The 72,089-nt window shown below is 31.8% G+C and overlaps 1 protein-coding gene and 2 long non-coding RNA genes across 5 annotated transcripts; 2 read left to right on the top strand and 1 right to left on the bottom strand.

Moving 5' to 3' along the window:
• The first annotated feature begins 7,629 nt into the window (after positions 1–7,629).
• LOC143074456 (uncharacterized) lies at positions 7,630–12,647 on the top strand. Its single transcript, XR_012977869.1, has 2 exons — positions 7,630–7,885; positions 11,760–12,647. It is a non-coding gene; the product is annotated as an uncharacterized LOC143074456 (long non-coding RNA).
• Positions 12,648–23,455: 10,808 nt separating this feature from the next.
• Positions 23,456–24,988, top strand: LOC143074455 (uncharacterized). The gene is made up of 2 exons (XR_012977868.1): positions 23,456–23,789; positions 24,117–24,988. It is a non-coding gene; the product is annotated as an uncharacterized LOC143074455 (long non-coding RNA).
• A 12,062-nt stretch (positions 24,989–37,050) lies between these two features.
• Positions 37,051–71,818, bottom strand: LOC143075682 (uncharacterized). 3 transcript variants are annotated; one of them, XM_076251220.1, is made up of 2 exons: positions 71,545–71,818; positions 37,051–41,944 (listed from the first exon to the last, which is right to left on the bottom strand). In XM_076251220.1, exon 2 carries the CDS (start codon positions 41,933–41,935, stop codon positions 39,992–39,994), a length of 1,944 nt encoding a protein of 647 aa, XP_076107335.1. In that variant the 5' UTR covers positions 41,936–41,944; positions 71,545–71,818; the 3' UTR covers positions 37,051–39,991. The 3 variants fall into 3 exon arrangements, with proteins under 3 accessions (XP_076107335.1, XP_076107336.1, XP_076107337.1); XM_076251221.1 differs by lacking the exon at positions 71,545–71,818 and adding an exon at positions 70,252–70,443; XM_076251222.1 differs by lacking the exon at positions 71,545–71,818 and adding an exon at positions 70,203–70,223.
• Positions 71,819–72,089: the final 271 nt, after the last annotated feature.

Genomic DNA, 72,089 nt, shown 5'->3' with positions numbered 1-72,089 from the left:
CTTAGGTGAGATTTTTGAATTTGTGCTAAATGTTCGGACTCCTTGGTGTTTTTCCATACAATACAATGTAAAATATTTTGCCCCATTATTCCCTTTTATTTTTTTCATATTAGACATAATAGCTCATGAAAGGTCATTTACCAAAATTTTAGAAAATTCTTAATGTTCTTTCTTTTGTTTTGAGACCCAAATAGTACCAATGCATATATAAGGTAAAAGTCCAAGTCAGCCTTTTCCCGCCATATTTTAAATCTCAAATATCTCGAAAGGGAGGTCCATGACCTATCAATATTTTTAGCTTATCCCCATCTTTAATAGATGCTCTGAATCATTTTACTCAATGGGTTTTTTCAATTACATATTCAATACAAAAGATATTCCGTTAACTCTTCCTCGTTATCAGGTACCGTTTAAAATATCATCTAAAGGTTTGGATATTAATCGCGTAACTCTATACAAATGTATACTGTATGATATCGTCAACCAATAAGTATATCGTATTGATAGAATTTACGTTGCTGTATTTATTTTTGACATCATCATGGTTTTAAAAACGTAAAATCTGCCTTATCTCTGAGCAGACACACAATGTATCTTTCATTGGCATTCACACACAGAGAAACACTCTTTAACCATGTTTAATCAGATGACGTTGATAATCTCTGAACCTAAAATTGAGAAATATTGGAATAAAAAACGTATGACTTTTGTTTTTTGCTGTAAGATCATTATGATAGCAAACATTTTAACATTACGATTTACAGCACTGTCAATATCTACATATTCGTATTATATTTAAAGACTGGTTAACATAATAATTGTAAGAATTCCATAATAGGAATATGCTGGACTTTTTGACTATCGCAATTTTAAATCGAATTGATATAGTTCGTCGAATTGTCCAATGATTGATCTTGAACAAACTATCGTTTCATCTTAACCATTCTGAAATTCCAAATTGCAAAATTCTTGAAATTGAATTTGCAGTTAATCATTTTAAAAGAGTCAGTTAACTAAATATTTCACTAGATTAAGTATTTAAAGTATTATTAGCCAGGAAAGAAAGCAGGCATATGCCACTGAACGAATCATTTAGTCTTTGAATAAAAATAGCAGCATATAAACAATAGACATTTGACCTCAATATATATGTATAACGACAAGGGTGGTTGGGTAGTGTGTAGAGACGGAAGTCAAAATATATAAGTCTATAGAAACAAATAAGATACAAAAGCAAAATAGTGAAAATAAGATTCCAATGTTAAGCATTAAAAACGCAGAGAAAATTAATGGAATACACAAAAAAGATTTGTTAAAGACAAATGCAAAAATGCCTGTAACTATAGGTTTTACATTAAAGTATTGAACAAACTGTTCGGACAGTGGTTCATATCATTTAATATCTTTTGGTCCTTATTTATAATGTTTAACTTAAGAAAATATATTTCATCATTTAAACAAAAGCTGCTGAAATGCATAAAATGCCTACACTTTCATTTAAGAAAGTAAAAAACTAAAATGTCTTGTCACCAGAAGACACAAGATGACATTTCATTGAAATTACTGGAAATACCAATATGCTTTTCTATTCTGTAGAGAGATAGAACCATAAAATCATATGCAACATAATGTCTCAGAAAACACTTAAATTCATGGTTTAACAATGTTATTGAAAAGCAGATTTTAAATATATTTGATTATTTCGTATTTAATGTTAAAAAGGTATTAGCAGCAGAATTTGATGACATGATACACGGATTAGTACAATATTGTTCATGACATAATTTACATAGTGTATTTATTTCAGTTGTAATAAGTTCAAGACTACATAAAACGATATCTAGGTCATTTCGATCCATATTGAATTCACAATTTTTATGCTTAATAAGTTAGTTTGATTTTATATGTGTATTTATTTATTATTCCAATTCATTAATTGTTAATTCTACTGCGACTAGTTGAGTTACGGCAATGATAGCGCTGTTTGTTTGATCCTGGATACTTTGGAGGAAAATAGTGTGTCAAATTTTGTCAATATATCTTTTCTGTTACAAATTAACAGGACCAGTGGTCAATGCTATATTATTTTTTTATTATGTTTATTTTTGATTTATGAATATACTTTTGTAAATGTTAGCAATTTTGAAAGGCATTTTAAAAGACATTCATTTACATAAAACGCCAACACAGTTTAGTCTGCACGACTTAATGCATTTGTTTTCAAACTAAATAGTTTTTTATAAGGTTCTTAAATGTCATTTCATACAGCGTTTTGTCTATTATCAACGAGTTTCATGTCTTTAAATGTTCTTTAAATACACATGTACTAAATTACAAAATTTGTAATGGTTGGATTTATATTCGGTTGGTAATTTTGATTTAAATGCCATGCCATGTCAAGTCAGAAGACTGTAATGCAGTTATATATCATGGATATCATATTTGTTATTCGTTTGTTGTTTTATATATATATATCAGGCCTTTAACTTCTTACAATGGTCCTCTCGGGCCCCTTATACTTTCTATGCGGGATGGGTTTTGTTTATTGTCGAAGGCAGTACAGTGACCTATGCTTGATATAAATAATGTGGTATGATTACCAATAAGCCAGCTAACAGTTTTACGTTAACCATGTTATCTGTTTTGTTATAAATTATGCTCTACGTTTTCTCAATTGAATTGTTTCACATTTTTCATTCTGGGGCTTGTTATAGTTGACTATCTGGTATGGGGTTTTCTCAGTGCTGAAAGTCGCATTGTGTTCCATGATTGATTATATCTGCTTCATTTAAACTTTGGTGTATTTGTCTCATTGGTAATGATCCCACGTCTTCGTATTTTTAAATAGGGCAATAATTTGCCACATTCGCGCACAATGGCGGACATCATGTGGTTTGATAGAATGATATTGTAGTGTGCACTACACATTTTAGATAAAAACTTCAAAGAGATATCTTAGCGCAGAAACTATAGCACATTTTGACAGCGTTGTAATACAACACCAGAATACTAAAAGCCAATTTGAAAAAAAGGTTGGAACTTTAAGAAGTATCGATGACTCTACATCTCCGAATATACAAGATCAACAGACAAGAACAGTCAGTACTATCACATTTTGTGAACAGAGCCAATTGCATACGTTTTTTAGACTAGTGCGAGCTTTTTCTTTATATGTATTGTTGTATGATAATGGACATGTTGTTTTTTATGTTGTGTTGTCTTGTTAATATATAAATAATTTTTACTACGAATTAAAATAATCGAAACCTAAACTAAAATGGAAATTGCTAATTACACTTTCCGCTAGGATGGGCTTAGAATCTTGAGCCAAAATGATTTCTACTTAAGCATGTTAAGCGCTTATATAAAAACTTTTTTTTCTTCGATAAAAATCAGATGTTGCACCGTTCATTTGAATTGAAATTACAATGTTTTACAGTTGTATTAAAAGATTTGCGGACATCAATTCTTTATCTAATAATAGCAGATGCCCGTTCACAGACTGCGCTGACGTTAACTTAATTTGCGATTTCCGAATCGGCTACTAATTATTGTAAATCTGCAAATAAAAAGATAGTAGATCTGTATTACATAGTTATGTACCATTTAGTCTTCATCTCTATGACTTATGTTGTGTTCCCTTCACAAGTTAGAATTAAGTGTTGAAATAGATAATGATTGTTACTAAAGTCAAATTTTGCAAAAGCATATTAGTTTGACTTCTAATCGGTCAATTATGGCGTCAAAGTGTCTGTTGGAGATCCTCACTCCTCTTTGAAGTTAAACTAAAATATTACTCATGAACCATACGATCTGAAACCTTTTAAAATTGGTAATTGTTTTTATAGTTTATTTCATTTTACATGGACAGCTTATTGTTGCTGTAACATTAAAAGATCATTTGTTGAAATATTGAAAGTATTCAATATATACGACAAACACATATAAGTGTCTTTACATATAACGTGAGGGTACCCAAATTGCACCGAGTACCCAAAATAGCACCTATTTAGAAAATATAGTAACGGCAATCAAGATTTTCTAGAGACTAAATAATTTGTATTTTTATGATTTGATACTATGCACGTCTTTCAACATAGATAAACATATTTAGATATACACAAAATGTTCACAGTATTTATCAACAGGTGTACTGTTTACTGAAAAAGCGAAATGTACGGAAACGTCACCATTCGACGTTATCAAAACATCATCTTTTTAAAATTATCAAATACAATATTTTACAAGTATCCATTTTTTTTTAAAATGAAGAGTAAGCATGGACTAATATCCAATTGTTCACATTTTTTGAAGAAATTAAACAAAAGCTCTGTTATTAGACTTTTGATAATGCGAATTTAAGCAGGGATACAATTTGGGTACTCCTCATTACAGAATCATTGATGGTTTGGAGGTTAGTTCAGACCAATTTTTCTATGATTCCATATGAATTCGAAATTAAATTGGCGTACCCATATAGTAAATAATAATACATCTACAAAATAAACACATAATGAATACTTTTGTTTGAAGCATATATAAACGTAAGTTAAAAAACTGCCAAAATAGGTGCAATTTGGTACCCTCACGTAAGGACTAATAGACTACCGATATAGGGCTAACGATTTAAAGATCGAAAAACGGAAAAATAACCATAACGCTATTAAAGAAACAAGTAACACTGATTGTTATTTATATCACAAATGTATCATATGTGTGTATTCCTATCTGTTGGATATTGTGCGTTTGTATAGTCATTTTTGACATTTGTATATTACATTTGACTTCCCTTGGTGTTAGATATGAATTTCTAAGTTTCCCATGTAATGCATATTCTGCAGAAAACTCCCAATGGAGAATTTAAATATAATTATCGGGCTCAGTAAATTCCAGATGCACTCCAACGTTATCCAATTAAGGGAATGTTCCAGTGATTCATCAATATCGATGCTAAAGGCATGTATAAACGATTCTTTTATCTTTCATAACACTAATATTGTTAAAACAAACGTTATAGCGTATGTTATGGGTTTTATTTAAAGATGAAATACTTTGTACTTTGTCAAATGCCTTTTTGTGCTTCTTTCTTACATATTTGTTTGTTTTTATAAGGATTAAGATTATAACTCAATGGTGACTGCTCTATCCCTGTTTTTGACATTTTTACCTGCCACATCTGTTTGTTATGTTCAAACATTGTTGTCAATATAATAGAATTTGATGCCACTGACATGCAAGTGAGAGGTTAAGCTAGCTATAAAACCAACTTTAATCTTGCATTTTCTACATACAAAAATGTACCAAGTCAGGAATATAACAGTTGTTATCCATTCGTTTGATGTGTTTGAGCTTCTGATTTTTTGCCATTTGATTAGGAACTTTCCGTTTTGAATTTTCCTCGGAGTTCATTTCTATTTTAGTATACTTAGTATTTCTATTACTGTACATGTGATTTTATTTTTTTCTTAACTTAAAACCGGGGTAAATTACAATAGATGAAAACATTGGTGCTTTCTTGACATGATTGTTAACAGTTTTGTGAATTAAGATTCAAAGACTATACAAAATGTTTGAGACAACTGTTTGTGGTACTGAATTTGCGTCACTGATGAGTCTTTTTATAGACGCAACGCGAGGCTGGCGTCAGTATTAATTTCCAGATTAGTTTATTTGCAACACAGCACACACATATAACGTCTTATGAGGAAATATAAAAAAGGGATACCGAAGTCAGTTCAAATAGAGTGATTGAGCCACAAGTTAGACAGACATTGCCACTCATGCAAATCCAACGAATCTTTTGAAAATTTTGTAGGAAGTGTACATGTCGGATCTGTCACAAAGCAATAATCATTTCTCTGCAAAACTGATACTTTCTACCAATTTTTAATATTGTTCGGAAAATTGTGCATAAGTGAATAAGTTATTATTGTATCAGTTGTTTTACCACATTCATTCATGAAAATAGCAACGTATCAGATTCGGTTAAACTATCATCAATTCTTCTTTCGTACACTTTCTTTGTATACAATGGTGAGGCTTTTTTTCGTTAAATACTGTCCTTTCTGAAAGGGGATCGTTATCGCACATTTTGACAATCCTCTAATCCAGGAAATGTTGTTACAGAGTAGGATGTTAAAACAGTCCAACTGTTTTAACTAACCTGTGTTCTTAAAATAACCACAGTAAGACAAATCGAGCATGCCTACTTGAATAAGAAGGAGAGACAAAAGTCGGCCATCACATTCACATCACAACTTAACTTAATTTTAGAATACTTTTATTTTGATTATTTAGTATTTTTGGGCTGTACAATTACAAAACGTTGGAAAAGGAGTCAAATTTAAACGTAAAAATGTATCTTGCTGTATAATTTACTTGCACGAATAGTGCTTTGACGTTGCACCTTTCTGAAACAGACGATTTTCTATCTAAGATGTGTTATGATGGCTTGATCATGTTGATTGAATTCAATAATTTCTTTACAAATAACAGTAATTGACTTAGCTATACAATATATTTTAGTCTGAAATAATCTTTCGAAAACAAAGTAAATCTGAATAAAATATACCTCATCACAAATAGTCGAAACGAAATATAATGTCGTAAAATATTCCTTATTTAAATTGTTGAATTCTTGTTAATTGAATAAACAAAATATTGTCAGCAAATATCAAACAATATATTTGCTTCCCTGCTACAATGAAAATTCATTCCAGTTCGATGTTTTGTTATAAATGAAAATAACACTTGATAAATTTTGTGCATCGGAAGCGCTATTCTTACTTAAAAGAGGAACGAAAGATACCAAAGGAACAGTCAAACTCATAAATCTAAAACAAACTGACAACGCCATGGCTAAAAATGAAAAAGCCAAACAGACAAACAATAATACACATGACACAACATAGAAAACTAAAGAATAAACAACACGAACCCCACCAAAAACTAGAAAAAAAATTGATTTCTAGAGGCTACTAAATTGAAATTGTGACATTATTGAATCAAACATACTCCTTAAAGAGTTCCAACTTTATGGCATACAAAACTTACTCGAAATGATAATTTTAACGGAATGAAATGTGTAAAAAAAGGTGCAGTAGATAATACTACCAGTATTTCATGGCATACAAACAAGACATTAGTCTTGTATAAAAAGATATGAATTCAGAGAAGAAAAAAACACACGCTATCGACAACAATTCGAAAAATAAACCGATAAGTTTGAAGTCTTAGTAATATGGCTGATAAGTAAACCTTTGTTGCATCTTCCAACACTCTTCTCTTTCGACATGATAAAAATGTAAATCTTAAACTGAAAGAACAACGTTAACTTTATGTTTATTTTTTCAAATCTTCTTGATCGTTTACGTGTTAAAGTAATTTTTACATTAATTGTTCATCATTAAGATAATTTCAAAGTATTTTATGTCTTTCAACATATTTATATGATAACTCATGAAATCACGATTTCATTCATATTTTGTTTCTTTACGCAGTTTGCATTAAACAGATAAAGTTTTTAATATTTACCAAAGAGGTTCTATTGTTTTTTTTTCGATGCTTCTTATCATTAGAAAGGTGTAAAAAAAAAATAGGATACAGCTTTGATTGTCTAGATAGAAATTATATAACCAAGTATTTGTATAGCAAACCCTTGATATTCCTTAAATGAGTTTTACATGTGAACCATTTCAAATATTATTATAGACTGCAACCATGTTCCATGCCATATATTTTCTACTGGAACTGGTTTTTGTTTATGGAGTAAATACAAAATCAATTCAAAACGAGACTGTGGACGAGAGTAAATTTGTGACAATGGATATGTTGAATAATTGGAAAAGAAATATGACAGATTATATAACAAACATGATGCAACAAAGTAAGTACCCAGCAAACGCAAAATCATCTTTAAAATGTTATTAAAATGTTGTGTCTAATGTCAAGAAAATATCACCAAAAAACGTAAGAAAACCGTTTTCTGATATATTTTCTAAAATAATTGCATAATAAAATTAAAATGTTGAAGGAAATATCATGATAGTGTGAAAAACAATTCCGTTTAAAACATTTAGATAATCTTTTAAAAAAATATGTTTCTAGAAATATTAACATCAAACAATGTTTTCAAAATGTTTTTGGTTGATATCTAGATCATATCAATATAAAATATTTCTGTCCTTTTGATTGAGTTTCCTGCTTTTTTTAAAATAACAAAGCTTGTGTTAAATTTATACACAGGGATAAATTCTATATACAAACAAGAATAAATTAGTTGTTTTGCTAAGCATATGTAAATTCACAATTCAAAGTCTCTAAAAACAAGAAGTATCTACAATCTGTTCATCAGCATTACTAATTAAAGTAATTAAAAAATTTGAGAACATTCAATATTTTGAAATACATTGTATAAGCAAACAGGAAACAGGTTCCAGATACAAAAATGTTCACACATCACAATTCACCACTATCAAGCAGCTCATTGCATAAGAACTCATCTTAATCAGTTTGGGAAAAACAGTGATGAAAATATTTGTTGAACAAAATCTGACAAATAAAGGTGGACAGAAGACAGACAGTGCAAGTAAGCCCACATTCAAACCACAATGGTATAATGTTTAGTTTTTCACTCTCAACTTTTATTACCAATATTTTACACATCAAGCATATGTCAATCTGCACATGCATGACATATATGGCATTGGACATCATGCAAACATTATACACATTTTTAAGTTGAAGTTACATTGACTAAAACTTGTGTCCCAAATTCAGATTCTTCCATACAACTTCTCTTTCTAAATTAAAACTCTACACTTCTAATAGGATAATATCTTAAGTCAATAATCATTGATAATAGGCTGAAGAGATGAGAACAAAGCACCATTTCACATCAATTATTTTAATTTAATTTTAAATTATATTTCAAATGTTGTTTATGAAAGCACACTGTTGGACTAAGAACTTGATTTAAATAAACAACGTGTTTCTATTTTGTCACACAAAAATAATTTATTGAAATATCCAAATATATTTTCTGTATTGTATGCCCTTAATCTTGAAAGAAATACATTGTGTATGCTAAATTTGTGAATTGAATATGGAATTACAGTAATTCTTTATGAAAATCTTACTTCAAAACAAAACAATCTCCTGAAAGGCTGTAGACATTCCAAATTACCTGCGCCACTTCCAAATTGTAAACCTGCATATTGAACTTGTCCTTTCTGGCTGTTCTTTTAGCTCTTGCTAAAAATTGAAAGATACATTGTATGTACATTGTGTGTATGAAGCATTAAAAATAATTTTAAGCAACAGTTTATATTATCTGGCTTCTACTGAAGTCTTATATAGTCTATGTTATGTTCATCAAGCTGTTAAGGGAAATGTACTTTACTGTTTTGCAAATAAACATACACTGAGTTTACTAGAAAAAAATATCTATATTCAAATGGGAATGATATTAATCTTATTGTAACTTGTTTGTTTGCCTCGCAAACAAGGTATTGAGTCATGCTTATTGCGATAGTTGCTGTTGGTTTAAGGAGACTCGCGGATACAAAAATTGCAGCAAAAAATTAAACATTTGTTTTTTCATTACAAATTTAATTTATCACACTATTATTACTTTATGATATGGTACAAAATCACCCGCAAAAAAATCGATTCGGTTTGGCCCCAGATGACTTTTAAAATTTTGATATCATTGAAAAAGCTCCAAATTTAATTTCTTTGGTGCAAAAATGACATTTTTTGGCATTTAAATTGAAATATCTTTTTTAACTCATCGGTGACCTATATTTGTTATTATTGTTTTAGAAATAAGCTGTACATAAACTAAATCATTGTAAAATTTTAACGATTTCTGTTATTCAGTCTCAATATTACCTCTATTTCTCCTATTATTTCAACAGAAACAAAGGACACTAACAAAAAAGGATGCTTCTTTCAGGAGGCAGATTGTGAGCTTAAATGAACGATGACCCTATTTTTTTTATTTCATTTTTCTATTAAGTATATGTTAAAGTTCATTTATAAAAAAAATATAGCGAAATCCTATATTAGAAAAAAAAATATTTATATCCGGGAGCCCCTTTAAGTCTGTCAAATTTGTTTTTCATAATGCATTGTAATGTGTATTTAATGTAGGTGGTAAGTTGTTTTGTTTCAACATGTTCAATTGTGTTGAGAAAAATTAACATTTGTTTTGTCTAGGCCTTCTAAAGTGGACTATATGGTATTTGTTTTCTCAGTTTTGAAAGCCGTACAGTGAACTATAATCTCTTTTATCTAGGTCATTTAAACTCTGGTGGATAGCTGTCTCATACACCTTATCGCTATTTCAGTATTTGGAAATCTGTCCCGCTTGAACATTTTACGTCAGCATACGTTATGCAATAATACATCTTATCGCTATTCCCGCTTTATCCGATAAATCTATCCTGCTTGAAATTTTAACGTCTAACAAGAATCATTTTTCCATTGTGGCATCAGATATTTTTTAGTATAACGTCAAAATTGTAAGGGAACTTTTTACAGTTGTGTGATGTCCAGTAATGGCAGAAAAATAGCGATAATGTGTATTACTTTAAAAAAAAAGAGGGACGAAAGATACCAAAGGGACAGTCAAACTCATAAATCTAAAACAAACTGACAACGCCATACACATGACACAACATAGAAAACTAAAGCATAAACAACACGAACCCCACCAAAAACTAGGGGTGATCTCAGGTGCTCCGGAAGGGTAAGCAGATCCTGCTCCACATGTGGTATCCGTCGTGTTGCGTATGTGATTACAAATCCGGTAAATAGTCTTATTCGGTAGGTCACATTCATGAAAGGGAAGGGGATTGTAGTTACGACGTAAGGAACATATCCGATATCATTTGTGAAACGGTTATTCCATAACGGTCAACCAACTCGTGATGGCGTCCGTAAAATTTACGAAGGGATGATTTCAACTTCACCATTTGGAACTCTTGGTTTAATAGCTTCCTTGTGAGCAGTAACCCTCTATCAAGAAAATCATGATAGGAAATGCAAGCACGGGAATATCGTATCAATTGGGAGATAAATACCCCGTATGCAGGTGCTGCTGGAATGTTGCTACTTAGAAATGGAAAGTTCACAATTGGAAAGCTGAAATCATCTCTTTTGTCATTCAATTGTGGTGTCAAATATTTTCAAATATGACGTCAACATTTTACCGAAACTTTTGTGATGTTTTCCGTAAGGCATATAAACGATACGAAATGGAACTTAGCACAGTTACAGTTTTCATTTCTAAATTTTTAAATGTACACGAACGAAATGAATGAATTTGTGAAAAAAAGGTGATTGTTCATTAATACATTATTGTTTAAAACATTTCAAAAACATTAGAATATTCATTTTTTTTATGTTAAAACGACATCTTATTGAAATATTTTGTGAGAGACGTCGATATGACATTTGAAAAATGTTTTAAAATGTTTGTGTTTGTTGGGTAGTCATTCCTCTAAACATCACGATTAATTGAAAAGTGTGTGTGTTTGGTGATTGTCAATTGAAATCATTATACATATAATTTGCACACTGACGGGATTAAGAAAAATTGTTTTATATAAATCCATGTACATGTATGTTTTCGTTAAAAGTAAAGATGTTTGAAAAGACCATCCTGGTTAACAAAAGAATTACAATTATTTATGCAGATGACAAAATTAAGTTAAACTATTATTTTTGTATTATCCATTTTCTGCCTCTTTTTTCAGATAATGTTAAAGAGGGGAAAAGAGTGTACTTCCATGCGAAAATGTCTGCTGATGATACAATATATAACACCAACTCCATTATACAATTCAGCACATTGTTATACAACGAAGGGAATCATTTCAACCCATGTGATAGTGTTTTTGTTTCACCTGTCTCAGGAGTGTACCTTTTTTCGTGGACAACTCAAACGATGTCAGGTAAAAATGTTAATACGGAACTGAGAATTGACAATACCGTCAAGGAAACGCTTTATGCAAGTCTTGGTGGGTCTGTTGGACGCTTGTCAGTCACACGTGTTGTTATCTCGAAGGTTAATGCGAATGACCATGTATGGATTCAGACCAGTGGAATTTTCTCTGAAAACTATTTTGAATATCAATATAGCTCCCAAAGTTCATTCACGGGTGTTCTCCTATTCTTAACATAACGTAACAAACTTTTCTGAATAGAGATGTTGAAAATACTACTAATGTTATTGTATTCATATAATTGTATTTTAAATTTTCTATTATTATTCCTCCGTGAAATTTCTTTGGATATAATAGCAGATTTGTTTAGTGCCTTTATTGTTCAATATTTGACACTTGTCTTAAATCATGATTGCTAATGTCAAACTATTATCATTATTTGTATGTATTCTGTAAGCGGTATCTTATTTTGGAATACAGTAATTTAAAGTCTTTTGCAGACATCCTTTCGGAACTGTTTTATTTAAATGATTCTTGCAAAGATAGTTTATACATGGTGTATTTATCGTTAAAAAATATTAAGCAAGACTTCAACTTTTGATACAAGCTATAACTCTTACTCATTGTGTAATCTTACAATATATGTAACTGTTTCAAAACCTTCATGTGTGCTTATTGAATATATCTTATTTAACACGTCATCATTTTTTTATTACTTATATGGTATCTTTAAATAAATGTCGGGGATGTTAAAATGATGTGTACGACTCGAACCCATGTTCTGTTTCTTCCAAGATAATCGTAAAAGACGAAATATTATCAAATCTATGTAGATCAAAATATCGAGATCTTATAATAATGGGTTTGACACGAAATAAAGTTTTCTGTTCCTTCAAAACAGTCCAAATATCGAGACCTTGAAATTTTTTGTTTAAATCCATGTATTCTTTTACAGTTCCGTTTTCTACAATGATTGCGTTTGATTTATAGGTTTTCTATTTCAATCAAAGTTTTCATTTTTGACAATTCACAGTTACCCAATACCTATTAACTGTAAAAAAAAAAAAAGCTTAGTATGATATTGGTTGTCATGATCATATCGCTGGTGACCAATACTATTCAAGGCATCATTTAATTTCAATCATAAATATTTTCATGGCCAATCAAGCAGATGTCAGAACATACACACGATACATTATATCATTATCTATATTCTGTAAAATCCCTTAGGAAACTGCACTTTAAAATGAGCTGTTATGGAAAAAAGTAAAATCACAAAAATACAGCTATAACTCCGAGAAAAATTCAAAACGGAAAGTCCGCAATAGAAATTTAGTCTTATGCTAGTATGTAAAATAGCACTTAAAAAGGCTTTACTTTGTATTTGAATTAAAAGAAGAATAAAAAAAAATATGGCAAGAAAGTGGAATCCATATTGTAGGTTTTTCTTATAGTATTGTTTTATTATCGTTTATTTGATATCTACACTTATCATGTGATATATTTATGTACGGTGGTTAGCGCTTGTTGGCAGCTCCCACTTTGAAGTCGAGTAAATCCTTATTAATGTGATTATTATATGTGAAATTTGCTCTGGAAGTGTAGAATAGTTATACAGGTCGAGAACTCTAGATTTCCTGACGTCAGAATAAATTTGCATAGTAATTTTCAAAATACAAGGCCAAAAATGTCCTTGAAAAACTGACCATTCGACTCAATGAACTACAATGCATTGTGGGCTACTACGAGTTTACTACAACTCGAAAACACGTGGAATTAGTGAAAAGACTGTCAACTAATATAGTGTCTGGGACTCTCAAAATAAATGTTTTGTTCTGCGAACATGTTCATTGTAAAATATATAACACAATCTTCAATTTGCATGCTCAGATTGAAAAAGTATTGCTTACGAGCTTTACTGTTCGTCTTTCTTTCTCGCCTTAAAAAAGTAGTTAAACATGTTTTTTTCCCATAGTTATGCATTGTACCTGTGCTGTAATGTCACGACGTGAAACCATGAAATTTCGGATGAAGTGATCACTATCAAGTATGAAAATTTTGTAATCTCTTTTAAACATATATAATGTCATTCCAAAACATTTCTGCCTCGAAAAACACAAAACTGGCACATATATGTACTGGATGTTTAAACTTTTATCAGGATCTGAACATCATTATATTCAGTGTGCTAAAAATAAGTATTATGAAAGCTCGGGCGGCAAATAGCTTAACATATTTTGTATAGTTTCATCACCCGATAAATAAAATTGAGAATGAAAATGGGAAATGCCTTCAACAATGAAAAAAACCCATACCGTATAGTCGGCTATTAATGGCCCCGATTGATGATTATACGCTGTTGTTTCTTAAAGATAAATATATAAACAAATTTTTTCCTCGATTTAAATTACTTTTTAAACATAAAAGTAGGTACAATATGAAACAAAACATTTTTGAAAACACTTAAAATGTTTAGTGACCCCATCAGATACTTGACAAACTCTAAGTCTTCGTCTTTTGTATGAACACAACATTCATGGATCACACATTTCTCTTTACATGTAACTATCTATACGAAAGTTGCTGCACTCAAAAGACATGAATATTAGCATCGGCTGTTATCGACGGCTAGCTTTACACTTGTATGTTTGTCTTATGGGTAATAGTGTTATTCACTGTTGTTTCGTTGCTGTTTGGTGGATGAATACATGAAATCTGCATGTCATCATCAAACATGTAAATAACTATATATCTGGTAATTCAAACACTTGTTTCTTCGCATAGAAACAACTCTTCATTAATCTGAGCATGGAACGAATACGTTATATCACGAACTATAAATTTGGATACAAAAAATGAAAAACTAAGCGAAATTGTTAATCCCGCATTGCACGAAAAAATGTGTTGTATTTCAGTAAGTAGCACGTGTTCTTGGTTGATTGAATACACGTAGTAGTCCATAATGCATTGTTACTCATTTAGTGGATTGGTCAAAAACCCAGGTACCAATAAATTGCGTCACACGTAAATAAACAATTACACGTGCGAGACCATAAGTATGCTAATTTATGCATTTCCATATAAGGTAGTGTTCCTGACCTGTTATACGAATATTCAGAAATACAAAACTGTGGTGAACTTGATCAAAGAAATGGATTAGATACACATTTATTTTCCATTAACATTTTTGTTTACACTGTGTTTAAATGGCCGTGAACTCATTTCTTTCAAGAAGGCTATTTTTAGCCACGATACTAAACAAAACAGTAATCAACCAGCTGTGGACGATTAACTACAGTACCACCAACGTGAAACTTGCCCATCGCACCAGGCGTGGAACTAAAGGTGGAAGGAAAGTTGTTCGTTCTATTCGTATTTGGTAAGTTCAAGTAGAGATTTTATACCAAAACAAAAGCAACATGGAGTGAATATCAATAACTTAAGTCAATTAGCATTTCATACCAGTGCAATACCAACTTCATCAAATCAACCAATAGCATCCATTCCATCTATTATAAAGCCTCGGATACCTTAAAAACAAATTGACTTCTGTACAGAATTTATTAAATTTTGCTAAGATCCAAAAAGCAATTAGTAACAACAACAAGTGTTTATCGCTATTTTCATTGAACTGTAGATCAGTAAAGAAAAAAAACTGTCTCACTCTGCGATTTCATACAGTCAAATAATGTGGATTTACTTGCTTTATCAGAAACTTGGCTTGGTACTACAATTGACAAACTCGTGACTTCTGAGCTCATTCCAAAAGGATACGATATACATCAGGTATCACGAAAAGACCAAAGAGGCGGCGGTCTAGCTGATGTCTACAAAACATATCTTGATGTCAAAGTAGTTAAAAACGATTGTCATTCTACCCATTTCGAACTAATGGAGAGTAAAATTGCTACAAAAAATCAACACCTTCGATTATGCGTGATATATCGTCCACCTCCATCGAAAGCAAACAAATTCCGAAATTCAATCTTCTTTGAGGAATGGTCACGGTTTCTTGATCGTACTGTTGTTGTTTCAGAAGAACTTATTATAACAGGAGATCTAAACTTTCATCTAGACGATCCGACGGATAACGATGCACATAAATTTCTAGAAACGCTCAAGGAACATGGACTCTCGCAAAATGTCACCGGTAAAACACATGTACATGGTCATACCCCCGATGTAGTCATAACGAGAGAAAACAGTTCTATTTTGAGTGATATACCTTCAATTCAGGACCCACATCTCTGTGATAACAAAGGCAAACCCTCTGGTGATCATCTTGCAATTTCGTCACAAATTAACATCGCTAAACCACCAAATCAGCGCAAAACAGTGACATTTCGGAAATATCGTGATATTGTAGTCAAAGATCTTATCACTGACTTGAATAATTCCACCGTTCTTTGTAATCCGGAAGGATCATCAGATGAACTGGTGAAAGTATATAACTCTGAAGTTCAAATAATCATCGATAAACATGTTCCATTACAAACAAAAGACATTTTGCTAAGACCTAACACGCAGTGGTATACCGATGAATTGCATTCAGCAAAAAGAGAACGCCGAAAAGCTGAGAGACAAATGCGTAAAACAAATTTAGAGGTGCACAAACAGATTTATAGGGACAAAAGTGTACAATCAAACATACTGCTCTTCAAATGTAAAAATGAGTACTTTTCTAAAAAAATCCTAGAAATTGGAAACGATCAAAAACAGCTGCACAAACTTACGAACAATCTCATGGGAAATAAAGCAGAAACTGTACTACCATCACACCAGGTCGAACATGCACTATCCAATAGATTTGGTGAATTCTTTGTTGGGAGAATAGACACAATTCGCAACAACCTGAGTAATTCGAACAAAACATCAACAGCAGTTGATAATCCTTGAAGCCGATGTGAAATTCGACGGAAATCCGCTTACTTCGCTTTCACCAGCGTCAACTGAAGAAGTTCGAAAGATTATCAAGAGAGCTCCAGTAAAGTCATGCGAACTCGACCCAATTCCTACTTACCTATCGTGCTTGTAATTCAAAAGAAACGGCTTTACTACGGGTTCACCATGATATAGTATTGGCATTTGATAATAACTGTTGTGCGGTACTTGTTATGCTCGATCTATCTGCTGCATTCGACAATATCGACCATCCAATCCTGATCAATCGTTTAGAATACTCTTACGGCATAACTGGCTCAGTGCTGTCATGGATGAGATCCTATCTTGAAAGTCGAACTCAACGTGTACCAATTGGCTCCGTATTGTCAGATGTAATAAACATTAAATATGGCGCTCCACAAGGTTCAGTATTGGGACCCTGATTGTATTGTATTTTTGCAAAACCGATCAGTGAAATATGTCGGCTACACAACTTAAGCTATCATGGGTATGCTGATGACACGCAAGTTATCAAACCACTCGATAATTGGGACAACATATCTTCCCGTCTAGAGACTTGTTTAACTGACATTAGTAAATGGATGTGCTTAAACATGCTGAAACTGAACCAAGACAAAACGGAACTGATTTTATTTTCACCAAAAAATCGTGTAAAGGAATTTTCAAATTGTCATCTGTTATTTGATGGATCAATAGTAAGCAATGCATCTGTGGTAAAAAATCTTGGTGTTTATTTTGATAGAACATTAAGCATGGAAAAGCAGGTCAATGGCATCACGAAATCGTGCTTCTTCCAAATTAGGAACATTGGTAGAATTCGGCAATATATCACTGAGGATGACTGTAAAACTTTAGTCTGCTCGCTCGTCACGTCACGTCTAGACTACGGAAACGCTCTGCTTTATGGAGTAAATACCAGTTTAGTCAATAAGTTACAGCGAGTACAGAATACGGCAGCCAGGCTCGTTACACGTACCAAGAAACATGATCATATAACACCAGTTCTTGTGTCTCTTCATTGGATCCTGGTGCAGTACCGACTACAATATAAACTTCTTTTGTATACTTTCAAAATCCTGCATGGCCTAGCGCCCGTCTATCTTGAGGAACTCATTAGTGCCTATCAACCATCAAGATCTCTTAGGTCGGAAAATGCCATGCAGCATATACAACCTCGTGTACGCACCAAAATCTATGGAGAAAGACGTTTCGACAAAGCTACTGCGAGTCTCTGGAACAATCTTCCTAGCCATCTAAGACATGAACACTCAATCGAACTTTTTAAGAAAAATTTGAAAACCCATTATTTTAGACTCGCTTTCAGTGATTACATGTAACTTTTTATACTGACAATGGCTTTTTAACTTTGTTCTTTTCGTTGTAGTATAATATGCCTTTTAATTATGATTATTTATTTTTCAACTTTTCTGTTCCTTTTGGCTTTTATTTTCATATGTGTTTCAAAATTTTATTTCATTCTTATTGCATTGATTGTTTTAATGTTTAACACCCTTTTTTTTAACTGCATTGATTGTTTTATGTTAAGCGCTTAAGGTAATTTTAATTAGATAATGCGCTATATAAATATTGTAAATAATAATAATGACTAACTGAAGTGTGTGTGCTTATAATTAGTCTTAAGTTTTTTTTATATTGTGTCTTGTGTATTGTCTGTCTGTTTGTCTTTTTCTAGTAATGACGTTGTCATATTATTTTTGATCTATGAGTTTGCCTGTCCCTATGGTATCCTTCGCCCCTTTTTCAAAGAAAAGAGATGTGTCAATCTGTGATCCTGAATTATAGCCAGGAGAGAAAGTTTGATACTATTTATATAATTTTATTTTCAATCTTTTATAATATGAGGCAGACCAAATAATAAATTCATTCCTTTCACTTACATGTATTTGGGACATTATACTTTTTGTTTTTTATTTGTTGTTGAATGCAATTAATGTTGTTTTTGTATTCAATTTAAGTTGTTTATGTCTGTCTACAAGCCGTGGTTCTATCGAGGCGCGATTCTGGCGTATTGGATTTTAAACCTGTGATTCTTTGTCTTATATGTTCTCCTGTTTATTTGTATTGTAATCCTGTAATATTATGTTGTCATTTTAATGTTATATTTAACATTGCCATTAAAGTGCGAGGTTTGGCATGCCACAAAACCAGGTTCAACCCACCATTTTTGTCTTTAAAAATGTCCTGTACCAAGTCAGGAATATGGCCATTGTTATATTATATGTTGTTTCTGTGTGTGTTACATTTTAAATTTGAGTTTCCGTTGTGTCGTTTGTTTTCTCTTATATTTGATTGTGAATTCACAATACTAAAAGGCGTGTCACGGTACTTTTCTTTCCCAAATTCATGTATTTGATTTTTATGTTATATTTGATATTCTCATCGGATTTTGTCTAATGCTTAGTCCGTTTCTGTGTGTGTTACATTTTAATGTTGTGTCGTTGTTCTCCTTTTATATTTAATGCGTTTCCCTCAGTTTTAGTTTGTTACCCCGATTTTGTTTTTTGTCCATAGATTTACGAGTTTTGAACAGCGGTATACTACTGTTGCCTTTATCTATCAAAATTATGTCGTTAGTAGACACACTTTTCCAAAACACTTATATTCGGGCTTGGAATAATTGACACAATGGGAAGTTTATTTGCCGACGTGAACCAAAGTGTACAACAAAACTAATGTGTTAACTTATGGACCGACATAGGACAATTAATCTTTGTTATGTACGGAAAGGTAGCAACAATGAACGAAACGAAACTCAATTTCGGGCAGTTTGTTGTTACTGCACTTTGAGGCACAATATTTCTCAGTTGTGAAACATTTCCGTTCATTTCAAGCCAAGCCAAGCCAAGTGAAAAGGATAACTGAAACTACCTAAAATAGTGGACAGTTTTTCAAACCAAAATCATCATCCCCCCCTCCTTTTCCACCCTCCTACTCCTCCGAAAAACGAAATAAAACAAGAACGAACAGTGCATGGTCCTTATGGACTGACGTATGACAGAAACATATGTCTGAAGCAGATGCTTCAACCTTCATGGACTAGTTCCTTATCTTTTCTCTATATGGCTTAAACAGATATAAAGTTCATTGATAAAGATACGATTTCGACGATTTCAAACTTCAATCTATGACAAACGGGACGATTTCAACATCCCAATTATCATCAGTAGCAAACCCTCTGTCCCCTTGTATGGTGTTTACATGTCTCAGTTGATACGTTACGGTCGTGCATGTTCACACTATACGGACTTTATATACAGGAGTTTGCTCATTAAGCAGAAACTGCTCCAACAAACTTATGAGGAGGAAAGATTAAAAATGGCACTCCGTAAACCGTATAAACATCATCACAAATTGGTTGATCCATACGATGTGTTTGTGATTAAACTTACTAAGGACATGTTTTACACGCCTTATATTCTGGTTTGCCATTATTGTCGTCTGTTCCTTTAAGTACTGAACGTGACCTATTCCTGACTATGACTGGATTGTTGAGTGTGAATTTGCATTGCTATAATACGTATTCAGTTAAAAAAAATAATTTGTAATTATGTTTTTTTGTTTTCTAATCGTATGTAAAAGTGAAGATAATTAATCACCCCGTTCATTTGTATGATATAGTTTAAAGCAACTGTGTACACATGATTTATTTGTTTTACACAGTTGGATTTGAAAGAAAGGCCGATATAGTTTAGTTGCACTATTACTAACACAATTCTGTATTAATAATCTTGATATAGTTATAAAATATAAAACAACATAATTAGAAACCTAATATTGATTTAGAGCCATTTTGTTCTAGAAATTTACCTGTGCCGTTATTTTTGTGGCTTTGATACATTCGTGTGACAGACGAACAGTTCGTAATTCTGTGAATCTGTTGTTGTGTACTGTCCTGAATTAATTATAGTTATTTGTTGTTATTCCGTAGTGAACATGTCGAAATGTACTATTATATTATCTATTTATGTATTTCTCTGTCGTTGGTGTTTTTGCATTCATTTGTGCTTTTTACTTGCATTTTTGTTTGTGTGCTGTGTTCCCGTCATATTATGTTGTCATTTAATCAGTATATTTAACATTGCCATAAAGCGCAGAGGTTTTGGCTAGCCATAAAACCAGGTTTTTTTTTCTTCTTAAAATGTCCTGTACCAAGTCAGAAATATGGCAGTTGTTATATATAGTTCGTTTCTACGTATGTTGTATTATCGGGGTTTTTTTTTGGTTGCATTTCAGTGGTCTCCTTTACGTCGGTTTCCTTTTATACATTAAGTTGATACGTTTTCCTTTGTTTTCGTTTATAACCCGGATTTGTTTGCTATCAATAGATTTATAACTTTTAAACAGCGGTATACTACTGTTGCCTTTATTACTCATAATACTCCTATGTAACAAGAGAGAGAACCATAATACGCTTTCACTTCGTCATGGTATATAGATATTGATACTTTGGTTAGTTAACATGTATCATTGTCTGTTTGTTTTGTTCAGACCTTGTTGTCAATATAGTGTAATTTTATGTAACTGTCTTGCAAGTGAGGGATTAAGCTAGATTTAAAACCAGGTTTAATGCATCATTTTCTACATAAGAAAATGCCTGTATCAAGTCAGGAATATGATAGTTGTTTACCATTCGTTTGATTTGTTTGAGCTTTTGATTTTGCCATTTTGCAAAGAAACAAACATTATGTACATCAACTGCACGTGTTCAACAGAAAGGTGCAATGACGGATGTGCAAGACTATCGGAATAACAAGTAGTTATGATTAGTCAAAACGAACATTCATTAAAGAAAACATTACGTTAGGCAAAAACAGGAAATGATGTTGATAGTCTTATTCGCATATTTTAAAGATCTTTTCAAACTGTACAGTAAGATATGCAATTCACCAATTGATTGTTTGTAGTCACAATTTACAGTGAACGAACTAACAATAATAATCAAATACTGAAGATTTTTGCACGAATCACATGAATCGCATTGTATATAATTGATTTATTAATGTATATTAGGTTATTTTAAAACTTATTTAGTCAAAGTTATATAAATATATTCATGTCAATACAAAATGAAAAAATTGCAGGTTGACAGTTTGTTTATGTGTTACATATTTGTTTTTCGTTTATTTCTTTACATAAATAAGGCCGTTTTGAATTGTTTTAAATTGTCTTATCGGGGCCTTTTATAGCTGACTATGCGGTATGGGCTTTGCTCATTGTTGAAAGGCCCTACGGTGACCTATAGTTGTTAATGTCTGTGTCATTTTGGTCTTTTGTGGATAGTTGTCTCATTGGCAATCATACAACATCTTCTTTTTTATAGTTGCACTTTACAAAATAGATTTTGACATACAATTTAAAACAGCCAATGGAATTCCTTCTTCTAAATGATTTATTATCTGAGTAGATGAAAGAATATGCATGCCTATAAAAGTCCAAGTCATATACAATATTTTTAAAAATTTCACTTTTGGTTAAGCAGTAGAGCTTCCACTCTTGGCAATTCATATTATCAAATATCTAGTACATGTACTGTAAAATTTACCAATATTTTCAAAAGGTGTCACAAAGTTGTTAAGGAAACAAGCCAACAATGCACGTTACGTGATGTGCTTACCATTCCGGAACACCTGCGATCTCCCTCAGTTTGTTTCGGGGTTCGAGTTGCTTAGTTTTTAATTTTCTTTGTTGTGTTTTCTGTACAATTGTCTCTCCGTCTGTCATTTTCGTTTCTAGCAATAGCGTTGTCAGTTTATTTACGACTTATGAGTTTGAATGTCTATCTGGTAGCTTTTGAACCTCTTTTGTTATTTATTCGATGTCCTATTTCGCTTCAAGCATATTCATAAGTAAGGCGTTTACCTCCATATGCTTTAAGTATTTGTGTAATATAAAAAGACACATTTGATAAACGTGTATTTCACTCACAGTTGTAACTTCTTTCTGGTTGCTCATTTTGTAAATTTTGAGCATACATCGTTTTACACAAAGAATATTCTGACTTTCATATAATTTGTTGTCTAAAATTCTTTAGTGAAAGTTCTTCTCTGTTTTTTTCAATTTTTGTGAGTCAACCTTTTTTTTATCAGAAGAGAAAAACCAGTACTAGATAACAACTCTCTACTTATCCAATTGTCAATAGGTCGCAGTCTTTCATCGTATAGCTGGTAAGTTAACCTTTATTGAATCTTGCAACACTCTGCTCTTTCGACATGTTAATGATTAAAGTCTTAAACTGATAGAGCAACGTTTGTTTTTATGTTTTAGATCTTCTAAATCGTTTACGTTGTAAAGTATTTTTAAAGCATTTTACACATTAATGATATATTTCAAAGCATTTCTTATGTCTTTCAACAAATGATAACTTTTTGGGAAGCATGTTTTCTTTCATAATTTGTTTCTTAATCCAGTTTGCAAATAACAGATACAGGTTTTTAATACTCATCAAAGAGATTCCATTGTTCCGTTTGATGCTTCTTATATTTAGAAAGATGCCAAAACCATTCGACATAATAGCGGGTGCCAAAAAAGAAAACTATATAACTTGTAATCTATTAACATTTGTTAGATTCGCCGCAACCATTAGACATAACTGCGGGTGCCAAAATAGATAAAACTATATAACTTATAATTTATTTACATTCGTAAAATTCGCCAAAACCATTAGACATAACTGTGGGTGCCAAAATAGAAAACTATATAACTAAACATATTTATATTCGTTTCAAAAATTGCTAGAGTTTGTAACGGTTGCCATGCTTCCTACTATGTATTTTATTGTAGGACTAATCTTTGTGTATGGAGTCAATACTAAATCAATCCAGAACGAGACTTTGGACGAGAGTACATTTGTGACAGTTGATATGTTAGTTAATTGGAAAAGAAATATGACCGACTATATAACACGCATGATCGAAGAGAGTAAGTAGTTATTTCTTAAAACATCATCATTATTAATTTTTAAATGTTAAGATTTGATTTTTCTAAATAGCGGTTATGACATATATAGCATTAAAAATTTGAACATTGAATGGACTTTATTTTCTTTTATCTTTAACATGTTTAATTCATATAAATGTTGTTACAATTACAGAACTTTCGAGATATGAATAAGAATTACATATATATTGACCTTTTTAAATTAGTTAAGTTTCGGTACATAATGGACAATAGGTATGTAGATGACATAGTTATATTAAACATTCAATTTATTTCCCTTAGTATTGTACATACTGGGTTTTATTTCAGATTCTATTAAAAAGGCGAAACGAGTGTTCTTCCATGCAAAAATGCCTGCTGCCGATATAACGTATAATAAAAACTCAATTGTACAATTTACTACCTTGGTATACAACGAAGGAAATCATTTCAACCCAGGAGATAGTGTCTTCGTTTCGCCAGTCTCGGGTGTTTACCTTTTTTCATGGACAACTCAATCAATCCAAGGAAAATTTGTTAATACAGAATTAAGAGTTGACAATACCGTCAAGGAAACGCTCCATGTTAATCTTGGTTCAGCCGTTGGACTCTTGTCAGTCACACGTGTTGTTATCTCGAAGGTCAATGCAAATGACCATGTATGGATTCAGACCAGTGGAAGTTCCTCTGAAAACGTTTTTGAATATAGGTATAACTCCCAAAGTTCCTTTACGGGTGTTCTTTTATTTTTAACATAATAAAACAAACATTTTTGAATTGAGATACTGATACTAGTAATAAAAGTACTATAGTTTCATACATAGAAAAGTGTTTGTTTTTCAGGTGTGCTCCATAACACTTCTCCATGTATACATGTATATGTGTTTGGTATATTTTTATGCTCAGTTTTTGTCATCATCTTTTATTTATAATTATAATTCGCAAGGTTTATTCTATTTTTTATTTTTATTTTATACACATTATTCATGAAGCTTTTATTTGAGAAACTATTGTGAACTGTGAACTGTGTTAAATAAATAAAGCAAGCCTGAAACGTTGATCGTAACTTTTAAATCTCATCATTATTTTATCTTAAAACGAAATTAGGTGTAACTGTTTCATGGAGTTTTGAATACTTTATTTGATTTTTATCTGTACAATATTTAATATATCATGTTTTAATATATTAATATTTGATATAACTGTGCTTTCACTTTTTATACATGTTATACTTATTCACATGGTTGACCGTTATGGAATAACCGTTTCACAGATTATATCGGATATGTTTCTAACGTCGTAACTACAATCCCGTTCCCTTTCATGAATGTGACCAACCGAATTAGACTATTTATCGAATTTGTTATAATATGAGCAACACGACGGGTGCCACATGTGGAGCAGGATCTGCTTACCCTTCTGGAGCACCTGAGATCACCTCTGGTGGGTTTCGTGTTGGTTATTCTTTAGTTTTCTATGTTGTCTCATGTGTTCTATTGTTTGTCTGTTTGTCTTTTTTTCATTTTTAGCCATGGCGTTGTCAGTTTATTTTCGATTTATGAGTTTTACTGTCCCTCTGTATCTTTCGTCCCTCTTTTATATTTCTCTATAGATAAGTGTAAAGGATGTTATTTTTATGTGACTCTCACTTATGAGTCTTATGTAGACGAAACGTAAGCCTGGCGTATCAAATTATAAGCCAGGTACCTTCATTGATGACTATTTACACTATTGGGGTGGTGCAACTCCTGGTAGACGTTTCGTCCACGAGGGTATCACCAGCCCAGTAGTCAGCTTGAATATCAATTATATGGTCATGTTTTTAAATTTACACATGCAAAAGTAATAATTATTTGAAATACTTAGGATTTTCCTATCACAGCCATAGACTACCTGAGCCGTATTTGGCACAGAACTTTTTGGAATTGTGGGTCCTCAATGCGGATCAACTTTATACTTGTTTGGCTTTCTAAATATAATGATCCAAACGTCACTGGTAAGTCTTATGTAGACGAAACGCGCGTCTGACGTATCAAATTTTAAGCCTGGTACTTTTGATAACTAATTATGTATTAGTTGCGATCCAAGACAAACGTAACACATTAGAGAATCTATATAGATTCAAGACTTTGAAAATCTCTTTAATCCCGTGTCCTTTTTAGCTCACCTGGCCCAAAGGGCAAAGTGAGCCTTTCTCATCACTTGGCGTCCGGCGTCCGTCGTCGTCCTGCGTTTACTTTTACAAAAATCTTCTCCTCTGAAACTACTGGGCCAAATTTAACCAAACTTGGCCACAATCATCATTTGGGTATCTAGTTTAAAAAATGTGTCCGGTGACCCGGCCAACCAACCAAGATGGCCGCCATGGCTAAAAATATAACATAGGGGTAAAATGCAGTTTTTGGCTTATAACTCAAAAACCAAAGCATTAAGAGCAAATCTGACAGGATAATATTGTTCATCAGGTCAAGATCTATCTGCCCTGAAATTTTCAGATGAATCGGACATTCCGTTGTTGGGTTGCTGCCCCTGAAATGGTAATTTTAAGGAAATTTTGCTGTTTTTAGTTATTATCTTGAATATTATTATAGATAGAGATAAACTGTAAACAGCAATAATGTTCAGCAAAGTAGGATCTGCAAATAAGTCAACATGACCAAAATGGTCATTTGACCACTTTAGGAGTTATTGCCCTTTATAGTCAATTTTTAACCATTTTTCGTAAATCTTAGTAATCTTTTAGAAAAATCTTCTCCTCTGAAACTACTGGGGCCACTTTTTAAACACTTATGTGTCTATTTTATTTGAATTAATTAGTTTATGTGAAAGATTTTAACAGATTTAGTCATTAAAAACGATCCGATTCAAGCTCAAATATGAAAATATACCTAATATGCCGAAAAATGTCACTTTTCAGATGGTTTTTGGTAAAAATGAAAGTGGTCGCATCCGTGTTCATCCTCAACCTTTATATATGTTATGTGTTATCATAAAATACAACTTACATTTCAATATTAAGGATGAACACGAATGCGGCCACTTTCGTTTTACACGAAAACCGTCTAAAATTTAACTAAAATGCTAGAATTATGAGGATTTCAGTAAATTAGGATGACTTAATGGTGCTAGTACCGGATATATGTGCATTGTATTGTCAAAACAGCCCATATTTATGTAGCAGAAGCTTTTTACTGTCCAATAAATAACTAAAGGTTTACATTTTAACAATTTTGTAAAACTGCTATATTTTGGGGCCAAAAAGGGGTCTTACTGAACCTACTCCTTTAACCAAACTTGGCCATAATAATCATTGTGGTATCTTGTTAAAAAAATGTGTCCGGTAACTCGGCCAACAAACCAAGATGGCCGCCATGGCTAATAATAGAACATGGGGGTAAAATGCAGTTTTTGGCTTATATAACTCAAAAACCAAAGCATTAAGAGCAAATCTGACAGGAAGTAAAATTGTTGATCAGGTCACGATCTATCTGCCCTTGAATTTTCAGATGAATCGGATAATCGGTTGTTAGGTTGCTGCCCCTGAATTGGTAATTTTGAGGAAATTTTGCTGTTTTTTTGTTATTATCTTGAATATTATTATATATAGAGATAAACTGTAAACAGCAATAATGCACAGCAAAGTAAGAACTAAAAATAAGTCAGTATGACCAAAATAGTCAATTGACCCCCTAAGGAGTTATTGCCCTTCATAGTCAATTTTTAACAATTTTCTTAAAATTTGAAGATTTTTAATAACATTTTCCACAGAAAGTACTGTTATAGATAGAGATAATTGTAAGCAGCAAGAATGTTTAGTAAAGTAAGATCTACAAACACATCACCATCACCAAAACACAATTTTGTCATGAATCCATCTGTGTCCATTGTTTAATATTCACATAGACCAAGGTGAGCTACGCAGGCTCTTTAGAGCCTCTAGTTTATATTTACATCCCTGTACATGATTGTATTTGATTTATAGGTTTTCTGTTTCAATCAAAGTTTTCATTTTTGACAATTTGCAGTTTACGATTACTTATTAAATGTAAAATAAAAAGCTCAGTATTTCTCATTATCATATCCCTAGTGAACACTAATATTCAAGGCATCATTTAATTTCAATCATAAACATTTTCATGGCCAATCAAGCAGATGTCGGAACATACACACGAAACTGTATATCATTATTTATATTTTGTCAGATCCCTTAGGAAATTATCGCTTTAAAATGAGCTGTTAAGGGAGATTAAATCCTTCTCTTGTAGGTAAAAATAAAAGTAACAAAATGGTGTACTTTGTGTTTAAAGAAGAATAAATAAACTATTGCAAAAAAGTAAAATCCATAGTGTTGTATATATTCATTTGGTATTGTTTTATTATCGTGCCTTTGACACCTATATTGATCTTGACTAACTGATATTTAAGAAGCTAAATAAAATATTTGTGGTATTACTGGAGTCGGTTTCACAAAACAAATTACGACTAAGATTGATCGTAAGTCATGAACAATCCAGAATACTTACGACCAATCTTAGTCGTAAGTGTTATTTTTTGTGAAACCGACTCCTGAATTATAGGCAATGAAGAAAGTAATATATTCTTCAAATTTATTTGATCTTTTATGTATTTGTTACGTTATCTTTTTGGTTTTTGGGGTTTTTTTTCCACTGATCATGGAATACTTCATAACCGTTTTTGTATTTTACATTTTATGTTATTTTTGTTAAGTCTCCAGCGCTCGGAACGAATTCAGTTTAATTTGATTTCGACTGAAATCCATGGTCATGTACAACCATGTTGTTAATGCAAACACTTATAATGAAACTAAAAATAAACTGTATTTTGATACATTATTTCGCAATTGCCAAACATGTCTGTCCATTTTGTTAACTTGACTATACTAACCCAGTGAAAAGTATAACCGTTTCACAGATGATATCGGATATGTTCCTTATGTAATAACTACAATAACATCTCTTTTCACGAATGTGACCTACCGAATTAGACAATTTTCCGGATTTGTGATAATATAAATAACACGATTGGTTCCACATGTGGAGCAGGATATGTTTACCCTTCAGGAGCACCTGAGATCACCCCTGGTTTTTGATAGGGTTCTTGTTGCTAAGTATTTAGTTTTCTATGTTGTGTCTTGTGTACTATTATTTGTCTGTTTATCTTTTTATTTTTTAGCCATGGCGTTGTCAGTTTTTTTTTCAATCTATGAGTTTGACTGTCCTTCTGGTATCTTTCGCCCCTCTTGTATAACAGACATTACCCAAAATAGTTGACAGTACAACAGACCAAACGAAGCATAACGAACCGACTCTTGTAAACAAACAAACAAAGACAACACATGTTTTCGATGGACCGAACTATTACATTTAATTTACAGGAACATATTTATCAAGAATGTTGCGTTCTTTTAGACCTCAATAATCCAGTATGATTCCCTGACATGCATCTGTTTGTTTTTAACCGATACAAAGGTCCATACAACTAGAGTGCCTCAAATACCCGTATGTCACAAGGTAGATAACTAGCCTACATCATCCACAAACATATCGTTACGCCATGTCGACATACAGGTTCTATAATGTAAGTACAGAATCAATAGGATCTTGGTCATTTGGCGTATGTCAATATCGGTTTATTATGTGACCCTAGTAAACTGTAGACTGACAACCCAAACCTATGGTATACATGTTATCAGTTTTTATAAAGTCTTTGTCCCAAGGGAAATATATCTACAACTTATTGTCTAGTAGTATGTAACAGTACTATATCATAGGTTTGACAGGGATCAAACCTTGATTGGTATAAAAATCGTTTAAAACTTCGAAGTTCAAAGCTATATCAGTTATAATTAATTTCATTCGTCTGATGCGTTTTTAGCTTTAAGGTGGTACCTAACACTACATGGAGATAACTCTGTAAAATCAGCAGAACGTTTTAATGACGTTGTGTTCTTAAGGGAATATTAAGCTTCTCAATGATCAAAATGAGTGTTTGTCAAACTGCTATATAACCAGTGTAATTTTCTGATTAAACGGTTGGTTCAATTTTTTTGATTTTTTTATATTTTTGTCAAAGAGTCAAAGTAAATACTTTGTCAAAATTTTAAGAAAATTAAACGAGCCAAATTAATTTTAGTGAAAGTGTTAGGTACCACCTTAAATTGATTTTGATATTTGATTAGAAGCTTTCCAGTTTGAATTTTTCTCGGAGCTCAGTATTTTTGATTTTACTTTTTTAATGTTTTGAGCTTCTTCGGTTTGAATCATATCCCTAACATAAATAAGAAGGTTTATAAGATGACATTAAACCAATGCTATGACGTCAGACTATTCATTTTCTTTTACAGTTGTGTTTTAATATTTTTTCATGAGCTGTTCGTGGTATCTCTGATGAGATTTATTTATGAACGAGCTGCAATATTGAAAATAGCCACAACAATAAATACACGCCGGATCGTGAGCAATATATCACATGTCTTCCGGGCTAATTGTGTCTTTTTTACGAACAATGTTAACGTTTCTTCATTGTTAATCTCATTATCTTATTAATGTCACTGTCCTTTATATATATATATACTAGTACATATCAAAATCTTTTTAATAAAAAAAAATTGTAACTTTAACCTAGTTTTCCGTGATCCGCTAATTTCAGTTAAAATAAAATAACGATAACAACCACTGAAGAGTACAATAATGAAATAACAATTTATAAACCAATATGACACGTGTCAATTTTGATATAATTCTTTGATGAATGGGCTAATTACATTACCCAGCATACATAACCGATGAGACGTCAATCGCTGCATGTGTTCAACAGAATGATGTAATGACGGATGATCATCACTATCTGAATTAATTCAGTTAGCAAGTGGTTATGTAATTAATAGACACGAACATTTCAGGGTTGCAAACATTACTTGTTTTTTTAGCAGACGCGTGTATCAGCACTTGTAATGCAAATTGAAAATCAAAGACAATCATGTGGACACGCTTACTTTTAAAATATGATCTTTTAAACCAAGTTGAACAGACACATACTAGAATATTTTATTCATGTAACAAGTATTTATTTGAAGTTCTTTCTTATAACAGCAAACATAGTAGTCCAAACAGGAAGTTATTTCATGAATTGCCTTGTTTTTAATTGATTATTTAGCTGATTGATTGATTTACCTTATTTGCAAGATTTCAAACATATTCAAGACGTGAGTCAATTGAATATTTATTTAAACATTTAGGTTATAATCGTTGGCAGTTTACTTTCATCTAGTTTATACATCTATATCTATATTCATGACAGAATAACGCATTATGGATAGACACAAAACTTCATGGGATGATTCGAAAACAGGAATATAGAAACAAGATAAATGCAGCTTATGAAGTTTAAATTCTTCCATTTATCAAGATTAATATTTGAATAAATGAAAACATAAATTACAGGCTCAAAGAAAATACAAACGAGAGAGAATGTCCATTAAAGTATAAAATATTGTTGTATTTGGCTAAGAATGATACAAATTTTTCATTAACAAAATTGATTATGCAGAAGAACATTAAAATTTTACTTTTAAGAACATCTTATGGATATGTTACGAATATTTAAGAACAAACTAAAAACAAAGCAAAGCAAAAGAAGACACAACACAAAAACAAAATACAAACAACCAAAAATAAAACAAAGCCCAACAAAACAGAAAAAAAATTTTTTTTATTAAGATAAAGGTAAACTTAACTGAATGGATGGTTTCGTTATTGCATTTATATATCTACTACGTGTTCGTGTATAGGCAAACGTAAAGGTAATTTGACATAATGTCGTCGTCCGATGGGTATTACCACAATGGGGTCGTTCATATGGGATATATATTTTCCACCTAATTCGATATTCAAGAATTTGTAGCTCTACTAAGACTTTGTAAAACGTCACAAGTCGCTGACTAATATATAACAAAATTCATCAGACGGTACCAACACCTTGTTGATAAATATTCCGTATCAACTTCAAAAATAATACACGATGGTCTTGAAGTATAGCTTCTCGAGTTTTATCATCTTCATAACGTGTTATAGTATCTTTTTATTTGATTTTATGAATATTACTTTTACTGTTTTTGGTGATATCCGTTTGACTTATACATTCCGTCATTGCGTACTTGTTCTATGGTAAACAAAAAAGCATTCATGTCTTTCCTTTTTGTTAATGTGCTCTGTATATGCGCCTTTGTGTGCTTCTTTATTACATATGATGTAGCTCTGTGCTTATACATCCGGTCATTGTGTTATTGTGCTATGGTAAAAACAATTGTATTCTAGTCTTTCATGTTTGCTAATGTGGTTTGTTTATATGCCTTTTTGTATTTCTTTGTTACATATTTGTTTGTTTTAATAGTGATTAGGATTACAGCACATTGTTGACTGATGTACCCCTTTTTGACATTTTTACATAATGAGACTGTTTGTTTTGTCCACACATCGTTATCAACATAATGGAATTGTATGCCACTGTCATACAAATGAGAGGTTCAGCTAGCTATAAAGCCAGGTGTAATCCACCATTTTCTACATAGGAAAATGCCGGTACTAAGTCAGAAATATGACAGTTATTTGATGTGTTTGAGCTTTTGATTTTACCGTTTGATTACGGACTTTCCGTTTTGAATTTTTCTCGGAGTTCGGAATTTTAGTTATTTTACTTTGAATACAAACGGACGTCCAAAAGCATTCGTCGAGTTGTACTGCTAGACTGGAGAACTACAAGTTACATCATTTATATGCATCAGTCAACACGTGTTACCTGCTGTAATCTGAAATACTTTTATCTGAAAAATATGTACGAGCATTTACATTTTTGCATTTCATACATTTTAACTGGTCAAACTGTAGGAACATAATCGAAGTTTGAGTTGTATTAGTCAAATTTTCTAAACATTAAGAAAATGTCAATATAACAGACTTCTTTTCTTTTGGTAACACCCAAAGATAAATTTTAAGTGTCATTTTTCAAGATTCTATTTAATTCTCATTGGATCAGTTACAATTTGTAAACACACTGCGACATTCAAATTATATTGAGAAACGACTGTGAATTGCAACAATTGAAATAGATCTTAATTGACTTAACTAGCATGAATTCAAATTTCGAATGAATCAAACAACATGACTTCGACGCCAGAACATGAGGCATCAAATTACACGAAATCAAATCATCTACCATCTAATTCAAATAAAATAATTATCGATCATTTAAAATTGGCTAGTTTTTGTCAGAAAATGTACAATTTCCAATGTTGTGTTGTCAATTCAAAGACAAAACAGACTGATTTTATTGCAGCGTTAATGCATTCAATGTAAACTAATATGAGGAAATGAAACAATTATAAACCAATTGTTGTTCCGGTATATTGCACATGCCTACAGCTGACGAAAAACCAATAAAACTTTTGATATTGCAGGTTGCTTTTTAAATGCAAGTATTTCGAAATATGTTATCCAGTGACATTATAGGTGGGTCATTCCGTATAAAAGATGTAAAGTAAAATCACAAAAATACTGAACTTAGAGGAAAATCAATTTTGAATGTCCATAATAACATGGCAAAATCAAATAACAAAACGCATCAAAAACGAATGGACAAGAACTGTCATATTCCTGACTTGGTACAGGCATTTTCAAATGTGGAAAATGGTGGATTAAACCTTGTATTTTAGCGCTTACCCTCTCACTTTGGTGACAGTCTCATCAAAATCCGTTATATTTACATTGATGCGTTAACTAAACAGACACAATAAATAAAATAGTCAAAATATGGATACATCAGTCATCATCGTATAACAATTTTAAAAGGAACAATTTAACAGAACACAAAAACATCTAACTACAAACACATAAAATGTAATGCTTGCAACTATGGGGTCAAGAAACAACCAACGGGTTACGTATTTTGTTGTAACATTTGCTTCATAGATTGACGGTGTGAAAACTTTACTAACTTGTAAAACTTGTTTCTATACCTCTTGTCATTCTAAACAGCAAAATTATTTTTAAGCCAAGGATGGACAGACCTTTGATTTTACATTTTTTCTTTATTTGAAAGATATCAACCAAAGGTTAAAGTCAGCTAAGTATTTTTCCCCCCATTATTTCAGAGTATCTCATTGACCTCTTTAGTCTTAATGAACTTGTGTGACGGCGTGTCGCATCAGATAGGAATGTCTAAGATTATTACATATATGGAAATGAAGAAAACATAAAGTTGAAGAAAAACAAACAATACCATGGCACAAACTTCAATTTTATTATATCAATAACCTACATGGATAAGCAACACAAACTACAACAAAACTATTAACTACCACTACCATTGTACGTCTGTATAGTCGTTTCCGATATCGTCCTGTTATCATTATTTGGTCTGTACTAGAACATGTTGAGAGCCTAAAATCGGATTATTTGTGATTTGGGGGTTTGTTTTTTTTTAGGAGGGGGGGGGGGGTAATCAAAAGTTTGATATTCAACTTTCTATGCTAAACCCATGACTAATCAAATCAAGTTATATCATATAGACGAAGAACCGTTTACTAGTTTACAATCAGCGACCTGAACATTAAGCATGGCATGCTGATATATATCTGATGAAATTTTCTCATCCTTTTACAAAATGAACAACAAATATAGTCGTGTTTCAAAGCCTATGGTTCGTTCTTGTTTCCATTGACTGTTTTCAAATTAGAATTGTTTTTAAAAAAAATGTAAAGAACTATTGAAACATATTCAACAGATAAGAAATACAAATGTCAAAACAAATATATAACAGTTTTTAATCGAATTTCAAATAAATTAAAGAGAATTTTCTAAATATATGCATGCAACACACAGATTGTAAATGCATAACTTGCATGATAAATAGCATAGACTGATATCTTAACAAATTCTCAAATTTCCCGTGGGTAAATTCATTGCATGATTTCTTCCCACATAGTTGGTTGTTGTGGTTTACTTGAAATGTACCGAAATTTCAATATGATAATATAAATTGTTTAATTATTTTGAGATTGTCAATTATAATTTTAAATTTTGATTTTAATAAATTTTTCATTGCTGAAACATTCTGGAAATGTTAACCCTGTATTGCACAAACTTGTGTTTTCGTGTGTTTACTCTGACCACAGTGTTTTGTTGCAGATATACCAATATCATATAAGTATGTTCTGGATTTTGTATAAATATCACATCTTTGATAAGAATCGTATGATGTATGATATGAATTGGTACTCCTTTGTGATGTGTTTCGTTGGTGTAGACCCCACATCACATTTTAGTTTTATGAGTTACTATATAAATTGCTGTAACAGTCATATTCAGTAATTATCAAGTATTGACAATCTCACCCGGTATTTATCTTATACTGACAGTCAATCGTAAGATTGATCATGTACTGACAATCAAACCCAGTATTGATCATGTACTAAAACTAAACCGAGTAGTTTTCATGTACTGACAATCAAACCCAGTATTGATTATGTACTTACATTTTCAAGCAAATATTGCTCCTGTACTGTCGGTCAATTCTTATATTATTAATGGGATGACAGAAAAACTCAGACTGTTCATATACTAACACAGTCAAACCCAGAATGTCCATGTACTGTAACAGTCAAACTCAGAATTGTCATATTCTAATTGCCAAATTCAGTAGTGTCCATATACTGGCTGTCAAACTCGGTATTTGTCATGTAATAACACACTCAAACCAAATATTATGACTTTGTAATAATAGTTTACACTCAAACCAAATAGTATGACTTTGTAATAACACAGTCAAACTCAGTACTCTGTTCTAACACAATGAAACCTAGTATTATGTAATAACATAGTAAAACTCTATCGTGTATTAACACAGAATTGGGCTTGTACTGATAGACAAATCTAGCAGTTTTAAAACACGTGCTTGCAGTTAATTACGTCGTTCTTGATGTTCCTTTGTTTTTCTCTTAGAGTTGATGTCTTTCTGTCGGTTTTAGTTTGTAACCCGGATTTGTTTTTTTTTTTTTCTCAATCGATTTATGGCTTTTGACCACCGGTAAACTACTGTTGCTCTTTATTGATAATACTATTGAAGCTGCTGTAATAAACATTTACCATATTGCGTTGCCAATATTAAAAAGAAGTTGTGTTATGATTGCCAATGAGACAACTCTATACAAGAGACCAAATGACACAGAAATTAACAACTTTAGGTCAGTGTACGGCCTTCGACAATTATTAAAGCCAATACCACATAATCAGCTATAAAAGACCCCGAAATAACGATGTAAAACAATTCAAACGAGCAAACTGGTGGCCTATTTTTTGTATAAAAAATGAACGAAAAACAAATATGTTACACATAAAAAACGGAAACCTATTTTTGATCATGAGTTAGAATGTCCCTCGTGTATCTTTCGCCCCTTTTTACGTTGCATGTGCATATGTGGCCTTAACTCAATTTTGGAAGACAGAATAAGCAAAAGACTAAAATAAGAAAGCGTGTATTTTGTAGATTTCTATGAATTTCATGTCAATTTACATGACACAAAATATAAGGATAATCTAAATCTACAAATGATTTCTTATTTTGGGATTTTTATTTACAATATACATTATCGAGCCCAACAACCTGTGTATAATTTCTTTTATTATCAATTCGTCACTCGCTTCTTTTAGACAATTGTAGTTATTTTCAGCTTTTCTTCCTGGTCAAAGTTATTTTCGTATACTAATGTTTAATATTAAATTGATTCCAAAGTGCACAGAATTGTTGGTTAAACCTGATTTTTATCATTTAACAAACAAATTCAAAGTAATTATGAACTCAGCAAATTTTAAATAATAAGGCAAGCAACTCCTAGAATCATTTAAAACGACAAATATATTCTGTAATAATATATAACAGTCAGATAATGATTATAATAGTTTCATGTTTAGTAACTACATGAACAATAAAAAAAAGAATAAAAAAAAAGTATATGGGTGTGATGTTACCCCGACATACCTTTCATGTATTATGTCTATAAAATATGAAAATGTTCCGAATCTTTTTCAAAATGCAATGGTACAAATGTAATACACTTAGTCTATATCTGAAATAAAACTAAAATGCTGTATATTGTGTTATTGGAGTCGTTTGGGGGTAGTTGTCTCATTGACCTATATCCCTCATATCTTGTATATATACGTTTTTGGACTTTAAAATAAAAACACACTTTTGGTTTTTAATTTTTTATTCAGCTGTACAAGTGATTTATTTAACAACACTTTACATGTCCATATATAAGTACATATTGGTTTTTTATATATATAAAGGAAACGAAAGGACACAAAGAACAAATGATTAGAAATGTCATGGTAATGCTGAAAAAAGTGTCTGAATGACATGAATTGTTCTGCCTGCAGAATGACTCAGTTATTTCGCGCAAACTGTTTAAAAAAAATCTTGAATGTTATCAGTTACGCATCATAATTCATGTACGGTAAAAAAAAATAAAAAAATATTGAACCATGAACTATTAAAAAAGGTCGGACAAGCACATTGGTCACGTTCTCCAAGTCAAGAGACAACAATTTCATGAAAAGTAGGTCGTCTAAAATGAAATGCAAATTCGATCCTCAAACATATCTTTATACATAAGATATACACGTAGATCTGATGAGTAACGCCCTTTCAAACTGTAGTTTACATTTTATACTTGTGTTATGGTGTAACACCACTGTCCTAAATTAGCAAAGGTCTCCATGATTACAGACATTTTTAACCACGCCACAAATTCCAGACATAGGAACACTATGTGGCCAAGCAATGAGTGGCAGAAATATAAAATGTGTTTGTACGAGCTTAAGAAACAAGTGGCAAAACATGTGTCACCGAGCTCTATTTTTGTTTCGTAAAATGTACAAATATAATTTATAATACTTTTCAGGCAATTTTATATACACTGCAATTCGTCCTTAACGTCAGTCTGCTGTCTTTTATAATTTATGAAATAGAATCGACATTTGGCTTACAAATGTGGAGAGAAGAGTAACCCCAGAATGAACTATCTTTAGTTTTACAGGAAACTCTATTTTGTACCGTCAACTGGTAAAGAAACAAATGTATTTGTATGTCTTGGTACAACTACTGGTTGACTGTACATGTACATTAAGGATAAATTATTTTAAATTAACTGTGATCCAGAACATATCGACATACTTGCGAGTTAGCCGCTTACGTTATTTTAATAGTGCGAAAAATATACAACATAAAAAATATGATTAGTAAACAACAAAGTGGTCTCGTACACAAGGGTTTTAAAATCTAACAATTTCACATAACGATTATAATCAAACATGAACATATATAGACTTGTTATTAAATAAGATGTTTTTTAACAAACTGAATGTACATTATATTAGCACTTTTAAAATATAATACACTAATGCTTATACTGCAACAGTACAAATACCCACAGTGACACACACACACATGGTACAAGTATACACTCAAACAGTACAAATACACACAAACAGTACACATACCCACGCACACACACATCCATAAATATGTATGTACATATAAGTTTTTTTTACCGATTAAGGTGGCGTACAAAGAGAATATTTAAAACACGTATACTGCACTTAACTTGGGAACACTTATTACACTACAATATCAAATGATTTCGTATATTAATGTTCGTCCTTCAGAACACTGTCAATGTTATCATATTATCAAAATTAAATAAATTATAACAATAGGTCTCTATTTTTCTCGCGTTAACTTTTTGGTTCATACTTTTTTTTCAAAATTCAAGATTACAACCTCCTTGGTTATAAAACGTTTAGAAGCAACATGTCCTGCCAATTTCCTTTTTCGTTTGTAATCGTAAGTTTGAAATAAAACCTATCTGAAAGAAAACAAGGTTGCAGTGGATATTTAAATGAATGTTTGAGAATTTCAGCAGTTAATATATTTTTTTAAGAACTCTGGTGCCAGCGATGTTTTAAATTTCAAATTCAATGATCAACCATAATTTGTTAAGGGGGTTTTACATTTGACCACTACAATGTATGCTTCCAATTCTTTGAAATTGATCAAATATATATATAAACAAGAATGTGTCCAAAGTACACGGATGCCCCACTCGCACTATCCTTTTCCATGTTCCATGGACCGTGAAATTGGGTAATAATCTAATTTGGCTTTTAAGTTAGAAAAATCATATCATAAGCAACAAGTGTACTAAGTTTAAAGTTGATTGGACTTCAGCTTCATCAAAAACTACCTTGACCAAAAACTCTAACCTGAAACGCCTACTTTCATTTTCTATGTTCAGTGGACCGTGAAATTGGGATCAAAAGTCTAATTTGGCTTTTATATTAGAAAGATCATATCATAAGCAACAAGTGTACTAAGTTTCAAGTTGATTGGACTTCAGCTTCATCAAAAACTACCTTGACCAAAAACTTTAACCTGAAACTCCCACTTTCATTTTCTATGTTTAGTGGACCGTGAAATTGGGGTCAAAAGTCTAATTTGGCTTTAAAATTAAGATCATATCATAAGCAACAAGTGTACTAAGTTTCAAGTTGATTTGACTTCAGCTTCATCAAAAACAACCTTGACCAAAAACTTTAACCTGAACGGATGAACGAACGGAGCACAGACCAGAAAACATAATGTCCCTCTACTATCGTAGGTGGGGCATAAAAAAAAAGATGTGGTATAATTGCCAATGAGACAACTGTCCAGAAGAGACCAAAATGAAACAGACATTAACCATTTTTGTTTTACTTGGATCAATTTAAGATAGCTGCCCTTAAAATCAGTTCCAGTGTTTTTGTATTTTTATTTTTTAATACTGATGAAAAACTCTACTGATTAACAAAGTGATGATAGTTTAGCTCTTCGAGTTCAGTTGTAGTAAAAGTATGTCTACCTTCAAAGAATGATCGAGGAATTATTGAAATGTCTGTTAGTCTATTTCAAACTTTATACTAATTCATAATGATTCCAGACTATTTCTTGTTTTATAAGACTCTGATAAAAAATCAACTTTTCAGAAGTTACGTATGAATGAAACTCCGCAAAATTATGTTTGGCCAGGAATTCACTGAAATAACTTATGATTTACAATACAATATAGCAATTATTATAGTTTATACCGAAAACTACATGTATACTACGCATGTAAGCATAATGATAATACTAACTAAGTTTTGCCTGTATGAAGGAGCACCACTACGAATGGTATCGGAAACGAAATATTTCACATCTTCTCCAGCATTCCGCTGGCTTTTACTTACAGTTTTGTAAATGCTTATCGATTCACGTTTCGGGCAAGTTTTAGGGTGACTATCAATTATGTCAAAGCTAGCTTTTGGCTTTAAATCTCCCTCGAAAACGATTCTAATAGATAATTCGTTACAGTCTGAAACATTCAACACAAGAAGTTTCCGAATAGCACCACTTCGAGTAAACACCCAGCACAGAAATTCGGAAACGTCTGATTTTCGTTTCGTTATAATGGCTGTCGTTGAGTTTGTGTTTAATTTGAATGATGCTAAACATAAATATATTATTTCTTTTTCTGCTGTTGAACAGTCAATTGTACTTATAGTGAAAACGGTTTTGTCATGTTTAGCATCAAAAGTAACGCAGCCATCACATTTTGCACCTTCTTGAAAGTACAAAGAATAAATATCATTTCCGAGTTCTTCCGACAAGCCACAATCTACGCCAGTGTGAATTCTAGGATCAATTAAAGTAGTATTCTGAATTTCAACACTTTCTTTACTTTTACCAACTACAATATTAGTTAAAAACTGATTCTCTGCGCATGCTAACTTTCCAACATTACTAAGTGGGAAAACTGGCCAGGTAATACGTTTGCCAAATCGAATCTGTCGTATTGATGGCGATGATTGAAAAACCTCCATGCAAGAAAACTTTGGATAACAACCATTGTCAAACATTTGAAGTAAAATTATATGGTTTTTGTCTGTGTAATTTGATTTAAGACATTGCATTTTACCCATGTCCTTCTGGTAGAATTCATATGTTGACACATTGACAAAATTTGAAATATTTGTATGTAGTATTCCCCAATACCCTTTTATGTGTTCTGGTATTGCGCATATATTGGCTTCCGGTCGACAATGATTACATGATTTCTTACAATGCTCTTCCATGTCAGATTCACAAAATTTGCTCTCTGCACATTCTTGGAATTCATCTTCACAAAGAGAATTAATGATGTGTTTTTTAAATGTTATTGACAAATAATTGACAGTTTTCGAAGGAATTCCAAAAGAATTCCCAGGGTCACAAACAAAATCCATGAATAGATACGCTGTAATTACGTCATACGAATGCGACGTTATTCGTAGACAATATGGCTGAAAGTCATCAGAATCAGGTCTAAGGATGACGAATTTTTCATTCCCAGTCGTCCATTCGGCCATACAATCAACGTGCTGAATCAGGTTCATTTTCAAGTTATTGTGAATACATTCCTCATGTTTAAAGTCGAACATAATTCCTGTTCCTGATCCGCATTCACTTTCCATTCTAGCCTTCGGAATTTTGTTTGCACAGAGTTGCTGTCCACTTTTACGGATTTGCATATTAAAACCTCCTGAAAATGGGCACTTTATTGGAGGAGCCGTTTGAAAACTTGGTGACGTCATTGGCCAATGATCAAGATTCAAATTATCGCACATCGATGGACTTTTGACAGACATTTTTGTTGATGTTTTAATTTGTATGACGTCATCTGATTGCCTCAAAAACTGAATACATAAATATTCAGTTTCGGCAAGAAGTTGTGTTTTTTCTGTATGTTCCACTATAAACTTGTCATGCTCTCGAGTTTCATTACACTTCCGGATGGACTCAGCACATACAAGACCATTATTTGTACAATACGAGGATTCTATTGTATCCTTGGTAATTTTCGACCTCAATGAAGCCTCGTTATCATATGTCGCTATCCACATACTTCTCCTCGTAACAAACTTCGGAAACGTGCATCCATTCGTAACAGATATCACCATAAGTATATGTAATACAGTCAACCTCATGCTACATCTGGAATTCTTTTTGTCTTTCATCATCAAAGTCAACTGAAAATATGAATAAAAATTAAAACAATAAAAGAAATATTTTATCCATTTGTTGTAGTTATATAATTCCCAAGAATCGTTATATTTGCAATTTTACAAAATATTTTGGGGGAAAAAAATCATTCCATTTGACTTTTTCTTACTGGTTCGATTGTTTCTGATCATTTATTATATTTTTTCACTTTGCAAATGTATGTTTCTTCTAATTTTAACACTATGTTCGTAATTAGTTTAAAAGTGTTACCTCTTACTCCAAAGTTTGAGGTCCCCTGTTGTGGTAAAATTGTAAGAATAGTGATTGTTTATGAATAATGTAACACTTCTTCCGTTTGATTTTGCAGTTTGATCTTTTTCGCGTAGTTAAAAAATCACGATAAAAGGTGACAATTAGTTAAACTTAGAAAATTATTTTATATGTTTACAATTACAACAAATAAAATAATTATTCTACTAGCAAATAATTGCACTTCAAAACTTGTTGCTAAATTAATAAAAGCTGAATCAAAACTTATTCAATCTGACATTTATTGGAAATTGGTAATAAAAAGCAACTTGTGTCAACATATAATGGTTATCGGGGTTTGTTTGGTCGTCTGCCGCCTGATTAGTTCAAACGCAGGACGGCAATCACAATAGTATACAATTTTGATTAGTAAAGCGATCCTTTCAAATATCATTTCTTTAGGTATATTATACATATACTTTACTTAATATATGCATAGATGTTCTCAGCGTGAGAAATGTTTCTTAGTCTTCTTAATTAATTCAAAGTATCAAAAGTTTCTGTAAGATTTTTGCATACTAGCACAATTTCCATTAATTGTTAGAAGAATTCAATTAGGAATATCCGTCTTTTATCAACTAAGACTTGTATACGGTCATCTGCAATGCCCAAAGTAAATTTATTCAGAATGATACTACAGTAAATTAAAAAAAAGTCTAGTCTTGTTTCAAACAACAAAAAGCGAGTTGATATTAATCCTAAATGCCAGACCCAATGAACAGCCACGACCCTATTACCTATTTCCTAAGCTAAAAGATAGCGGAATTTTCTCGCTGGTTTGGTTACTTTGGGCTATAGTCCGCTCTTTGGTCGGGTTGTCTCTTTGAAACATTCGTCGACAGTCGTCCCTTTTCTGTGATTTGATGATTTGGTTTTCGGAAATTATGTTTTTTACTTTTTTCTTAATTTAACATGTATCTTTAAAGCTGTCTGAAATACCTGCAATTGCAAGTAAACCTTCTAAAAAAAATTCTCTTCTGTTGTGTTTAAAGTAAGTGAAAGCTTTGACGATTTGTTGTAATATACATCCGTATTGTTAGAGTGACTACATCAGATATATTGATTGATTGGTTGTTGGTGTTTTAACGCCACTTTTTGGGCTATTTCGTGGCGGTCAGTTTTTATGGGTGCCCGGAGAAAACCACTGTTCTTCGATAGGAAAACTGACAATCCTATTCAATTAAGTTTGGAGACGAGTGCAACACTAAATCAGATATATCTATACATGTAGCAACAAATCAGATTTATTAAAGCATAATTTTGATAAAATTGAAATTGTTGGTTCAATAATTTTTATCGGACGTTCCCTGTAAATTTGAACTTCACAAGAGAACATATCCAATGCAAAAAACTAAAATTGATTGGTATATGACATTTACATGTTAAGTGACACATAATCCCAAATAATGAGAGGAAATATGTTTAAAAATAAAAGTAAGTATAGAATCTAACTGACCTTCAAAGGAACGTTCATTATCAGGTTTCCAAAGAAATACAATTATTGAAATAAGTTTTATAGTCACAAGAAATTATAACTTGGTATTTTACAAGTGTTATGCACACTACAGTAAAAAAATTGAAATGTTTGTATTTGAAAATATATTGACTGCAGTACTAAAGTACAAAAAGTATATGTAGGAAGCCAATACATAAAGTATCTGTTAACATTGAATTTTACTATTACATTTTACTTGTTAGTTAAGTCCGTGTTCAACACGTATTCATTCACAACCATTTTTAGAGGTGATAATATAATGCCGTAATCTCAGTTGTTTCGAATACCTTAGTACTAACTGCATACGAAAATAAGGCTTTGCTTACGAGACTTGCTAAATTTATCCAATAATTTGCATATTTTTCACATTTTAAAACCTATTTCGTGTTTTAAACATTTCTATTTTACTGATTAAGAAATGAATGTTTCACACTTACTTGTCTATAAAATAATTTCTTCAGTTAAAACAAATGAGAAACCTGTATGAAAATTAAGTACAAAATCGCACAAGAAGTATTAAAAATTTATATAGATGAGTTATTTGCATGTTGTGTCCAATTTCATCCTTTCCATTTAGCTCTTAGTCGAGAATCGGCTCATTCTTACAAAGTACTGCAACGATTTCAACGATCTCCAAATGAAAAGAATTATTAATGAAATTTGAAATTAACATTTATGTCAATGTAAAGCTAGGAGTGGATACTGCGACTTGGCATGAAATCGACATAATAATAAATACACCGTTCTTCAGTCTTTATACAAATGTCCTTCAACACGATGGTGTTTACGAAACTAAACCGTTCACATTGTAGTATAATGCTATTGAAATATCAAGGATCTTATTTTCGACTTTAGCTAATTCACCAAAAAAGCATGTATATTTTACTAAATAGCATTTCAGGTAGAACGATGTGGGAATAGGAATAGGAATTTCAGTACAGAAAGTACGCTTTGCGCTAATAGAAATACATAATGTATATGTACAAGTATATAAGGTGTGTGAGATATATTCTGAATTATCAAATATCTAATGAACAGAATCTATCAAATAAATAAAAGAAAAGGGAGGGGCAAAAAAAATGCAAACAAACAAACACCTAATAAATCAAGTAAAAAAAGAGACCATACGGAGAAAAATACATGGACACTTCTGAAACTTTCGTCTATATCCAGCAACTCAATCTAGACGAACAAATACACCAAAAAGAACTCTCGAAAACCATCTTTACACTGCGAGTATTTCTTCATAGCTATAAATTTCGATTTATTAGCACCAAAACGTAGTTAGATACATTTGTTCTAGTATATGTTCAAACAAGGTCCAATGTTGATTGATCAATCTGAACGAAAATTACAAACTGTATACATGTAGTAGAAATCCATCAGACGAAGCCGAAAAACGATGGTTGCTATACATTGAGAGATTTCAGAGAAGATTTTAAAGAAAACTTTCCGAAAAATGAACCAGGTGCTCCGCAGGGCGCAGCTTTATACGACCGCAGAGGTCGAACCCTGAACAGTTGGGGCAAGTATGGACAAAACATTCAAGCGTGATACAGCTCTGAATTTGGATTGTGATAAAATTTTTGACATTACATGGTTTTTTATTACACAAAACAAATGTCAAGATTTTACAAATCAATTAAAGATTTCTTCAAACTTTTTAAATCTAAAATTAAATAGTTGACACAGCATAGGTTTCTGACACAGAATGAATGTGGTCTAATGAACTTAAAAAGTTTTTTTTTTGCCTTTGAGCAATTCACTATGCTGTTGAATATTAATCCTCTCAAAAAAATGTTTGAAGAAATTTTCTTTTTATTTATGAAATCTGAAATGAGAAAAATTTAAACCCCCCCCCCCTTTTTTTCACATCCCCGTTTCCCTTTTTCCAAAACTGATATCAATTCAAATTTGTAATGGAGTTTGCAACAATAACTACTCTTTTAAATACATCATAAAATATTAAAATGTAAAATAAAGTGCTTGTTATCACTGAATGGTAAAGATTGGTTGGTAGTAAAAGTGAATATACATTGTTTATTGTATAAAACAATAAAAAAAAACTTCATCAGCAACATTTTATATTGGCAAATTTCCAATGAAGTTATTTACATAAAGTTATTGGCAAATAAAAATAGAAAATGACATCATAGTCATGTCTGGCAAATGTCCAACATACATTATCTAAAAACATTTTAGATAAGATAAGGAAAAAAAGCTTCATCAGCAACATTTTATATTGGCAAATTTCCAATGAAGTTATTTACATAAAGTTATTGGCAAATAAAAATAGAAAATGACATCATAGTCATGTCTGGCAAATTTCCCATATATATTATCAACTACTATTCTATACAAAGAAAGATAACTCCAATTGAAAATTAATTGCTATTGCACAATATTGTGCAATTAGATATTTCTTGCTATTGTGCAATACTGTGCAATTGAAAATTTCTTGCTATTGCACAATACTTGATATGGAATCCTGATTTGGACCAACTTGAAAACTGGGCCCATAATCAAAAATCCAAGTACATATTTAGATAAAGCATATCAAATAAGCCCAAGAATTTAATTTTTGTTAAAATCAAACTTAGTTTAATTTTGGACCCTTTGGACCTTAATGTAGACCAATTTGAAAACTGGACCAAAAATTAAGAATCTACATACACAGTTAGATTTGGCATATCAAAGAACCCATTTATTCAATTTTTGATGAAATCAAACAAAGTTTAATTTTGGACCCCCATTTGGACCAACTTGAAAACTAGGCCAATAATTAAAAATCTAAGTACATTTTAAATTCAGCATATCAAAGAACCCAATGATTCAATTTTTGTTAAAATCAAACTAAGTTTAATTTTGGACCCTTTGGACCTTAATGTAGACCAATTTGAAAACGGGACCAAAAATTAAGAATCTACATACATAGTTAGATTCGGCATATCAAAGAACCCCAATTATTCAATTTTTGATGAAATCACACAAAGTTCAATTTTGGACCCTTTGGGCCCCTTATTCCTAAACTGTTAGGACCAAAACTCCCAAAATCAAACCCAACCTTCCTTTTATGGTCATAAACCTTGTGTTTAAATTTCATAGATTTCTATTTACTTATACTAAAGTTATGGTGCAAAAACCAAAAATAATGCTTATTTGGGCCCCTTTTTGGCCCCTAATTCATAAACTGTTGTGACCTCAACTCCAAAAATCAATCCCAACCTTCCTTTTGTGGTCATAAACCTTGTGTTAAAATTTCATCAATTTCTATTTACTTATACTAAAGTTATTGTGCGAAAACCAAGAATAATGCTTATTTGGGCCCTTTTTTGGCCCTTAATTCCTAAACTGTTGGAACCAAAACTCCCAAAATCAATCCCAACCTTCCTTTTGTGGTCATAAACCTTGTGTCAAAATTTCATAGATTTCTATTCACTTAAACTAAAGTTATAGTGCGAAAACCAAGAAAATGCTTATTTGGGCCCTTTTTGGCCCCTAATTCCTAAAATGTTGGGACCAAAACTCCCAAAATCAATCCCAACCTTCCTTTTGTGATCATAAACCTTGTGTTAAAATTTCATAGATTTCCATTCACTTTTACTAAAGTTAGAGTGCGAAAACTAAAAGTCGTCGTCGTCGACGACGACGACGACGACGTGATAGCAATATACGACGAAAAATTTTTCAAATTTTGCGGTCGTATAAAAACTATTGACGACAGACGTAAAGTTATTACATTAGGTCACCTGGTCAGGAAAAAACTGCTCAGTTAAGAAGCCAAGTTGAAGATTAAAACATCTCATTATTAAGTAAGCAAGGTTAAATCTGATTGGTAATGTTAGTACCTTAAGCTTATTCCTGATATTGGCAGCTAGTAAAAGTAACCAACAGATACTAATATGTATATTAACAAGTACCTAGCTAAGATGATAACAATACTTCACTCTTTAAAAAAAACAATGCAAACTAGGGTACTGAAAATAGCATCCAAAAACGACATATAAATAATACATAGTATGGCAATGGTGACCGAATACTAATTGTTAATGTATACCAGTGGCAAGCTATAGTTTACGAATACATATAGAGAGCCGTGGTGTAGTGGTTAGTGCATGCATCGGACTACTAACACAAAGGTTCTTTGTTCGATTCACGTTCTTGGGTGAAAATTTCAGGGACTGAACTCTCGGCTCTCCCTTGACATCATTTGCGAGTATGGTCTTGAGGAAATGATGATAGTCCGTCGGACGGGAACGATAAATGGCTGACCCGTGTTAAGAGAGAGACATATCTCTTGCACGTAAAAGCCACCGTTGTAAATTTTGAAAAAAGAGCAGGCTAATGCCGCTACAAGACATCACTCGCACCCGCAAAGTGGAAAAGGGTTAATATAAGTTGCAATAACTTGTTTCCGCATCAACTATAATTAAATATGTTTAAACTAATACATACAGGTATCAAAAACCTTAACAGTGTTAAGCTAAGTAAGCTTAATACCAGTTGCTTGAATATTTAACTTTGTGCTAGACTTATTTTTGTCATATTGGGGCCTTTCATAGCTAATGATGTTGCTCATTGTTGCGGCTGTAAGGTAACACGTATTTGCCTAAATCCCCGTTATCTGGAATCTGGTTGAGAGTTGTCTCGTTGGTATTCATACCACATCTTCATATTTTATATAACTAAGTTAACTTTATAATACTAGTAGTCGATAAGCCAGCTAAAACTAATCGTTGAATTTGTACTTTAAAACAAACGATCAGTTCTTGAATAGTAATACTGAAAATCTATGCAATGTCACAATGATATTTTAAATTCAAAAAGCGTCTTTTGAATTATGAAATATCAATTTTCTGTGCAATTTTCTATCATGAACTAAATTAAAAGTAAAATATGGAAAATAGCATAGATTTCATATAATGCAATTGACTTTCAACATGAAAGCACTTAGAACAGTTTTGATTTTTGATCTAGAAATCAATAATATCGAATTTAGTCATTTCCCTCGTATTAGCCAATCAAAATATGGTATTTTATCGTGAAGTATAATAATATCATTTATCTAACCTAGTGCAACCAATCAAATACTGTATGATAGTTACACCTGTAATAATAGATTTACATTGATAACAATGAAATTAAATTCAGTAATGGCTCGTGTTCTATTTCACCTATGGATTAGTATCGTTGACAAATGGGATATTGTTTTGCTAATTGCTACTTCAAAAGACACGTTCAAATGCTTAAAAATATAAAAAAAACTACAACAAAAGCTCAAATTTTAAATTACCAAAGAATCTTCCAATTATATATCAATGAAATGTTACATTTAATCGTAAACTGATCATAATTATGTACGTTTATATCAGATTGGCAGACAGTCAAACGTTTAGAACTTTTTTGAACAGCTCTTCATTTTGCAATAATTTAAACGAAATTAAACACTGAAACACAGGAAACTACATTCAATCCAAACCAATATTATGAAAACAAATTGTTCAAAAGGAAAACTTGACATAATTATACACGATATATTTAATATACATTTTTTTTTATATATCATAGTAAGTGTTCTATAAAAAACACATACAATTAATTATTCTCCAAATCATTATATATATGCTCTTGAAAACAGATTCAAAGGATACGAAAAGGATATTCAAGCTCATAAGTCGAAAACAACTGACAATACCATGGTAACAAAAAGACAATGAAAAACGACCAAAAAATATTTACCTGTACACCTGTTGAAGTTCGTCCAATTATATATGCATGGTGCATATAGACATTTTAACGACGGTCATATAGGTTTTATGTAACTTCATAAGGCTAGTTTTATCATTTTCTTATTTCATTTATGATTTTGCAAATGTGAAATACAGTATTGTTCCAAATTACATCTTTACGGCATTTCTGATAAGTTACATCATGAAATGCACTTCAAAGCATTAATTATTTACTCTGTATGTTTAAATTTGATTTTAAGTGCAATTTCTTAACCATTATCTGCTTTCGAAAGCATAAATTTCACACATATGATGAATTTAATGACATGAATATTTCAGGACTGCGTGACGGAGTGTACTATATCAATTACTATTTCAATTTCATGACAAATGGGGAGGATAGTGGTCATCTTATTAAGTTCACACTAAAAGGCAGACAAAGAAACCCGAACTCCCGTCCAACGGCTGTTGCTAGTTAAAGTTTCGAACTGAATGATTGATACAGACATGCATATAGAAAATAGATACGATTTATTGTAATGTAAACTTTCGTTGTGAAAATAAAACTGTTAATATCCCATGGTAGTTGCTATCAAAAGGTATAAATCAATCGAACAGTCCTTATCAGTTCGAATCGTTAGTGCAGGATCATATTTAGCATGGACTCCGATCGCTTTCAAAAGAGATATTTCATCAGTTATTCCAAAACGATATAATAATTATTGATCTAAATAAAAAAAATGAAATCAATTATGCAGTTACCACTTTAAAACGCCTATTAGTTAATTGTGCAAGTGTAAATTGAAGGTATAATTGATTTCAGGTACAAAACAGACAATTGTGAAGACTCACATGTAACCAAAGGTCTATAAAGATATTTAATAGGTACATTTAATATTGAAAACAGAAATAACTATAATTCAGTGGTTTGATAACATCTAATTGATAAAACTCGGTAAATAATTTGGTAAATAATTTTCAATAATGATGGCTCAGTCCAATAAGGTTATGTAACTTCTCTTCTCATTTAAAATAAGACAAAGATAAATTTATATGCTTTGCTCTCTTCTTTTTCTTCTTATCTTTTGTTTATATGTCTCTTACATACCATGACTTTGATTTGAATTATGTAATAATGTATTTGCATGCGATGAAATTCTATTGATTAATATTGTATCATACATGTAGAAGACGATCTAGATGGACTAATTTGTGTTTTTTTTAATTTTTGCGATATTGTGCAAATAAAATATGTTAAAACTAAATAAAAGTGATGTTTTATCAACTATCATTGAAGGCCATGTACGTCAATGACCATAAAATGACAATAAAAAGAACAGTAAACTAGAAGTTTTATTGCAGGGCAATTATTCAAAAATTGTATATGGTAATACGTTCAATCAGCTGTTTATTTCCCTGGGTAAACAGTGGAGTGTAACATGGAATATTCAAGAGAAGACTACATATGGATGAGTTTTGTTACAATCAAGATTTGACAAATATATATGATTATGCTGTTAAAACTATTAAATGATAATAAAAATCCAAAAGGAAAATCACCATTTTCAAAAAACAATTGATGCAACAAGTGCACACTTAATCCAGAGAGACCAAAAACATAGTGTTCAAATTATATCTTAGACCTTGCTAAAATGCATAAATACAGCTTGCAAACACAATTTATCCCATTACGATTGATCTAATGAAACTTTTCATTTATCAAGTAAAACGCAACAGTTTCGATGCGTTCAATATTTCTCTCCAGAAATGGAAAGTTCATCGCAAATTTAGATACGCATTCAGATGGGATTTGCCGTTTATCACGAAACTTTTGAGTCATGGTTAGGAAATCCAAAGATGCTAAAATACATGGGAATATAGATATGTATGTAGCATCAAGTGTAGTTAAACAATTGTCAAACACACTTAGTCTAATGAATTATAGCTAAAAGTGTTGAAAAATGAATGCTGACAAAAAACCTCAAATTGCCTCAGATACGGTGCACATGGAAAATCACAGTGTAACATTGTCTGTAAGTTATTTTTTATGAATAAATAAATGAGTAAACATTTAGTTATAATCTGCTTAAAATTTAAAAGACGATAATCATTATTATTTTGATAATTTGTTATTCATGCATCTCAATAGAAAAATAGGTAGTTTGGATTCATTGCCCCCTTTTTATATTATGCACATACCCTGAAGAGTTGCAATTGAAAACTGGGACATTTTGGTCATTAACTCTAACGCACCTTTAATTGAGGAACACAAAAGATGAGTGAAAACAAAAAAACCTTTGTACAGAGATATTGGACATGTTTCTATTTTTTACAAGTGACTGAGCTCGAGCTTTTTTACCATTTGTGTTGATTTACGGGAAAATGAATCACTATTCGTACCCCGAAAATTTAACCACGTATGTGAAAATGTCTAAGCTTCGAAACGAGCCATCATAACATATCCAAGTTTACGATACAGGCTGAGCTACAGAAAAAAAAAAAAAACGTTACAATTACCGCCTATGGAGAAACAGTTGCGCATATTGCCCCATTTGGTATACAAGTTAATACTTTAGGTTTTATGTATAAGGAACGCTAGAAATATACAAAAATCAGAAAACTGAATTCAATATGTCACACATATATAAAAGATATCTGCTTTGTCCATGTAACATTGTATGGTTTATCAAACAACACATTGTGTATAGTATTGCTGCTAAAGAGACTATTGTTTAAAATTATCATAGCATGTATAATTTAATTGTATTCCCCTATATAGCAGTATTTATCATGCAATTTTCAATGTTTGCCTTGTCAATAGTAATAAATAGTAACATAAATTAATTAACTTGCTGACTGAGTAAAATATCTGTAATTTAATATCTATCTCAGGTTATATGGGTCGATGATACCAGTAGTGAGTAATAATTTTGTTGTGAAAATTCTATTGAAATATATTTTTCTAACATCAATTAAACAAACACTGAAAAATGAGACAGATACATATGTTTTTATTTGAACTCTATGGAATTAGTAAAATTAAGTTAATTAACAAATAAAGACTTTTGTAAAGCATTAACATTATATTTGAGCTTTGTAACACAGGTGTGTACGCATTAATTAATGCAATATACATTATAGAATTTTTAAGTGCTTCATTTAAACGACTTTTTACCCAGAGACCAAAGACGAGAATAAAAACAACAATAAAAGGTCACCCTACGACCTTCAATATTGAACAAAAACAATATTGAGGACGAGTTATAAAAGGCCTCGGCATTGCAAAATGTAAAACACAAAATTTTTAATGAAGAAGTATCAAGGAATTGGAAAGCGAGTTGCTAAAAAGAAGAAAAATACCTTAGACAATGAGCAACACAAGTTAATCCCTTATCTCTAAAAATAGAGAAAAGGGTGTGAAAACTGCTGACAAATCTTAGTCAACTGAAGAAAAAAATATCAAATCAGTAAAATGTATTTACATTTTGTAAAAATAACAGATAACAAAAGATCAAACATTTCAAAATTCTGTTAGAATAAGCGAGAAATGTCAACGGAACATTCAACACATAAGCCGAAAGAAAACTAGCAACACCATGGCAAAAATCGACAGACGACGATAAGACAAACAGGTCTACAAAAAATTAATATATTTATACCTTCAGTAGCAGTATGCAACGTTCAGACTGTGCGTAACCAGTTTCGTTTTAAATGACGAAAAGTCGACGTACATTTATATTGTTGTTCATTTTTCAACAACAACAAAAAAAAACTGCTTCGTTATAAATTCTACTTAATAATTATTCATACAGACGGCGCGCACAAAGTTGACGGCAACTGTAAATTGCGCTTTTTAAATTAGCTTTATACAACCGTGTTAAACATATATCTTAAATATGAAGTTTTTTTTAGATAAAATTATGAAAGATAGCCATTAAAATCCACATTATTAAAAATATTATCACAATTAAATCTATAAGTATAAAACGATATGTGAAACTTGTAACATTAAATAATCATAACATTCAGCTTTTGACCTGAAATGTGTACAAATTCAACGTATTTTCCTGAATGTTCGTACAATAGAATTTTTCGGATTCGGACTATGACGTTATACGAACTTCACCTGAAAAAAATCAAAATCGTCCATGGTGGATGAGTTTTGAATGTAGTTCGTTATGTGTAAGTAGTAGTAATTTGGAAGGATTAATATAAGAAAAAATAATGGAAGAATCGGTAAAAAAAATAGGAACTTGCTATTTTCTTATTTCCAAATGACTTGATATTCCAAATGTGTATTACAAGAGCTTTACAAAAATCTGCAAAAATATGAAAGATTCGATAGTCTAGGCTAAACAACTGAATTTTCTAAATGTCTAGCTGTTATGTTACAGTTTAAAGAAATGACGTTTTAAATAACGCTATTTTCTGAAGCTTTGTGCACGCCGTCACAGTATTTGAATATAAAAGTAACGTTACAGATTTGATGCTTTTGAAACTCTTTTCTGAACTAAATTTACTCCGGAACTATCTAAACTTTAAGCTTAGTTTGTATACATACTTCTAAAATAACGAGGTCCGATGTGTTTGCCTGTTAGGACGTAAAAACTACAAATCAAAGATGACTTAGTTCCGGAAATTTAATGCTTATGTACAAATTACATTGATGGAACTCCTTCTGTCTACATGCAATCCAAAGCAATACACGGGTGTTCCTTTCATGCAACCACATTGTATATTATGGTAGAAATTTTGTACTGTAAAACTGCATATTAGTCTCATAACTTTCTGAGTTAGTTAGAGGGATACTTAATTTATTCAAATCTTTTCGGATAAGGAACTCGAATAGCAATCTAACTCGTTTATAGTTCCGTTTATTTTTACTGAATAATTCAGTCGTCATAGCTCGCTAACTTATCACCCGTCGGTAAACAGGACAACAGACACCAGACATTAGTGTTTGTTTATGTAATAGCGAGATATCGATAATTATCATTGATAAAGTACACGATTATACGTTTTAATATCCAATGTCCTTTATAAATTATTAAATGCATTTATGCTTTATAAACTATTAACAACGCAGCGAGTGCAATTCCTTTATTCCTAGCAGGGAACTAGCATAAATATGTTCGATTAGTAGTTCGTTTTGTCACAATTTATATTATAAAGTTGGGGTTTCACAGGTACAGAAATAACGGCCTCCAATTCCTACTGTGACTGCTTTCTAATTACTATTTTCTGTCCTCAGAATTGCTTTTCAACAATACAGAGAGTGTAGTCCGATTTCATCAGTGAGACCATTGACCACCAAAGACCAAAGGACAAGGAGATACCACTCTACGGCCTTCAACATTCTCATAATGTATGGCAAGATATAAACGTTCCAGGATGACAAATAGGAAAAAAATTCGAATGAGAACACAAACGGTCTGATTTAATCTACTAACAAACGGCAACTACTGAACTACAATCACTAAGACTTTTCAAATATGAACAAGTCAGTCAGTATTTCGAGACATTAGAATAAGAATTTCCCTCTTTTATTGTTGCTCATTTAGAGTGGAAACATTCAATCAAGCGCAAGTATCCTCAATGAAAATAGAAATTCCGAATAAGAGCAAGAGCAAGTTGTTCAGTTAAAAAAGGAACTCAGAGACATATAGCTTAAAATAGTTTTCTTGTATTGTATTGCATGATGATTTACATGAATATGATTTCTACCTTATACCAAAATTTTAATGCGCATTATAAAAGTCGATAAGATATTGTATGATTGCCAATGATAATGCAATTTTTCCTGAAATTTAATTTCCTCTCGTGATCAAGAATATTACGACACCTTATACAAACCAACATGAATTTACATTTCCAACCTCATTTAATTTGTTATTTTAATAGTCTACCAATTTAGTTTATCAATCTTATTGGCGTTGCTAGTTGTCGGTAAAAACGGGTTATCTGTCCCTTAATCTATTTTGCCATTCCGAGGCAAAGACTCGTGTGTAAGGCACTTGTATTTCTCATGTTCCGATTTAATGAATTTTTATGGTTTTAATTTTCATTGAAGTTCGGTATATTTATCATTTTTTTTATTAATTAAAACGAATAACCATCACCGAAAATAAATTTGAACGTGGACCGAATATAACTTGAAAGAAGATATGGTATGATTGCCAATGAGACAACTCTCCACAAGAGACCAAAAATGACACAAAAATTAACAACCTTAAAGGTCACCGTACGACCTTCAACAATGAACAAAGCCCAAACCGCATAGTTCTTCAAAGTCAACCCCCCCCCCTTTTCTCCATTATCATCCTTCTTATGTTTGATTCGATTTTAACCCAAAATCATATCAAATTTTCTACCTGTACCATTGTTAAAAAACTTACGAACCAGTCTTATAAACACAAACAATGTTACCATGATTTACATGCATATATATCTTCCGTGATAATAAACCATATACAAAGATTAATTTCCGCCTGGATATTAATTAAGCTATAGTAATTGTTATTAGATGTTTGTGGGATTCATGTCAAAAGGACAAATGGCAAAGTAATCAATTGCTATTGAAAGCTTCATAGGATATTAGTCTTTTAATGGATATTTGTCTGTGAGAGCAGGAAGAACTCAAGAGAACAGAGGAAACAACAAATATGAAAAATTATCGACGAACTCTTCAGTAACAAAATCATGGTATGAGCTACTTGGTAATAATTATTTCATTTGTTGACAATTAGCTTATTTTGAAATGACAAAATTACCATAATTTGGTTTGATGACAGAGCTTGGACAGTTTCTTGTACAGACGATCAGTCTCAACTCGTTCAGACGCGGCCCATGGGAGATATCTTGATATATTTGTCAATCGTTATACTATAGGTTTTTTGCGTTGCTTAGATGTGTTGTTAGGTAGCTGTCTTCTTGGTGTTGGATCCCAATAACGCCTTTACTTATAAAATGAGGAAATATATATATATTGATGCTATAAGAAGTCTTTTAGAGTCAGCAACAGTGTAGAGGTTATCACTGAAGGTCAATTAAAATTCATTTGTTTTATCTGTTTTCTTTTTCAGTTGTATTTGGAATTACCTATTTATCTGTTCCGATTTTAAATCGTTTGCCAAATAAAAGCGAGTGGAAAAACACGCTACTAAACCGAAAACGAACGTATATATTGACAAGGCAAAATAAAAACTAAACATGGCCAAAAGACAAACACAGAATACTTGACACAACATAGGAAACTACGGACTGAGCAACACGAACTACATCAGAATTGGGGTTATAACAGGTGCTCGGAATGGTAAGCAGATCAGATAAAGTGTACATTTTGAAACCTATTCCAAAGATGTTGTACATGCACATAAACTTTTTTTATGTTTCTAGTCGAAGTTATCCATCTTGTTGAGTATAATATACTCGCGCTCTGCAGTGCAAATTCGTTGAAAGTAAAAAAGAACCATTATGAAAGAAATGAGAAATAAACTAAAATGAACGACAAATATTAGTATAAGTATCCAGGGGACATTTAAAAGTATCATTGTAACAAGTTGGTAATGCTCACATTGCAAATAAGATAGATCAGCATTTTAACGACTTCAAAACTACAATGCATCATCTAGAATGGTGAAACTTAAAAATCAAAATATTTTTTAAGCTGGCAAAGTACACAACAGTAAACCTACTGATGCGAAGCAGTAATTAAACCAGGATACAGGCTAAATATAAGTTCGTAATTTAACAGGAAACAATTTAAAGCACTTATCGTATTCTTGCAAGAAATATTTAAGTATTATACGTAAGGTTGCTGTTTCTTTGGACTATAACATCATTTCCTTGTAATCATATTTGCTATGAGAATTTGGTGTTTTGTGGGATCACATTGAAGAGTTTCTAAATTTGCATATTTTGAGGTGATTTTACAGATTCAAATAATGGGTCATATCATGCAACTGCACTTAAAAAATAATTAATTCCACCTTATGTAATAATGCTGTATTTCCTGGATGAGAGAAGTTGCATTTTTCACATATATTCTTTATATTGAAATTTTCTTTTCTTTGCTGGTGTTTTTTTGTTATTAGACAATTCCATGTGCCGGGTATTTGGTTTGCTAGGATGGGAAATATCATGTCCAATAATAATGCGACTTCTGAAGACCTCTAGATTTTTCATTGGAATGGATAAAAAGAACATTCGTTTGGAATTAAACAATCATGTCATGCTTACAAGGGGTATTCGCCAAAAGTTTACAATACCATAGTGCAATATTCCTACGCCATAATTAGTGCACAACGAAAAAATATTGTCGTATCACCATGTAATAGTACAGACCACAAAGTCTTCCCCAAGTAGTCTAATTGCATTAGATATCTCAATAAAAACCTAAAAGAAAATTGGTAATGGCATACAATGATTACTTCTCTATATAGTCAGTAGACAAGCCTAACTAGATGTACTATAAATATTCTCATCACTAAATAAAAATATGAACAAAGCAAAGGGATATACGAATTAGTGTTGTAACAAGAAAACTATAAAACCTTTATATACTCGTAATTGTATTTTTGTTGCTGAGATTAGCCGAGACGTGACAAGCATGTAATACTTCTACTTAATATGATGGCTTAGCTATATCTTGTCTTCGATAAAACTCTTCTTGTAATGGTTAAATTATTACAAATATTCTTTTGTCGCTGCAAATATTTTTTCGCTAAAATATTTTCTTGTGATGTCATCAACTGATTTTGTTTTTGTTTTTATTATTTTTTAAAATGAACAAATCTTAAAAAAAAAAATAAAGTAAAAGGAACAAATCTATAAAAATCTTCATTTACATGTAAGAGCAATGGCTCCTACAAAAGAGCCTTTTAAATGGTTATGTTATGTTTTATTTTCTTGTAGAAATACCCTCCTGCTGATCAGTCTTATCTATCTATTCCAGTTTTTAAGATGATTTTCAAAAACATTAACAAGTTGGATAAAAAATGTCATTTGAAGCACAATTTCGGTCACGTTCCTAGTTTGTAGATCCTTGTTTCTGATTATGTTTATTGTTTATAATTTAATCTATCTACTACAGCTTTTAAAATAAGGTCCACCTACACAAAAATTTGTAAAACTTGATATTTGCCTTTAAGAAGTAGTTTGATAATTTTCGGGGAATTAAGAAGTAGATTTCTTAGACTACATTCTTGCATTTTTATCCCGTCAGATATACATTGTCTTTATACACAAATGTATAAAAAATTTCAAAATAGTTCACAATTTGTGTATTTAGCCTTACCGTCTATTTGTAACCATGATGGTGATTGTCTTTGTCCTTGTGATTGGCAGACATAATAGAATACCACAAACTTTTTTAGAAATAATACTAAATACCATAGGGGTTATTCATAGATATACGAAGATGTCGTATGAGTGCCAATGACACAACTCTCCATCCAAGTCACAATTTGCGGCCTTCAACACGGAGCCTTGGAACACACCGAACAGCAACCTTTAAAGGGCCCCAAAAATGATTAGTGTAAACCCGATTTTGCAAGGGCTATAAAGCCAGTCAAGGTCGTTAAAAACTTCCATTTGTTATATTATAAAACCATTCAAATTGGAAAACCAACGTTCTGATCAATATAAATAACGAGAACCGAGAAACAGTTTGTTGAAATTTGTCCAGTAGTTTCAGAGATTTTTGAAAAAAAAAATACGGAATCGACAGATGCAAAGGCAAGAGTTTTTTAAGGGCTATTATTGAACCAGGTTAATAAAAAAAAAGTCAGTTGTATACGTAATCATAAGTGTACTTTAACTTCGGCTGTTGTCTGGTCTTTTGTTGGGTTATTGTCTCTTTGACATGTCCCTCATTTCAATTCTCAATTTGATTTCAATTACGTAACAATTATAGAGTGATATAATTCACCATTTGTAATGACACAGATGGGGTTTTCCGCATCTAAAAGTGTTAATGCTTGACAAAGAGAAACTTTTGCTCCTAAGCCCGAACCAACTTAAAAGTACTTTCTGCTGCCAATGATTTAAAAAATAAATAAAAACAAGACATAAAATAAAAACAAAGACATAATAAGAATACTGAAAACATTAATGATAAGAACAAACAGTATTGGAAATTTAGGAATCATTACTGTTAATAATCAAACAAACAATCATGTAATATTTGCTGCAACACGAGACAATCATCAAAAGATTTAGAACAAAAAACTAAAAAAACATGGGAAAATATAAATATAAATAGCAAAACGTATTTAAAACCAAGCAAACATAACTTTTCACAAAAAGTAAATAATCCTATGAAATAAACTGAAACACGAGAGAATCGTGAAAATATGTGATCGTTCGTGCAATACGAAATAACAGTACCGATATTTGTCAATTAGTTCTCATTTTTGAGGAAAATTGATATCAGTTTCAAATATACAACATTTCACTAATGATTGTTCAACCAACAGACCATTTTATAATTAATAATTCCTCTTAGCTATTTGTTCTGTGCAGTATTTTATATGCATATAGATCATATTTTTACATTTGGTTAATTTGACTTTATTAGATTAAGTATATAGATGGAATGGATTAAGTTAAGTATATCTTTACAAATATCGATTAAGTTAGTTTTTATGAGCATGGAACAAAAGTTCTATTCAGGGTAATGCTAAAAGAGTGAGGAATGGTACATCACTTATTCCGATCTTAATGTATAAATATATCATTAAGATTGTATACTCTTGGGTATTAAACATAGAATTTGTAGATTTATTGGCATTAATCCTTTGAACTTTGGAAATTCTACGCAACTTTGAAAAGAATTAAATCTGATTTTATGACAATCTTAGGTTTTAATTAACTTAAGGACAGAAGGACGTGACTTGTTCAACTTGTTTTTTTTTTTTTTTTTCTGAACCAAATTAGTAAAAATAGAATGAGCTTACAATTTATGACGGTTATTTTACGTCATTTTTGTTTACCGTCCCTCCTTTGTCTCTATACAATTTTTGGGGGGCATCCTTTACCTTGTACAATTACAAGTTAAAATTGTTTTATTTTTTGTTCTTAAAATGTAATAAACGATAATGAAGGAAAAGCTCAGCCTGAGACAGCAATCCAACGACATAAATAACCAAACAGATTGAGGTTTTCCTCAGTTTTGAAACAAAGATCTAGTGCATAAATATTCATTCTTTCACAAACTGCAGGAGCATATAAGATCTATCAAGCTCTGAATCGCCCCACCATATCCTTAGGTTGTGCATAACAGAACAGAACCTATTGCAGGTACAGGTATGTTCTGTTTTGTATCACACACCCATACACTTAAGGTATTCAAAATTTGTTCCTTTTTTTTTTTGTTCTTTCCCTGCACCAACTCCTCACGTTTTTACACATAACACTCTATAATTCAATACCTAGTATATGATAATCCTATTTTTCTCTTGTTATTTAGGGGTCACAAAAATACAAATAGGAAATATTTTACTTTTTAAAACTCGTTGAAATATAAGAAATCTATTTTTCTTCAATCACTGTAAAAACCCTGATATACGTTACTACATGTAGTTTTCAAAGAGAACAAAACGGCACGTCACTGCGTTTTCCAATAAAATGTCGTAGACATATTCGTGCCAAATGATTACTAGAGGCTCTAAAGAGCCTGTGTCGCTCACCTTGGTCTATGTGAATATTAAACAAAGGACACCGATGGATTCAAGACAAAATTGTGTTTTGGTGATGGTGATGTGTTTGTAGATCTTACTTTACAGAACGTTTTTGCTGCTTACAGTTATCCCTGTCTATAATGAACTTGGCCCAGTAGTTATTTATGTAAAAAAAGAACGAAAAACAAATATGTAACACATAAACAAACGACAACCACTGAATTACAGGCTCCTGACTTGGGACAGGCACATACATAAATAATGTGGCGGGGTTAAACATGTTAGCGGGATCCCAACCCTCCCCCTAATCTGAGAGTACTCGCAGTTATCTGACAGCTAGTTCAAAGCCACTAACAACTCATAAAAAAATCATGGAACTAAGACTAAACTATCAATCCGTACACATCCAACATCCCATGGATTTAGTGTAAAGAAGTCATCGATAGCCAGAGAAATACATGACCTTGTGCAATGCCAAGTTACAGGTATTGACAGATTGTAGATCCATGAATATGTATATGCATATAACATACTAGTAATATTTAGTTAGCTTTTAATTTACTGATAACACAATCAATATTTATACCAATAAAAACAATATTCAATGATCTAATTACAGTGTTGAATAGGTAACCTTTTAGAATAAGTTTATTTAAAGGAGCGACAAGTTTACATGGATCATTTCTAAATTTCCGGGCACGGTTAACAACATTTCCGTAAAAATGAGGATGTGCTATCCCGTTTGAAATAAGTTTTCTACAGTTACAACCAAACTTCAAAACCAAATCTTTATATCTATGGAAAAATTTAGTAAAGGTTTTAAGTAATTTATGGTAACGATATCCCTGGTTTAATAATTTACCAGTAATACATAGGTTGCATTCGTTAAAATCAAAAACGTCACAACAGACACGGACTTGCGAACAAGTTGTGAAATATAAACACCGTAAGATGGTGCCAAAGGAACATCACCATCTAAAAATGGAAAATTGACAATAGGGAACGAAAAATCGTCTCTTTTGTCGTAAATTTTAGTGTGGAGTTTCCCGTTTAAAACCGAAATATCTAAATCCAGGAAAGGACAGTTATTACCGAATAAATTTGATTTATTTAAAGTAAGTTCCTTGGGGTAAATTTCCGCAGTATATTGAGAAAATTCTTGATTATTTAACGAAAAAATATCATCAAGATAACGGTAAGTGTCATTGAATTTATCAATTAAATGCAATTTGGACGGGTCTTTACTGAGTTTAGTCATGAGTCGGTCAATTTCTGTTTACCCCCCTTCCACACACAAATAACACAAAGAATGAGCCTCTTTCAAACGTATCCGTTCCTCCACAAAAAACCATCTCCACTACCTAATCCATCCAACAATCTTACTAAATGTCTCGAATTCGATTTGATGAACCTTCTTCCCCTACCCCCAAGTCTGCAAGTGGATAGTGGGGGCTGGTTTTAACCAGACTGCTCCCCCTCTTGCTGCGTGTTTTTCTTATCCGATATTCATATAAAAAATATGATTAAATATGGTTTTTGATGATTTGAATTTGAATTTGTCATAACAATTATCTGTATTTATAAATAAAAGACATTGTGTTTTGATTTGACTTTTAAATATTTCGTTACATGAAAAGACATATTTGAAATTTTAATACTTTATTATAGATCTGCTTCCTATTAAAGACGTATTTTATAGCATGAACATACCTTCCTTCTCATCACCATTATCTTTAAGGATAGTCTTGCTATTTGTACGTCACTGCGTTGGCGTGTATTAGAAATTTAAATCAGAGTTTTGTATATATATCTTATATTCACATTATCATTCATATAAATAAATACAACGATTTCTTTCAGTTTAGCAAACCACGTCGGTAAGCTCTTGATAGCGTGCTTCGATTGTGGTAGTCGTTGGTTCGAATCCTAAAAGATACAGACCACAGACTACAAAATTGCTTTTTTGTGTCTTCTCCGTTAAGCAAGTGGCATTTAAAAGTAAGTGCATATGGTCAACTCGGAATCGGAAAAATGTGCCCAGGTAGGGTAACATATCTTCCCGCGGACTTTTTACCTTGTTAAAATCCGACTCGGTGTGTTGGTCTAGTACAAATCAGAGTTCATATCCCATTATCATGTTCTTGTCCTGAATATACATATATTTGCCACTGGACCTTAAGCAGTCATACATCCATTCAACTCATTTTAATTGGATCATTTTGAAAATGGCCTCTCTAAAGCAAAGCCCATGTATGGTGACATGTACTATTAACAATCAAATAATCAATCAGTTGATTTTACAGAACCAAATCAAGGAAACATAACTCAGTTAATAAAAAAGAATTCGGAATGACATATCGAATAATATTCTGGGTAGTAGAAATACACGGAAGCTAAGAATCCCGAAGGACAAACATTCAGTTTAGACTCCTGGTACATTCTTGAAAACCAATAGTTTGGGGGCAACACTAATTACTACATTGTAGAAATAATAAACCAATTTTGATGATTTTCCATTGAATTGATAGTAAATGAATTGAATCATTTCAAAAATAATGCATTGCATGTAACGTTTATTTAATTTAACATCGTGTTTTAATTTCATTTTGGCTACATGAATTAGTATACAGGGGCCGGTAACAAGAAATTTTATTAAGAGAGGTCGTAAGTATTGAATTAAGGGGAAGATAAGATCATTCTAAGATTATTCAAAGAGTGTAAATCAAAGCTCCCTCAGGTTGTTCGTAGATCGGACTTATTTCCCCCTTAAGTTGCATCGTAATAGTTTTCAAGATACGAGGTCTTAATAATTTTCTGGCGTCTCCGTTTTTGGTTCCTCGCAAAGAAATTAGAATCACCTTAAATGAATCATAAAAACGTTTTAATGAACGATAAAATGCGCATAACAATCAACTACCCATTTAACCTAAGGAAAACAATACTGGCCTCAGACCACCATTTTCTTCCCCTTTTTTGATAAAGTCAAGACTCAAATTGAATTAAAAAATTTGCATAGCTTCAAACATGAAATTAATTTAACTGCTTTATAGACCATCACTATTTTAATAAAAGATATGCTTGTCTCAGGACAATCCCATTATGGTATGATTTGAATCTTGTATAAATGACGTAGGCTTATTTTTCAATCCTACTTATATTTCGGTCAAATCACTACTATAATGGTTTTATAAACTGTTATTTGTATCGAGAGTTGTCTCATTGGCACTCATACCACATCTTCCTATATTTTTTCACTTTAAACAATATTTGTTTTCACATTTTAAAAGCCTTCTTACTAATATAAAAGTCAAATAAAAATAAAAATACTGAACTTCGAGGAAAATTCAAAACGGAAAGTCCCTAAATTGCATGAACCTGGTTTAAAGAGCTGAACCTCTCATTTGTATGACAGTCTTATCAAATTCCACTATATTGATAACGATGCGTGAACAAAACAGATAAAATAGGCAAAAATGTCAAAAATAGGTGTATAATAGCAACACAAAAACCACTAAAAACTGGGGATGATTTCAGATGATCCGGAAGGGTAAGCAGATCCTGCTCCACGTGTGGCGCCCATTGTGTTGCTCATTATATTACGTAGCCGGTAAATAGTCTAATTCATTAGGTCAGATTCGTGAAAAAAAGGAATGGGACTGTAGTTACGACATAATGAACATATCCGATATCATCTGTATATTCCATAACGGTCAACCAACTCATGGTGGCTTCCGTAAAATTTAAGAAGTGATCATGATTTAAACTTCACCATTTGGAACTCTTGGTTTAAAATTGAAAAAGGTCACAAATGTCTCCTTGCTTTATATTTAACACTTCTCTCAACAAGCCACAATTGTAATGATTTACAATAAAGAGAAACTACCATCCTCCACACACATGGCCAAGAAAACACTGATATATAATTTCCTATTCAGATGAATTAATAATTAGAATAAAAAAGTTCTAAGGTTCATGTATTAACTTTTTTTTAAGCAACTTGTTCTATTATTAACAAGTGAATGTGCTAAGAGTAGTCGGGACCACTCTTACAAAAAATATCAAGTGAAGCTATTGCGTATTGTTCTTGGTACACCCTAAGTTGCTAAGTTTGTTTTAAGAACACTTAATAACTGACCAAAATTTAAGGAAGATTTTGTGTTACCGGAATTAGTAAGATCGCTTTAAGGTAGACGTAAGAATCGTTCTTAAATCATGCACTTTTTCAAAACATTAAGGGCTGTCAATCATTCTAAGATAGGTCTGAGGTTGGGTCTTGTTACATTCTTAAATCTTAAGACACCCTTTAGACGTTCGTAAGACATAAGAATGCTTCTTGTTACCAGCCCCAGGGGCCGGTAACAAGAAATTTTATTAAGAGAGGTCGTAAGTATTGAATTAAAGGGAAGATAAGATAATTCTAAGATCATTCAAAGAATGTAAATCAAAGCTCCCTCAGGTTGTTCTTAGATCGGTCTTATTTCCCCCTTAAGTTGCATCGTAATAGTTTTCAAGTTATGAGTTCTTAATAATTTTCTGGCGTCTCCGTTTTTGGTTCCTCGCAAAGAAATTAGAATCACCTTAAATGAATCATCAAAACGTTTTAATGAACGATAAAATGCGCATAACAATCAACTACCCATTTAACCTAAGGAAAACAATTCTGGCCTCAGACCACCATTATTCTTCCCCAATGCTTTTTTCGATAAATTTAAGTCAAATTGAATTGAAAAAATTGCACCGCTTCAAACATGAAATTAATTTAACTGCTTATAGACCATTATTATTTTAATAAAAATATGCTTGTCTCAGGACAATCCATCAGTGCTTTTTCTTTTGAGTGCCCTACTATTCACCAGGCCAAGGGTAGGATTTGAATCTTGTATAATTGACGTAGGCTTAGTTTTCTATCCTACTTTCATTTCGGTCAAATCACTACTATAATGGTTTACTTTTATAAATTGTTATTTGGATGGAGAGTTGTCTCATTAGCACTCATACCACATCTTCCTTTATCTTTTCACTTTAATCAAAACTTTTTTTTCACATTTTGAAAGCCTTCTTACAAAAAATAAAATCACAAATATACTGAACTCCGAGGAAAATTCATAACGGAAAGTCCCTATTAACCAAATGGCAAAATCAAATGATAAAACACACCAAACGAATGGACGACACTTGTCATATTCCTGACTTGTTTCAGGCATTTTCAAAGTGTAAAAAAATGATGGATTGAACCTTGTTTAAAGAGCTGAACCTCTCACTTGTATGACAGTCTTATCAAATTCCATTATATTGATAGATTCGTGAACAAAACAGACGCAATAGGCAAAAATGTCAAAAATTGGTGTATAACAGCAACACGCAACCCACTAAAACTGGGGATGATTTCAGATGGTCCGGAAGGGTAAGCAGATCCTGCTACACGTGTGGCGCCCATCGTGTTGCTCATTATATTACAAATCCGGTAAATAGTCTAAATCGTTAGGTCACATTCGTGAAAAAGGACATAGGCCTAATGAACATATCCGATATCATCTGTATAACGGATATTACATAATGGTCAACCAACTCATGATAGCTTCCGTAAAATTTAAGAAGTGATGATTTAACTTCACCATTTGGAACTCTTGGTTTAAAATTGAAAAGGTCACAAATTTCTCTTTGCTTTATAATTAACACTGCTCTCAACAAGCCAAAATTGTAATGATTTACAATAAAGAGAAATTACCATCCTCCACACGCAGGGCCAAGAAAACACTGATATATATTATCCTATTCAGGGGCCGGTAACAAGAAATTTTATTAAGAGAGGTCGAAAGTATTGAATTAAGGAGAAGATAAGATCATTCTAAGATCATTCAAAGAGTGTAAATCAAAGCTCCCTCGGGTTGTTCGTAGATCGGTCTTATTTCCCCCTTAAGTTGCATCGTAATAGTTTTCAAGTTACGAGTTCTTAATAATTTTCTGGCGTCTCCGTTTTTGGTTCCTCCAATAGAAATTAGAATCACTTTAAATGAATCATAAAAACGTTTTAATGAACGATAAAATGCGCATAACAATCAACTACCCATTTAACATAAGGAAAACAATTCTGGCCTCAGACCACCATTATTCATTCTTCCCCTTTTTTGATTAAAGTCAAATTGAATTAAAAAATTTGCACCGCTTCAAACATGAAATTAATTCAACTGCTTATAGACTATTATTATTTTAATAAAAATATGCTTGTCTAAGGACAATCCATCAGTACTTTTTCTTTTGAGTGCCCTATTATTCACCAGGCCAATGGTAGGATTTAAATCTTGTATAAATGACGTAGGCTTATCTTTCTATCCTACTTTCATTTCGATCAAATTACCACTATAATGGTTTACTTTTATAAATTGTTATTTGGATGGAGAGTTGGCTCATTGACACTCATACCACATCTTCCTATATTTTTTCACTATAACAATATTTTTTTTTCTTTGAAAGCCTTCTTACAAAAAATAAAATCACAAAAATACTGAACTCCGAGGAAAATTCAAAACGGGAAGTCCCTAACCAAATGGCAAAATCAAATGATAAAACACATCAAACAAATTGGCGACACTTGTCATATTCCTGACTTGTAACAGGCATTTTAAAACTGTAAAAAAAATGATGGATTGAACCAGGTTTAAAGAGCTGAACCTCTAACTTGTATGACATTCTTATCAAATTCCATTGTAATGATAACGATGCGTGAACAAAAAAGACACAATAGGCAAAAATGTCAAAAATAGGTGTATAACAGCAACACGAAACCCGCTAAAAACTGGGGATGATTTCAGATGATCCGGAAGGGTAAGCAGATCCTGATCCACGTGTGGCGCCCATCGTGTTGCTCATTATGTTACAAAGCCGGTAAATAGTCTAATTCGTTAGGTCGCATTCGTGAAAAAGGAATGGGACTATAATTACGACATAATGAACATATCCGACATCATCTGTATAACGGATATTCCATATTGGTCAACCAACTCATGATGGCTTCCGTAAAATTTAAGAAGTGATGATTTAAACTTCACCATTTGGAACTCTTGGTTTAAAATTGAATAAGGTCACAAATTTCTCCTTGCTTTATATTTAACACTTCTCACAACAAGCCAAAATTGTAATGATTTACAATAAAGAGAAACTACCATCCTCCACACACATGGCCAAGAAAACACTGATATATAATTTCCTATTCAGATGAATTAATAATTTATATATTTTAGAATAAAAAAGTTCTAAGGTTCACGTATTAACATTTTTTAAGCAACTTGTTCTATTATTAACAAGTGAATGTACAACTAAGAGTAGTCGGGACCACTCTTACAAAAAATATCAAGTGAAGCTATTGCGTATTGTTCTTGGTACACCCCTAAGTTGCTAAGTTTGTTTTAAGAACACTTAATAACTGACCAAAATTTAAGAATGATTTTGTGTTACCGGAATTAGTAAGATCGCTTTAAGGTAGGCATAAGAATCGTTCTTAAATCATGCACTTTTTCAAAACATTAAGGGCTGTCAATCATTCTAAGATAGGTCTGAGGTTGGGTCTTGTTACATTCTTAAATCTTAAGACGCCCTTTAGACGTTCGTTAGACATAAGAATGCTTCTTGTTACCAGCCCCAGATGAATTAATATTTAGAATAAAAAATTTCTGAGGTTCATGTATTAACTTTTTTAAGCAACTTCTTCTATTATTAACAAGTGAATGTACAGCTAAGAGTAGTCGGGACCACTCTTACAAAAAATATCAAGTGAAGCTATTGCGAATTGTTCTTGGTACACCCCTAAGTTGCTAAGTTTGTTTTAAGAACACTTAATAACTGAACAAAATTTAAGAATGATTTTGTGTTACCGGAACTAGTAAGATCGCTTTAAGGTAGACGTAAGAATCGTTCTTAGGGAGCTACCATTTGATTTTTATGGGGGGGGGGGGGGGGGGGGGGGCTAGGATGAAATTTGAAAAAAATAGGCAGGACAGGAGTTTTGAATAAAAAAAAAAGGCAGGATGAGACACTTGCAAAAAAAAAAGTCAGGACGACAATTTAGGTAAAAAAAAGTCAGGTTAAACTAGAAAAAAAAGGCAGGACCGAACAGAGTGAAAAATAAAAAGGCAGGACAGAGATTACAGCTAAAAAAAAATGCAGGACAAAAATTTTCATCCTAGCCCCCCCATAAAAATCAAATGGTAGCTCCCTTAAATCATGCACTTTTTCAAAACATTAAGGGCTGTCAATCATTCTAAGATAGGTCTGAGGGTGGGTCTTGTTACATTCTTAAATCATAAGACGCCCTTAAGACGTTCGTAAGACATAAGAATGCTTCTTGTTTAATACCGGCCCCAGGTCTTTTATGTTGGATAACTTTAAAATGTATATATAGCGATAAGTTATTTTGGTAGCTTTTAGAGAAAGGGAAAGAAACTAGTTAGTCGTTGTCGATTTTGTGGTTTACTGAATTATAAATTACATTAGATTTTTTTATGCGAAAGGAGGAAATATAAAAAAAATATATAATACATGGATGACTAATTTGCCTAATTTCACGATTTTGGCTTTACTTTTTTTGGACCTTTTGAATTATAGCTCTTCATCTTTTATATAAGATTTGGATTTCAAATATTTTGGTGACGAGCATCACTGAAGAGACATCAAGGATTTGTATAGTATTGTCATACTATACAAATCCTTGGAGACATGTATTGTCGAAATGCGCATCTGGTGCATGAAAATTGGTACCGTTAATGTTATTGTATAATTTCCAAAAATCTAAAAATGATCTTATCTGCCAGTGTTATATAATAAGAGGAGTCTTTCTCTTGAATACTGGACAGGTGAAGTAAATTGATAACAAAAGAAGTGTAATCTATTATTGGATTAAAAAAAAATACTGCTACAAGAAACTGTCAGCTTACTTGTTTAAATATCCCAAAGGTGACAAATTCCCACTTTGTTGTATACAACTGTTAAACAAACAAAAGACAAAAACATACAAAATAAAAGAAATAATGGAAGTTTTCAAAAAAGTTTAGAAAATAAATACAATTATGTTGCATACCTGTGACACTATATATCAATGCACTCTGTATAAGAATTTCAAAACTCACTTATAGAAATACAGAATTTGTTAGTCGTAAGTCCATATTAAACATGACACCACATCTCTCAACCAGATAACTAGCATCCCTGTCCGTTAGACCTGTTAAACGCCGTGCAAACACATGTTGACGTTTTCTATTTTATTTCTCCTTAGGAACATTAACCACATTTTCCCAATACTCAAACGAAGTTATTGGAACCATTTAACAATGCGACTCAGTCACATGTTATAGCTTGATTCAATAGAAAAATATTATTATTGATGCTAATTTCAATGTAGATTTCAGCTGCCAATCATCTAAGCTAATCTTTTTCTCGCTGTTGATGTCTAATCCCTTATTCAGTAAAATATTAATATATACACCAATTTTCACGACTCTATAGGGGAATTTATTAGTTATTTTCCATCAGAGGGTTGAATTTCATCACCGTTTTCTCAAGTTGCCTATTGTGTATATTGAGATAAAAGATATATGGATGCAATAATATGCATGTATATATACTCAATGTTAACGCTATTACAATGCATTATTAATGAACTTACATTGTTATTTGCAATATTAATGATATATGAAAGTCATTATTACGTGTCATCAGGGTGTACCAAAATCGAAGACTAAAATATTCTATGCTGTTATTTACGACTCGTTTAGTAAAATTTTAAAGTGTTTTAAATGGAATTGTATTATATGTTAAATTAGTCATGAATCTATAATTCAGCTATTATCATTTATTAAAAGTCCAATGAAAATATGATTTTATGTAATATTGACTTATTTGAGATTCTGAAAATCTTTTGGAAGAAAAAATAAAAGGAAACATATACATTTTATAGAATAAATAGAGTGCCAACAATGAAGAAAAATAAATAAAGAAAATTTACTAACTAAGTGTAACATTAAAAGTCTTTAAAAAGTAGTTTACGATTTTCGAGTGCACAACACCAGTTTAAATGTAATTCCAAGATGAAAAAAAAAAAAACGGAAATCCAAAACATTAAAGAGGTTTAAAAGTATAACCAAAATCTGTCAACGTTTACTTTGATACCAGGGCATTTAACAGCCAAGTTACACATGACTGTATAAAACACACCACGTAGCATTCATGTTCCATGTAAAAATTTGACCAGATTTTTTAAACCAGAACTTTTAAAATCTGTTTGCATTGTTTTGTTATATATTTACAAGCAAAACATTAGCCATAGAATTCTTTATCCACATGAAATAATGATTTACAAAATTATAAACATTATTCCCAATAATCGCTATTCTATCAAATTTAACATAGATCAAGTTTCTTACCTTTGGGAGCTACTAAACTCTTAGTTCTAGAACTCACAGCAATATTTCACAAAACATGTCACTTTTGTTGATCTGTTTTAAGGTCCTCTGTCAATCTTTTCTCTCGGAGGTGAGAAAATCCGAACAAGTTTGACAACAGTTGGTTTCGTAAATTATGCATAAAGTTTACAGGCACCATATTTTCTTTCCCAATTTATTTGTTTGAATAGCAAAACTTGCTAATGGTATGTCTCTATAGACTTAGAAATAATCAAATTAACTAATCAATGTCCAATTTATAACAATGTTATTTGAAAGAAGCACGTGCCCATTGTCTTCTGATTTCGGTAATGGTCGTCTGCTTGTGTTTCGTAATGGTCGATTAGATTTTAATTGGAGTAGGTAAACAGCATTTATTTCTCAAAAGTGTTGATCTTTTATAGATGGACATTAATATTGATTATTTTAAATGGAAACTGTAAATGAAAGGCTTTCAAATAGTTTTCTTCTGTCAATATTTAATGATCACTACATCATAGTCGATCATTACATTATCAGTCCTGTCG

Source organism: Mytilus galloprovincialis, chromosome 5 (assembly GCF_965363235.1).
Source record: "Mytilus galloprovincialis chromosome 5, xbMytGall1.hap1.1, whole genome shotgun sequence".
Lineage (NCBI taxonomy): Eukaryota > Metazoa > Mollusca > Bivalvia > Mytilida > Mytilidae > Mytilus > Mytilus galloprovincialis.
This window is presented reverse-complemented; position numbering and strand designations above follow the sequence as displayed.

What these genes read in the sequence shown, in the direction of transcription:
- LOC143075682 (XM_076251220.1), bottom strand. Translation starts at nt 41,935, where the DNA reads ATGATGAAAGACAAAAAGAATTCCAGATGTAGCATGAGGTTGACTGTA.